Below are 69418 nucleotides of genomic sequence, written 5' to 3' on the forward strand. Positions count from 1 at the left end.
TGATTGCGAGCAGTTGCGGCCTTCAGGCCTCCTTAAAGCAAAGCAGGACAGAACCTGAGTAGGCTGAAACCCGCGGTTCTCCACTTTCTCCTGGAACTCGCGCCTCTTCCTGAGTCTCCGCCCACCCGATTGACCAGTCCCTCTTCTCCATCGCCGAGGGAAGCAACCTGATTGGCTTGGTCATAGTGTGGGGTGGGATGGGGGGCGGTGCTTTATAACAGCCATGGCGCCAAGGCCCTGGGACCCATCAGCCTGTGAAGGGGCGGCCCGTGGATCAGGTGTTCACCTCTGTCCAATCAGCGGCCTAGAGGCTATTTCCCAGGCCGGGACTACTGCGGAATTTGCAGAGAGCAGGGGAGTGGGCGTGGCCAGCACCATAACTGACAGGTCCATACTGAGAGCCAAGCTCACCTGCTCCTCCCCGCCAGCCTGACCTCCAGCACTTCCAGTACTTGGGAGGTGTTCTCACACCTACCTCACCCCTCTTTACTCAGTCCATTATTTACTGATCTGCTCCTCCGTCAAACTTCTTCCACTCTTCTCATCGCCATGGTGACCTTCCTGTCTGAACACTGGGCAGCAACCTCGACTGCCACCTCACCACCGGAGTGGTCTTTTTAAAGAACACACTGGGACGGTCACTCGCTCTTCAGTGGGTTCCACACACTGACTGAACCAAACCCCTACGCAGGCCTCAAGACCCTGTGCCGTGCAACTCGAGTACCCTCCACATTCTCTCCTGTGTCCGCCACTCTCAAGCTCTTCCCCAGACAGGACGGCGTTTTAGTTCCTCTCCAGAATGCTCACCAGCCCACCTTCTTGCCAGCGAACCCCTGCTCATCCTAGACAGCTCAGGTTAAGGGTCATCTGCTCAGAGGGGCCCAGGTCTAAACCGCATCTTCTGACACTCTCTCAGCACTTCACACAGTTGAGATTTTTGCTTGCATGTTGGTTTAACGTCCATCTCCCCTGCTGGAAGACCACCTCTGCAAGGGCAGGGGTGTCTACCTGGTTCAGTGTTGAACTCCTAGGGCCCAGCACAGTGTCTGGCACTTTACAGGGTCTGAATAAATCCTGTGGCAGCTGAGGGCCACTAACTTTAAAAACAGCGCCCTGCAAACATGTGTACGTAAGTGCATGGGAATGGTCTGGAAGGAATGAGGCCAAGCTAATCTTGGCTGCCTGTGGTGGCTGGGGAAGGGACCAGGAAAGGGAGTGGCGATGGGGTGTGCGTGCATGCACACATGTAAAGGTGAGGGGCACTGGCTTCATCTGTAATGACTTTACTTTTTACTAAACATTAATGAACAAATAAAGCATGTTCCAGGTCAGGGGAGACAGAGCGGATGGGCAAATGCCAAGCCACACTCACCAAGAACCAAAAAAACACCGTGACACTCTGCAATCCACTGGTGGGTTTGGAGTCTTCACTTTATTACTATGTCACCAGAAGTCACCACCTTCACTTGGTTCACCACAAATGGACAGATGTCATAGAGGAGGGTGCCATGGGGCCACACTGGATTCACTCTTGAGAGACTTAACCAGGTGGTGGGGGAGTCCGGAGTGGGGGCCCAGGATGGGGACTGCCATTCACTGCACACACACACGCACAGAGATATATTTGTGGAGCCTTATATTATACATCTTATATATAGAAAATATATATATTTATACTATACACAGGCAGTAACGCTGCGGGAAGGGCCAGGGCACCCAGACAAGGGCTGTGGGCACCAGGGGATGGCGAGCGTCACATCAAGGGGCAGCGCTGGGAGACGGATGGACAAGTCCATCCTCCCACAAACTCTTGGGAGGGGTGCTCCCCCTTTCTGCTCCTTAGAGAATCAAAGGGGTCTTGGGCCAAGGTTGGGGGCTCCCGAGGGGTAACGTCGGGGGAAGCCTGGGACCCCCAACAGTCTTCGAAGATCAAGAACCACCAGGGAAGGGTGGAGTGGGGAGCAAATACCAGCACCCTGGGAGTTAGTCCCTCAATTGTTACATACCCAGCTGGACCAGATGCCTGTGATGGAGCAGGATGAGTGTCAACTCGGAGACAGGAGACCCGGATCCCGAACCTCTGGCTCTGTGCTTGACTTTGGACAAGTCACTGTCTTCCTGGCCCAGACTCTACCACCCCTAAGTGTCCGTGCAGCTCTAAACTTGTGTGGAACCCAGTTTTCCTTGGCCCTCTCTTGCGCTTGACGGGAGGAGGGAGCCCAAACTCAGCAAGGTCAGACTGCAGGGGTGCCCTTCTCCAAGGAAGGGCTTGGAAGCAAGGGGGAGGCAGACGGGGGAAGCAGGGAGGGAAAAGGGGATACCGCTGGCCTGTGAGCACAGGCTCTAAGCTTGGGGCTCCCAGGGGGCTGTCCTCAGCCAACAGAAGGAGCAGGGCTTCCCCACCAACCACTCAGCAGGGGAGTCAGGAGCCCTGGGTCTCAATCAGTTCCCACCCTGCAAATCTCTGCTCCTGTTTCTCACCCCCACCGCAGCACAGCCTGACCACGGGACCCTGTCTGGGCAGCACCCCAGGACTAGTGGGGAATGCTGAGAGATGATTCAGCAACCCCCAATCCTGGCAGGGCCTTGTAAATTTTCCCATTCTGGGGTGGCAGGTAGAGTCTGTAATAAACACCCAGCGACCGGGTTAAGTTTAAATGGTACCCTGCCCTCTAGCCCAGCATCACCAGCAGCTGGTCGGTGCCCAGGGGAAGAGATGGGCAGCACCCTGGGGTCTCCTGGTGCCCATCAACAAGGGATGTTTTTGGTGGGGAGTGGGTGAGGGAGAGGACTTCTCATAGAATGCTATGTGGACACAGAGCTTCTCTCTGCCAGAAACACACCCACTCCCACCCTTACCTTTTTCGCAAACCGCTGCTCTGGTACCGGTTCCACTGCTCAACCTGGCAGATACCAGAGCCCCATCCTGTCCCCACTTGGGCCACCCAGAGGGAGAGAACCATAGATAGAGCCCCTTCCCCAGATGTGGAAAACTGAAGTCAGCAACAAGCAGCTGTCACTTGGCTGCCTGGGGTCCTCTCCCGTCATCGCTGCCCCTTGGGAGGACTTGACCAGACGTGATCCATGCTCCACTGCTAATTCACGTGCTGAGCCTCAGTTTCCCCTTAAGTGGGGACAACGATGCTACTTCTCTGCCTAGGAAATTTCCTCTCCTTCCCTCATTGCCAAGCTAACTGCTGCCCATCCTCAGGGCCCCTCCTTGGGGAGCCGCAGCCCGTCATGCACTCGCATAGCGCCTCACCACTGTAACGGACACTGGATACAGCTGTCGGTTTAATGCTCACCTCTGACAACTGTCAGCTCCTTGAGGGCAGGGACCCCACCCTCTATATTCCCAGCACAGATGCCCCATAACTGCTGAATCAACAGGCAAGTGAACAAATATTACCTGCCCCTTAGGGTTCTCCTGGGGGCTGGTGGTGGGAACACCCAGCACCGTGCTGACCTGCAATCCCAGTGCCCTGCTTCCCGAGGCACTGGCTGGTGGACGCTGGGCCCCAGGTCTCCCCACACCTCTCCCTTCTTCAAGGCCTCCCCAACCCTTAAGGCTCAGTGGAGAGCCCACGTTGTGTAAGAGTCCCTCCCTGTCCCCCACAACCCTCCCTGTGCCTTTGAGGACACCTGCCACCCTCTCCCCTATAGCCTGTGGCCTCCCCGAGCCTTCCACGCCCCAGGGGCTCTCACCATTCATCTTGCTGGGTCTAGAGCCCCTGTCTTCCCATAGGGAGACCGGCCGTTGGCAGGCCTTCTGGAAGGCTTTGGCTTGGCTGTCCCAGCCCCTGGGACCCTGGCTGACCCCAAATGAGGGAAGATGACACAGTGTCCCAGATCAGTTCTGTTTCCTGGGAGGTCACAAGGGCAGGGAATGGGGCACCTGCTAGGTAGCTGGGACCAAGGAGACCAGGTAGCAAGCCCAGCCCTGCCACTCACTCACTGTAACCTTGGGCGACGTGCTCCCCATCCAGGCCTCCTTGTCCACTCAGCCCCGGGCAGGGACATAGCGAGCCCCTCCGAGAGGCAGGGACAGTGGTCAGTCGCCAGGAGGCCACAAAGGCGTGCTGGAGCTCCTGGCGGGATACACGCAGCACGGAGCAGCACACGGGAGCCAGGCCCGCCCTCTTGGCTCTCCTGCCCTGGGAGGCGGCCAGGGGAGGGGCTGGCGGGATGTGGGGAGAGGGGCCTGGAGGCAGGGCTGTCCCACTTGAGGGAACAGTCGGGGAAGAGCAGGCCCCTGGCTTGCAGCAGAATCAGGGTGTCTCATGGGCTGAGGTCCCCAAGCCCTCCCAGAGTGACGGTAGCACTGAGCGGTGGAGCCCCCAGCTCGGGGAGGGGGGATGGTGGGAAGGCCAGGGGACAGCAGGTGCTCTGCAGTCAGGGGGCCTGGGCTCGGCCCCATCTCTATCACTGGCTACCTGAGTGACCCTGGGCGAGTGACCTTGACCTCTCCAGGCCTCAGTTTCCTCAGCCATAAAATGGAGACAGGCCAACACTCCTAGCAGGGCGGTTGTATCACTCCTAGCAGGTGACAGCCCCCAGTGTCCTGTGGGTGCTCACACCCTGCAGCCAAACCTTCCCAGCATCCTCCCGGTCTAGTTTTCTCTCCATTCCTACTTCTGGTACCAGTAGGGCCTCCTCCACATCTCCTCTTCCCCATTTCCAGGGACCATTTGTCTTTCAGCACTCATGCCAAGCACAGGCCTGATATACAGTAGGTGCTCAACGAACGCTCGAAGACACAAGGAATGAATGCAAACACCCCAGGGCCCTGCTGGATACACCTGCACACACATGTGGATACCCCCCCAACACCTCACTGCCCCATCCGACCCGAGCTGCCCTGGACCTCAGTGGAACCACCTGGAGGGACCGGGTAGGGCAGCCTGGGAGGGAGAAGGGGGCCGGGTGTGAAGGGGAGCAGGGGGCAGCTGGGGCAGGTCACAGGCAGGCGGGGGGCAGGCGGTCACTGTGGCTCAGTAGGCCTGTGACTGGTAGCCCTGGGGCTCGGGCTCAAAGGCGCTGGCCGGCTGCTGGTAGGTGCCACCCATGCCGGCGGGGTCTGGCCCGGTGCTGGGCTCCACGTAGGGGGCGTAAGGCATGCTGGAGTCCTGGCTGGGGTCCATGTAGTCCTGGGAGAAGAGGGCCGAGTCTGCGCCAATCTGGTACCTCTGGAAGGCCAGCACAGCCTGGCCCGCCTGGGGACGGGGGTCGGTGGGGACAAGGACAGGCGGGAGGGGATGGTTAGGGGAGAGACAGACAAGAGCACTGGGTTAGTAGAGGTTAGTCCACAGGACACGGGCAATAGAGGGTTAAATATTCTCAAAACACAGAAGATGAAACCAAGCTTGACTGGGGAGGAAAGAAGGCTGTCCTCGAAGCCAGCCCAGAACCACACTCTCTAGCCACAAAGAACTTCAGAAATCACCTGCCCTGTAGCCCCTAATCCCAGAGGTCACTCTGGGTCAACAAAAATTCTCGAGTCTTCATTTTGGAGTGTTAAAATGCCCCCAAGGCCCACAGCATCCTTCTCAAGATGTGTTCTTAGGGAGTTAGATGGAATGGAGAAAAAAGTTTTTGGTGGGACAGAGAAATGTCGGCATCTCCTAAAAGCTATTCTGTCTCTCTTGCAGTTAGGCATAGCCATATGACTAAGTTCTAGCCAATGGGTCACCCCCAAGTTCTCTGTCCCACCCTTTGACCTGATGCCTGGAATGCAGGTGTGATAGCGGGCGCTCTAGTTGTCATAATGGACCATGAGGTCCATGAGCCAAATTGTAGGGAAGGACGAAGCCTGGGTCACTAAAGACTTCTGGAGCCACTATGCCAGCCCTAGACTGTCTTCCCAGACTTAGACTTTGTTTAAACCACTGTCATTTGTGATTTCTGTCATTTGTCGCTGAACCTAATTCTAACTGAAATGCTTCACCAAACAAGTTTGGGAAACTGAGTTAAATAGAAGACTATAGGACTTGTCAGAGCTTTGACTAATGACTGATATATGCTGGGATCCCCAAGGGGAAAACTATGGCAAGCAACATTTGCCAACCTTATCCAACCACTGAAGCCCTTTTTTCATAGGACCCAGTTGGGAAAGACTTGTCTACCGCATAAATGCATAGGCGGGAAGTTCTTTTCCGGTAAAAGCAGTTACATTGTTATGAAGGACAATGACACTGATCACACCAAGCTAGGGAATAAATTAAATCTGTCATTAAACGACAATGTTTATAGGTTTGCACTGAAAGTCTTCTCCAGAGACCTTCCCAATCCAGGTAATCTGCCTGTGATGGGAAAATGCTAATGTTCTACATACCCTTGTTTGGGGTCTGGGAAGGCTGAGGCCTAGAAAAGGGTGGCCTCATGGCAGTCAGTGCCAGAACCCAGACCTGAACACAGGGGTCCTGCCCCTTCCCAGGCCACGGCCCTCCCCACCTCCTTCCTTTTGATCAGCCTGCTGACAAGGCACTAAGTCAACCAGGAACCCAAAAGGGTCAATGCGTGAGAGACAGGGGGGCAAAGGGCCAGGGGCCTGGGAAAGGCAGACCAGGCCTCAAGGAGGTGGGCTGAGGAAGTTAGGAGTGGCCCTCCTGTATTTTCCACTATGTTGGTAAGAGGTCCTGGCTGTGGGGGCACTCGGATTCAGGAGCCTGGAGAAGCAGGGAGGTGGAAAGTCCCCCCTGGGGTACCAGCAACGTTGTCAGCACCCTTGAGCCATCAGTGAGCCCACAAGAGCACAAGGGGAATGAATGAATGAGTCCCTGAGAGGAACTTCTGCAGACCTGGTCCTCCCACAGCTCCCTGGCTCCACTGGTGTCTGCACGGAGGCAGAGGGCTGGAGCAGATGACCTCTGCAGACCCTTCCAGGAAGGGGCCTCTAGCTACAGGCACCTAGTGCTATATCTGTGGTCACTCCTCCATCCCCACTGAGTCAAGGCCTCCCTTAGCCAGCCAGTTCAAAGAGCCACAGACAGGAGCCATGGAGGGGTGTGGGCCCCTGCTGGACTGAGGTGCAGAGGTGAGGCTGGGCGTTCTGTTCAGAGCCCAGGGACCTGGTGGTCCACCTGGCCCTGCTTCTTCAGAGCAGGTGCACTCTCTGTGGCATTTCCACCGTGCAGTGCTTTGCCCTGGGGGCCAGTTTGTACTCCAGGGCAGCAGAGGGAACCTGTGTAGAAATGGGGGCCAAGGTCCTTTGGAAGAACAGGGACTCACCACACGGGAATCACTCCCAAAGTAGAGATTATGAAGGTGTCCTTGACTCCTTGGAGAGAATGAATGAATGAATGAATGAATGAACAGAAGAACCTACATTTATTGAGCATCTCTGTGCCAAGCCCTGTGCCAAGCTTTGCTTCATCTGTGCAACAGCCCTGAGAGGCTGGTCCATTATCACTCCTCAGTCCAGGGAAGTAGACTGAGGCTCAGAGAGGTGCACAGGTCTGCCCAGGGTCACAAAGCACACGAGAGCAGAGCCAGACCATGAGTCTTCTGATGTCCTGGGCCAGACACCCCTTGGCAGCCAGCCTCCATGGGGACTGGAAAATCGGCCTTCATGTTGCAGCCATGGGACGGGCTCTCAGCCCACAGCTCGGCACCCTGACAGCCCATGTGTGGAGCCACCTCCAGCCCTTCTACAACCTGTGCAGTACATTTGGGGGAGGTTTCGGTTTGTCTGTCTTCCCCTCCCCAGGATGTGGGCTCCTGGGGCCAGGGACCACATCTGATTCATCACTAGGCACAGAACAGTTGCTCAATAAATGTTTACTGAATGAATGGACACATGAAGAATAAACAAAGGAGGCAATGAGCGAATGGTGAGTCTTAACTGGCCCCTCTAGCCAGCTTTCCACCGCTCTGCACGCCCTGGCATCTTGGCCGGTCCAGGAAGTGGGCTGCCCCCCAACCTTGCCACTGGGCATAATTAGGGCTCCCTGCCTCTGGAAGCCGGGCGGGCCTACGGCTGTGCTGAGGTGGGAAACAGTGTGCTGTATTCCTCCTGGAAGGTAAGGTCCTTGAATCTCCGCACGGCCAAGGCAGCGGTCAGGCTCTGCCAGGAGAGAGCAGGGGTGAGGCCAGCGGGGAAGAACAGGGAGAGCCAGAGGTGCCAGCAGGGAGGCTGACTGCAGTGGGCTGGTGGGCACCTGTCAGTCAGGCTTTCAGACCCACCCCTGGAAGTCGTGGTGTCCAATCACCCACTCCTCCTCTTCAAGCCCCGCCCCCAAGAGAAAAGGGATAGCCAGGAGCCCCAAAAAAGGAAGAAGTCTAGGACAGGCCCAGGAGGGCAGGGGGGACAGGGAAGGCTGGCTGCAGCAAGGCTTCACAGGAGGGGTCAGGACAGCTGGAAGGTCTGGAGGGAAGGGGGCACTGTCAGAGGGGAGGTGAGAACCCTTGGGATGTGGGAACGGAGCCTATATAACCCCAGATATCTGCAGGAGGGAGACGAGAGAAGAAAAAATAAATCAAGAGGACCTGGAACCAGTGGGAAAGAAGGACCAGCCTTGCTGTCACGCTGATGGGTGCTCAACACCACTCGGTCTAGAGCCTGCAAAGGGGTGATCTCTGGCCAGTGGGGCCCAGAGACATGCTTTTTTGGACCCACACGATATATTTTTTTAAACTTGAACAAATTGCGAACACATAAAGAGCAGATTTCTCATAGAAATTCAGACTTCTGGGCTCCCTGGGAAAACAGGAAGACCTGGCCTCTGTGGGTCCCCATTACTGCTCAGAACAGGGGCCGGGCAGAGGGTACCCTTTTAGGACGGTGTGCACATGCCACCCGGTCCACTCACGCCTTCTCACACCCTGCCTGCCCCGTGGCCATCTGCGTTTGTGACACACCCCACAGCAAATCCAATCTCCCCACTTTACAGATGGGAAGACAGAGGCCCAGAAAATTAGAGGCAGCCCCACAATTTGACCCAGGTCTCCTGACTCTCAGCTTGGGCTCCTTCCCTGCTTTGAACCTCAAGGCCTTAACTTCCCATCTAGGCCTCAGCTTTGTCATCTGTAAAAGGGGACAGTAAATACCTACCATCCAACTATTGGAGTGGTTGGGAGGGGAGTCCATTACCACAGGAATGGTGCTCTGCACCAAAGCCAGGGTCTGCCACCACCACCTGACTGTCTTTGCTGGACAGTCTCCTTCCTCAGGGAGCAGCCCCGCCATGAGCATTGAGGAGGGAAGCAGAACAGAGTCCGTGGCTATGCTCAAAGGCCACCAGCCCGGGAGCCTGGCTGGGGCCGGCGAGTGTGGGCTGGGTGGGCGGTGTACTCACCCACGTGAAGATGGAGAAGAAGGAGAAGGCGATGGCAGCCCGGGCCGCGTCTGTCCCTTCGTTCAGCGGGTTGTCCTTGGAGACCTGCCACTGGTTGGCCAGGTAGCAGAAGCCCACGAACCACAGGAAGGCCCAGAAGGCTGGGGTATGCGCGGGGCCAGGCGGACGCCCGCGTGGGGAGAGAGGGCGAAGAGGGAGGCGATTGGAAACCGAGGAATGGGGGACGTTCAAGAGCACGTCTCCCACGCTCCCCCACCCCCAAAGGGAGAGGAGGTGGGGGTCAGAGTGGGGAGAGCACAGGCAAGGTGCAGGCGGAAACAGAGAGGCCGGTCAGATGCAGAGCGGGAGAGAGACCACAGAAAGAACCAGCCAGGCCGGGAACAGATCCAGGGAGGGCCGGGCAGTGAGAGGGAGGGAGACACAGAGGGGAGGAGAGACAGAGAAAAGTCAGTCAGCCTCCGCCGGCGTGTCTCTAACCTCAGCCAACACACGTTTCCTGGCTGAATCCCTGACTGACCCATGGTCCACCCTGAGACCTGCAGCTCTCTGGGAGGAGCGTCCACCCAAGCCCGCAGCCTCCCAGAGAACTGGGCAGGGGAGGATGAGGGGACGCCGGACCCAGCAGGTCTGAGTCTCAACCACTAGTGTGACTGCAGCCTCACAAGGCCCCGAGGTTAGTGAGGGGCCCTTGGAGAGCCCAGGTCTGGGGAGTTTAGTGGTGCGAGCCCTGTGACAACAAGATCTCTAGATGCCCACAGTCTATCCATAGAAGTCCAGAGCTGCTCAGGATAAAAAGCGTGTGTGCCGGGGGTGGTGCCTAGAGCCCAGCCCCTCCCAGGGACACTGCTGGGGAACCCAGGGGCTCCATGGAACAAAGTTTGAGAACCACTCATGTCATTCTAGTTCCTTCAAGTCTAAGGGACCCTGGGCCTCACTGCCTGCAAGCCAGGCACATCCTGACAGTCCTGGGGCCAGGAAGTGGGGGGAGGTCCCAGCCAGACACCTGAGACCACAACCCCAGGCCAGTGACACCAAATCCAAGCACCCTCCAATCAGCCTCTCGGAACTCACGGGGACAGAGACCAGGGTACTTCTGCCAAAGGCCATTTCTGAAGGGCAGGGGTGGCAGGTCACGGTGGCTCCCCAGCTCCAGGTCCTGACCCTCCCGGGGTACCTACTGTGTGCTAGGGCCTTCAGCCATCGCCTTGCTTACTTCTCACGGGGCTCCACCAGGGAAGGGGCCAGAGGAGGCCACTGAAAGAAGGGGTAAATCCACTGGTCATTGTGCTCCCCTCCCCGCATGAGCTATGGGCTGTTCTGGGGTCTCAGGCCCAGCCCTGGTCCCACCCTTCCCTGCTGCCAGCCCTGTGACCCCAAGTCTGTCTCTTCACCTGCCTGTACCTCAGTTTCCCCATCTGGAAAATAGGGAGAAGGGTGGCAGCCGCCTCCCAGGTGTGCGTGAGGCTGAGGAGGACCACGGCCAGGACAGCCCCCTGCGGACTCTGTTGCGCTGGGGTTGGGGGGTGCCCACTGGGATGGGGGCTCACCCGAGACGCCGATGTCGGACAGGACGGCCTTCTTACGGTCCTTGACACTGCTGATCTGCGGGAAGTACACGTCCAGGGCCAGGTAGAGCAGGCAGGTGAGGAAGGCAAGCACGCCCACGGTCACGCCGTAGCCGCAGGCATTGGGGTTGTGGTTGTAGATGCAAAACTCCTTGCTGTCTGAGGGGCTGTTGAGGTAGCCCTCATTCACGATGGAGCCGAACACCACGATGGAGAACACCTGCGGTGGCGGGGGAGGGGCAGGGGCAGGCGTGAGACCCCTCCCAGTACCAGCCCCAGGGGAGGGGAGGGCTGCCAACCCCCTCGGCCTGCTGCCTGCCTCTCTGTGAGCCCTCTTCACCCCAAACAGCCACAGGGCCTGTGTTAAGCATGCATTTCAGAGGGCAGGCCCAGAGAGGGAGGGGAACTTGCTTGGGGTCACACAGCACAGGCGGGGGTCAATCGCCTTCTTCTTCAGCTGCAGGCACTGAGGACCCTCTGACCACAGATGTGGCCCCACTCCCCTTCCAGCCAGGTGCTGAGAGGTCTTCCTGGGCCCTGATACCACAGTTCCTCTAGGACTGGACCTGGCCTCCCAGGAGAAGAGGTCTCAGCCCTCTGGGTGGTAAACTGCCAAGCCAGCAAGCCCCCAGCTGATTCCTCCGGATGTGGGCACGTGCCCAGCCCCATTCTGTGCTCCCCTCTGCTCTGCAGAGCCACGGGCTGTTCTGGGGTCTCAGGCCCTGTCCTTGGTCCCACCCTTCCCTGTTGCCCAGGCCGTGACAAGTGGAAAGAATGATAAATGAAAAAAATACAACAGTCACAATCCTGTCAATTACAGAGCAACAGGTCAATTACTTGCAGGACCCCAAGTGTAACATGTGTTACCTCCTTAAGTGCCCCCAACAACTTCCAAGACAGGTCTATTTCAGCTGGGCTGGCAGCCAGCAGAGATAGTCCCCTAAGACCCCACCTCCTGGTATTCCGCGTTTGTGCAATCTCCTTCCCCTAGACTGTGGGCTGAGCCTAGCGATTTGCTTCTAAACAAACGGAATATGTCAAAAAGTGACGGGATGTCACTTGTGCGAGGAGGTTACAAAGACCTGGCCTCCATCGTGCTCACCCCCTCCTGACTCCTCTCACTTGCTTGCTCTGATTGAAGCAGCTGCCAGGTTTTGAGCTGCCTTATGGAGAAACACGCGCAGCATGGAACTGAGAGGCCTCCAGTCAACAGCCAGCAGGGAACCGAGCCCCGCGGCCCACAAGGAACGAGTCCGGCCAGCACCATGTAAGTGAGCCTGACAGTGGATCCTCCCTCAGCCTTCAGATGAGACCGAAGCCCTGGCTGACACCATGATGTGAGAGGCAGTGGCACCTCGCTAAGCAGATTCCTGGCCACAGAAACTGTGAGATAACAACTGTTTGTTGTTTTAAGCCACTACATTTTGGGGTGTCTTGTTACACAGCAGCAGCTAACGAAGACAATCAGCATCACCGGCATTTTGCAGATGAAGCAGGGAAGGTATAGGTATTGGTTAATGTGCCCAGAGTCACACAGCTGGTACGTGGCAGAGCTGGCTTCAAACCCAGGGACCTGACTCTGAAGTTCATGCTTTTTCCTCCTACCTCTCGCCTCCCCAGAAACTATGATTATGAGGAGGCCCAGACCCAACTGACAAACACACAAACAGGAAAACAGAACCTCAGATGTGGCCTACAGTGAACTTGAGGTGCAGGCTGCAGAGGGTTTATTGTCCATTTTCCACTTCACTTTGCTTTCCAACTTTTCTATAATAAGGAACTAGAATTTCAATATGACCCAGACACATTTTCGTCCTTAGCTAACACCTATGATGGGAAGTGACTCCAGCGCAGGTGTGAGAAAAAATATAAGAAGCATCATTTTTTAAATTGTATCTTTTTAAGATGTCTACACTTTACATGGGTTTTAAAATGTACTGGACATATTAGTGTAGCAGTAATATATAAAAAACAAATCCACATTTTTAAATGAAGTATAGTTGATGTACAATATTATATAAGTTACAAGTATACAATATAGTGATTTACAATTTTTAAAGGTTATATTCCATTTATAGTTATTATAAAATATTGGCTATAGTCCCTTGTTGTACAATAAATCCTTGTAGCTTATTTTATACGTAATAGTTTGTACCTCTTAATCCCCTACCGCTATATTGCCCCTCCCCACTAGTAACCACTAGCTTGTTCTCTATATCTGTGAGTCTGCTTCTTTTTTGTTATATTCACTAGTTTGTTGTGTTTTTTAGATTCCACATATAAGTGATACACAGTCCTTGTCTCTCTCTGTCTGACTTATTTCACTTAGCATAATACCCTCCAAGTCCACCCATGTTGCTGCAATGGCAAAATTTCATTCTTTTTTATGGCTGAGTAGTATTCCATTGTATATATATACAATATTTACCACATCTTCTTTATCCATTCATCTGTTGATGGACACTTAGGTTGCTTCCATTTCTTGGCAACTGTAAATAATGCATGAACATTGGGGTGCATGTATCTTTTCAAGTCGGTGTTTTTGTTTTTTTCAGATATATGTCCAGGAGTGGAATTGCTGGGTCATATGGTAGTTCTATGTTTAGTTTTTTGAGAAACGTCCATACTGTTCTCCACAGTGGCTGCACGAATTTACATTCCCACCAACAGTGTACGAGGGTTCCCTTTCCTCCACATCCTCGTCAACATTTGTTATTTGTGTTCTTTTTAAAAAAATATTTATTTATTTATTTATTATTTATTTTGGCTGCACCGGGTCTTCATTGCAGCATGTGGGATCTTTAGTTGCAGCATTTGGACTCTTAGTTGCAGCATGCATGCAGGATCTAGTTCCCCGACCAGGGATAAAACCTGGGCCCCCAACATTGGAAGTGCGAAGTCTTTTTTTTTTTTTTTTTTTTTTTTTGCGGTACACGGGCCTCTCACTGCTGTGGCGTCTCCCGTCACTGAGCACAGGCTCTGGACGCGCAGGCCCAGCGGCCGTGGCTCACGGGCCCAGCCGCTCCGCGGCATGTGGGATCCTCCCGGACCGGGACACGAACCCGTGTCCCCTGCATCAGCAGGCGGACTCTCAACCACTGTGCCACCAGGGAAGCCCCAAGAAGTGCGAAGTCTTACCCACTGGACCACCAGGGAAGTCCCTATGTTCTTTTTGATGATAACCATTCTGACAGGTGTGATATGATATCTCATTTTTGTTTTGATTTGCATTTCCCTGACGATTAGCGATGGTGAGCATTTTTTATGTGCCTACTGGCCATCTGCATTTCCTCTCTGGAAAAATGTCTATTCAGGTCTCCTGTCCATTTTTTAATCAGGTTGTTTTTTTTTTTTTTAATCAGGTTGTTTTTTTGATGTTGAGTTGTATGAGCTGTTTATATATGTTGGATATTAACCTCTTATCAGTCATATCATTTCTCCCATTCATTTCTCCCATTCAGTAGGGTTGTGTTTTTGTTTTGTTCATGTTTCCTTTGCTGTGCAAAAGGTTTTAAGTTTAATTAGGTCTCATTTGTTTATTTTTGCCTTTATTTCCTTTGCTTTAGGAGATAATTCCAAAAAAATACTGCTATGATTTATGTCAAAGAGTATTCTGCCTATGTTTCCCTCTAGGAGTTTTATGGTTTCCAGTCTTACATTTAGGTCTTTAATCCATTTTGAAGTTTATTTTTGTATATGGTGTTAGAGAACACTCTGATTTTATTCTTTTACATGTAGCTCTCCAGTTTTTCCAGCACTACTTATTGAAGAGACTGTCTTTTCTCCACTGTATATTCTTGCCTCCTGTGTCATAGATTAACTGACCATAGGTGCATGGGTTTCAAATTTATGTTTAATGGGAGGACTGATTCAAAAATTATTCCTGAAGGACGGCATGAACTAAGGTTTGGAGACCACTGGTTCATGACACTTGTGTTAACAAGGATTCTGACCCAAATGTCCATGAATGGATGAATGGAGAAGTAAGCTATGGCACATCCATACAATGGAATATTATTCAGCCATAAAAAGGGACAGAGTTCTGATATATGCTGCAACTGGATGAACCTTAAAACAGGTGAAGAAAGAAGTGAAAGAAGCCCAGACACGAAAGGTCAGTATTATGATTTCTTTTATGTATCATACCCAGAATAGGCAAAACAGAGACAAAAAGCAGACTAGAGGTTACCAGGGGCTGCAGGAGGGAAGAATGAGGAGTGATCACTTGATGGGTATGGCGGGTATTTGTGGGGTGATGGAAAAGTCTCGAAACTAGACAGGTGGTAGTTGCACAACACTGGGAATCCACTAAATGCTACTGAACTGATGCTTTAAAATGGTGTATTGTGGGTAATACGAATTTTTCTGCAATTCAAAAAAAAAAAAGAAAGGATGCGGGGGGGTGCTGTGTCCTGGTTCAGCCACGGGCACTGAAATGGGCAGTGGTGGCCTGTGAGCCACACATTTGCCAGTCCTGATTCGGGAATGTACATGTCACCTCAACCTGCAGACCAGTGCAGGCCTCCTGGCACACGGCTCTGCCCGGTCACAGGCTCTGCATCCTCACATCCTCCGCATGGAGCAGCAAGGGCGATTCGTACTGCCCCCAACTGACAGAGAAGGAAAACTGAGGCTCAGAAAGAGAAGGTGACACTGTTGTCAGGGTACAGGCTGAACTTGAACCCAGGTCTCTTGAATCTCAGCCCTACGCTCTCTTCCACCTGACCAAGCTGACCCTCAGCCTCAGGAGGTGGGCCCTGAAGCAGGCGTGACCCTTTATTTCCAGAGACCCAGGGGATCAGTAGGAAAGCATCGGTGTCATGGGAACAGGCCGTGGGACTGGAATGGCAAGTCTGGCGTTCAGGGGCACAGGAGGGGAGAGGCACGAAGTCCAGACTTCAGAGCAACTGTCAGAGGGACCCCTGGGCTACTGACAGCCCAGACAAGCAATGCAGACGCCACTGGGAGACAAAGGCGGGCTCTGACAGCCAGCTGCCTGGGCCGTGCACTGCACAACTCCAGGGACCACCACTCACACAGCCCCTTGGGCCTGTGCACCAAGACAAGTCCAAGGCTCCTACCAGAAAACTGCCAGGTTGGGAATCTGAGGCCCAGTCCCAACGTCATCAGACGTCACCAATCCAGCAAAATGGAAAAGCCTCTTGATTAGACAGAGACTTCAGACACTGAGGAGTCACACAGACCTGCTGGATTCAAATCCCAGGCCTGCTGCTCATGCTGTGTGGCCTCAGGCAAACGACTTAACCTCTCTGAGCCTCAGATTGGTCCTCTGTAAAAATTAACCTTCCCTCCAGGGCTGACGGGAGCATTATACACAAGTACACAGAGCACAGCAGTCAGGACTTCGTTAAGGGTTAACTCCCTTCTCCAGAGGCCCTGGGAGAGAAGACGCTCTCCCTGGGGGCTGGAACAAGGGTGGACCCCTTCCCTAAAACAGGCTGAGTGGAGGGGTGGGGGCAGCAGGTGGGTGGAAGTCCGGGCTTTGGGGACAGCAGAGGAGGAAGCATTAAAACGGGCCCTCTTGGGGGAGAGGAGCAGGGAGTCCTCAGAGAGGCCAAGAGGAAAGTGCTGGTGAGGGCGTGTCCCCAAGAGGGGAAGGAGCAAGATTAAACAGCCTCCCGGACCTGACCGGGCGGGGCCACGGAACTGGCAGAGCTGGCATGCCAGCTCCCTGCAGCTGGTCCTTCAGCCCCTGGGCTCCCCGCCCTCCTCTCCGCCCACGGCTCCCTCCTGCAGACTTGGGCCTCCGTCAGGCATTCATCACAGGTCACAGGCTTCTCAGTGCCTTGCACTGTGCTGGGAGGGGGCGTCAAGGGGGACCGCGTCCGTGGAGCCCCTGCTGTCGGGGAGCTGACCATCTGGAGCTACAGGAGTGAGGGGGCGAGAGCCTGGCCCCTTGTCTAGCGGGGTGACCTTGGGCTTAACCTCTCTGAGTCTCAGTTCCCAACAACAATAGCACCTAAACCACTGACATTTTGTGAGGAATAAATGAGGTCCTACGTGTAAGGAAGAGCATGTGATGCAGAGTAAACAACCAAAAACTGCCAGACTGACACTAAAGAAGTGGAAAAGATAATTGAGGCAATGACCCACGGTGGCAAGTGCTGGGAAGAGGTGGCAGTGGTCAGGGGAGGGAGCCCTGAGCAGTGATCTCTGAGCTGGGTCAAGAAGGAGCCAGCTCTGCACAGATCAGGGGAAGCGTGTTTCAGGCACAGGAACAGAAGGGGCAAAGGCTGAAGGTGAGGGAAGGAGCACGCTGGAGCAGGGACCAGGGAGCTGGGGCTGGAGGAGGCAACGGGACAGGAAGCGGCAGGGAGAGCAGGGCCTGGTGGGATTAAATGGACTAATCATTGGATTAAATGCAGCCAGAAGCCACAGGAGCAACGAGATCTGGGTCTATGGATCATGCTCCCCACCCTGCAGAACGAAGGTCACCTAAGTGCCCCCGCCCCCAATCCCCGGCCCTGGGCCTTCTGGACACAATCCAAGCTTCTAGGGCTGGTGGTCAAGGTCCTCTAAGTACCCGCTCTGCCCACCTCTCCCGGTGCCTCCCTTCCCTCCACTTCCCACCAGCCACCTACTTGCCCACCTCACAACCCCCGGCCCTTTCCACTGTTTTCTTTCCGTAATATTCTTTCTACCACGCGGTAGGTGCTGGGCTATAACTAACTTTTCTGATTATGTTGGGTGGCGGTGGGGTGAGCTACCCCTCTGCTGGGCATGCACTACCCAGGGAGATGACCGCTCTGCAGCCACAGGGCCCCCTGCCTCCGGGGCCTGGGAGGCCGCATCTCGGAGGCCAGAGAACTGGGGCTTGCTATCGGTTGTTCATTCATTTTAAAGTATTTCTAAGCACCTAGTATGTGCCAGGCCCTGTGCGAGAGGCTGAGGGGGCAAGGTCCCTGTTCTCATCAGGGAGACAAACAGCTGAGAAACATGTACAAAAGTCCAGACAAGTGTCCCGAAGAAGCATCAAGCAGGGCAGGAGGAGACAGACTGGGCGAATGGGGGTCACTGATGTAGTGACCTTTGAGCGGACGCCCATATGCAGAAAGGCAGAGCCATGCAGATATTGGGGAGAGACGTTCCAGGGAGAAGTAACCACAAGTGCAAAGGCACCTGGGGCGCGAATAAGCTTGGTGCCTCGCGAGGTGCACAGGGTGTGGCTGGAGCACAGTGAGCAAGGGGAGGTCCCCGAGGTAGGCAGGGGCCGGCCCCCAGGGCCTGCAGGGGAAGGCTGAGTGCAAGAGTCACTTCGGGGTTAAGAGCAGGTGAGTGATTGATCTGACTTAGGTTTAAGAAGACTCACCCTGGGCTTCCCTGGTGGCGCAGTGGTTAAGAATCCACCTGCCGGGGCTTCCCTGGTGGCACAGTGGTTGAGAGTCCGCCTGCCGATGCAGGGGACACGGGTTCGTGCCCCGGTCCGGGAGGATCCCACATGCCGCGGAGCGGCTGGGCCCGTGGGCCACGGTCGCTGAGCCTGCGCGTCCGGAGCCTGTGCTCCGCAACGGGAGAGGCCGCAACAGTGAGAGGCCCGCGTACCGCAAAAAAAAAAGAAGACTCACCCTGGTCATGATGGAGAAAAGACTGTGGGGCGAGGGTGTAAGCAGGGAGACCAGAGGGGCTAATCAGTGCCCAGGTAAGGGACAAGCGGGTGGGGCTGGCATGGGCAGCGGGATGGGGTGAAGTAGTGGGGGCTGAATGTCCTTTGGAGGTAAAGCCACCAGAATCTGCAGACACTGGCCTGCTGCGGGGAGCAGGGCAGTCGGGGAGGGGCTGGGCTGGATGAGAATTGGGAACAGAGGTGTCGTGCCAGGTCCCCCGCAGGCTGCAGGGCTGGGCAAGGGCAGGGAGCCACCCCTGGACCAGGCTGAGAGTCTACAGATGGAGAAACTGAGCCTAGGGGAGGGGAAGCAGCATTGCCAAGGACACACGACAAGGCCCTTGCTGTCTCACCACACCCCCTGCAGGACCCTCTGGGCCCCAGGTTAACTCCTTCATTTAGCTGCAGTCTCCCCACCCCGAGTGGGAGGGAGCCTCCCAAAAGCAGGTCCAGGCCCCAGGTTTCTGCTCCACAGTCCAAGGCAGGAGGAACGGGGACTCCCTCAAGACCCACGATGTGACTGAAACACATGCTCTTCACTCCACAAGGTCCATGGCCTTATTCTCATTTTACCCACGTCCAGGGAACTGCCCAGGTCCCACGGCTGTTTAAGGGTGGATGGAGTATTGACAAAAATCCAAGGCCGGTGCCCTGTGTCGGGCGGCCTCTGGGGTGACTTGCTAAGGCCGGATGGCAAGGAGCACGCAGAGCAGCCACCAGAGAACCGGAAATTAAACCACAATGAAATTCTACACTGGCCGCAGTGGCAGAGGCATGGGAGGGAGAAGCTCACCCCAACAAGCAGATCTGCTGCAGGGGCCGGGACAGGTCTGCGGAGGCAGAACCAGCAGCCGGGAAACAGGAGAGGATGGAGGGTGAGGGCCCCGGGAGGTACTCAGGGGGCCACTGGGCACAGGCAGGCACAGGAAAAACCACCTCCCTCCCTTGCGCTAGAGAAAAATGTTTAAAAAAAAAAAAAAGCACCAAGGTAAACTGGGGCAAGACTCTGTTTTTTTCACCATCTTTATAATCCAATCCTGAGTCTTAAAAAAATGGATTCCAGATGGCACTTAGAGCAGAGCTATCTCCAACTCAGAAAAGCAAATTGAAGGAATCTCAGCATCTCGGGCTCCTGGACTCAGAGACACACAGAAACAGAGACCCCAGAACTGCCAGACCCTGCCCTGGCCTCACATCGCTCTCTCTCCCACCCCATGACTCAACCATCCTAGAGGGCCAGCACTAGCAAAGCCACAGGCTGTTTGATAATTTCGCCCTGGCTGTTCCCACCTCCCAGAACACCCTTCCCCACCTTCTTCATCTTTCAAATAGGAACGAACTCCTTCCCACCCTTCAAAACCCTGTTGGGAGGTGGTGACTTGCAGCTGCCTCCTGGGACACCCTCCTTCCCAGTCACTCTCGCCCACCCTAACCCTGCACATACTCCTGCTTGGGATTCATCTACTGGTCTGTCTCCCCCGGCCCACCCTCACCCCCGACCCTGAGCCAGCCCACAGCCTCTGCAGGGGCCCTGCATCCACTGGGAGGGCTTGACAAAAATCATCTCATTTAATCCTCATCAAAACCTCTAAGGAAAAAAATAAACCTAAAAACACCCCACAGATTAGGAGATACACATTACTATGTACAAAACAGATAAACAAGGTCCTACTGTAGAGCACAGGGAACCATATTCAGTATCTGGTAATAACCTAATGGAAAAGAATCTGAAAAAAAAAAAAATATATATATATATACATACCTATATGTATAACTGAATCACTTTGCTGTACACCAGAAACTAACATTGTAAAAATCAACTACACTTCAACAGACAAACAAAAACAACAACAAAACACCCACCCCAACAAAGCAGGCTTACTTAGCGCACTCCAGCAGAGGGCAGCTGAGGCTTCATGAGGCCTGGACTCTGGCCAGCCCACGGCCGGATGACCCGGAGCAGGTAAGCATGGTGCCGGGCCTCCTGCCCAGGCCTGCCCCAGGTCCAGCCCCATTCCAGAATGTGTGCCAAACCTCGACCTTCAGCTGCCTCCCCATGAAGAAATGACTTCCAGATCCCAGACTCTAGGACAAGCACGAGACCCAGGAGAGACAGCTGCTGTGCCGAGCCTGTCACCTCCCCACAGTGCAGGAGGGGCCCGGCCCACTTTTCTCCACATCCGCCCAGAGAGCTGGCAGGCTGTGCCTGGGCCAGTGCCGGGCATCAGGCTGACTCGGGCTCCAGGGACAGCTGGGCCCAGCCAGCGTCAGGGGCAGGTGGGGACAGAGGTCCCTGCTGTTCTCAGGGAACTTCCCAGAGGCCTGGCTTTAAACATCCTTAGGCACCTGCTGGGTCTTCCTCCAGACAAGCTGTCAAGAGATGAGGTCAGGAGTCCACGACTCTCCGGTCCTGCCAGCTCCGGATGGTACCTTCTATCTACCTCACCCTGTACAGAGACATCTGTTCCCCAGACCGGTGGCTGGGAGGAGTCCCTGGTCCCTGCCTCACGCTGCAGGCAGCCAGCGGATCCGCTCGCCGGCTCTCCAGTTCGCGGCATCGCCTACTGTCCACTTCCAGGCCACAGTGTTGCTTGCCTGACTCAGGACAGCCTCCTCTCCCGCCTCCTCCGACCCATCTCCAGACGGGCGCCAGGGGGCGCTCACCACTCCCCCGACTCTCACCAGTCCCTCCCGGGGCTGAGGATAAAGTCCAGCCCCGAAGAAGACGACACCGACGGGCTGCTGGTCTCACCTCTGGTCTCTCCCCGCCCCCTCATCCATCTGCACACTGGCTCCCACTCAGCTGCTCAGACCCCAGAGTGGGCGCATCCTTGAACCCCACCCAACCTGGCACTTGGGTCTATTTCTTCATCCTTCCCCAAACAACTCTCAATTTCCTCCATGCAGCCTCCCGCCCCCGCCCCTGTGCCGGTCCAGGCCACCATCACCTCTTGCTAAGCGATGACGGCAGCTTCCCAGCCTCTGTGCGCCACTCCTGCGCCCCTGCACCATCCACTTCACTGGGGCTGAAAAGATCTCTCTAAACCTAAGTCAGATGCTGTCACCCCCTGCTGCATCTCACTCACCAACACCCGCACGGTGAAATCCTCCTCCCCACCCCAAACCCCAGGGTTCCAGCTTCCTCTCAGCCTCCTCTCCTGCCACTCGCCTCTGCTCCCTCCTAAGCTCATTCCTGCCTCAGGGCCTTGGCACTGGCTGTTCCCTCTACCTGGGATGCCTAGAGTTCCCCAGATCTTCCAGGCTGGCTCCTGCTGGTTCCTTCTCAACATCCAAATCTCAATGCAAGCCACCTCCTCAGAGAAGCTCTCCAGACCTGACTCCCAATATTCTCCAATACCCCCATTTATTTTCTCGATAACCTCATTATGTATTTTTTTCTTATTTTTTGGTTCAGTTGTTGGGTGTATGTCTCCAGTCCAGACCCAGAGGGAGGGTCAGGAAAGGCTTCAAGGTGAGTGAACAGCAAGCCTGATAGATGGGCAGAGGCACAGGCAGCACGAGTGTTGGGAGAAAGACTATTCTCTCCTCAGCATCCTTGGCTTGCACACCTCTGACCACAGGGAGCTCACTCCGTAACAAAGGGCTGCCACGTCCTCTCCCTCAGCACGAGCTGAGCCCGCCTTCCTGCCCGCATCCCCATGAAGTCCTCAACCTGCCTCCTGGGCCTCACGGGAAGAGCGGACAAAGAAACGGACAGCTGAGCATTTGAGGGATGAGTCAGGCTGCAAGGGCCCCCCTTCACGGGAACAGGCCCTGCCTCCCCCGGGTCACGTGAGGGAAAGGGCCGAAGCCAACGCAGGGGCGCGTGATGGGCACTGGGTGGGGGGGCACTCGGCTTCCTCAAGAGCCTCGTGCAGAGCCGCAGGGCGGGGACAGGGCAGGCGGGCTCCCTTCTCTCCTCCCAGGCCCGGCCCGGCCACCACCTCTGCAGCCTTGGAAGCAGAGACCTGCTGCGGATTAGGCAGTAATCTTCCCGCAAGCTGTCTCCGTGTGCTCTCCGCAGTGGGGGTGGGGAGTGGGCTTGCTGGGCAGGGGCCCTATCCCTGCGGCACTGAGACTCGCTGGACCTGGTGATCTGAAGGCTCCCCTGTCTTCTCCCTCCTGTGGCTGCACAAACACCAGGAGAGCAGGGAGCCTTCTTAGAAACGGGGAAACTGAGACCCAGCCCTGAAGACTGCAGACTTGAATGGGGACGGTGGGTGGATGGAGGAGGACAGAGCACTGCAATTCCCAGCCTCATTCACCCACGTGTGAGCCATGACAAGATGCCAGGTGCCGTCTCGCACTGGGGATACGACAGTGACCTGACAGACACGGTCCCTGCCCCCGAGCTTACAGCCCATGGGGCGCGGGGGCAGCAGCCTCTCATCACCCGTGCTGCTCCTTCTGCTTGGAATGTGCCCCCTCTCCGCCTGGCTGGCCCCATCCCTCCCACCTGTCCCGAGCCCGAGTGAGCCTGAGTGAGCGTTCCCTCACTCTAGGGCTTATGCTCACCTCCATACTTTAAGTGGTTTCTCCGCCACATTTCCCACCACTAGACTGTGAGTCTCGCAAAGACCAGGCACATTAAAGAGAAGGCGGCAGTCCCACGGCTGTCGGAACCAACGGAACCAACGGGGAGGACGTACGAACCCCTCACTGCACCAGATGCGGCCGTGAGAGCCATTAATAACAATTGGCCACAGGATTTGGCAACGTGAAGGTCACGGATGATCTTGGCGAGATGGAGAGGTGAGGGCGAGAGCCTGAGCAGGGCGCAAGTGAGAGAAAACCGGGGGAGAAACACCAGAGACGGTGACCATAGACAAATCTTCTGCAGGACCAGAGGCATGGGCAAGGGGGTGGGAAGAACTCCCATTTGTAAGCCGATGGGAAAGAGCCAGAGTGGAGGATGGAGGCAAGGGCGGAGGGAGGGAGGGAAGGAGGGAATCTGAGTCCTCCAGCAGGTGAGAGGGTACACCTGGTGGACCCTGCGAGGCTGGCCTGGCCACCAGAACAGGAGAGAGCCTGGGGGAGGGGCAGGTGCGAGGAGGCAAAGGGTGGATGCAAGCAGGGCTTTGCCAGGTGAGCGCAGCGATGCAGGGGGGCCAGAGCCGGGAGCAGGTGGGTGAGACCACCAGGGAGCCCAAGCTGGCGAGGGGGGCGGGGAGGATGGGGTGAGGGCCGGTGCACAGAGGGAGTCCCAGGCCAAGGACCGCGCGCGAGGCAGAGCGCTGGAACGACAGGAGGGGTGGGGAGAGGCAGACACCTGAGTTCTCGCCAGGAACAAGGGCCAGGCCCAGGGTACACCCAGTGAGAGTGGCTGAGGCAGGGAGGACAAGACTGTGGGAGGCTGGAGGCCAAGGAAGTGAGAGGCCAGGCTGTGAGAAGGATCACGGAAGCGGGAGCTACAGTCAGCAGGATGGAAGGTGGGGCGGTGCTGAGGGACAGGGCAAGTGACCTGGGGCTGGCTTGCAATGAGGGGAGTGGCTGGCCCAGTGCTGCGATGAGATTCAAAGCTGGGGGAGAATGGTCTGGAAGCAGCCTCAGGAGCCGGGATGACTGTGTCCCATCTCCAGGCCCGGCAGAGGGAGGGCATGAGGCAAAGAACAGCCCCCACTGAGAAGGCTGCTGGGGAAGCCGGGTCTGGGTGGTGGGGGAGGCCAGGCTACAATGCAACTTAAAAAAGGTGTCAGGGATGCTCAGAGGGGGGCCCAATATTGGGGGAAGACCATGTCCTCTCGACCCCTGGACCCTGAGTCATTTGAGGAGCCGGGATGGTTGGGGTTCCCAGGTGATGGCTTTCTGAACAGTCTGGGCCTGACAGCCTGGGACTCTCCCAGCCACCCCTTCCCCGCGGTCCCCCTCCCCCCACACCATCTTCCCAGGCAGAGGTGGGGTGAGCACCTCTCCCTCCGGGAAGGGAGGGCTTCCCCAGAAACACAGGGGCACGGGCCACCCTGCCGGCTCCAGCTGACACTGTTCTGCTCCTGCAGTATGGATCTGGGGCCCAGGCTCCCCCTGCAGGCCCCCACAAAGCATCAGGGGTGCGGAAGGCGGGTCCCTGACATCACTTCTTTAAATACTGACCAGTCCCCAAGTTCCCAACCTACAACCCACTAGGAGCAGGAGTAGCATTTGCTGAGGGTAGAAAGGCCGGGAATCACCAGCCCAGCCTGGCTGTCCTCCCCGCATCTGATAGATGGGGAAACGGGCCCAGAGAGCACTGGCAGACGCTCACGTCACACCACCTGTCAGGGGTGGAGTGGGCGCAGAACACGGACTCAGGCCTCGGGCCCCAGGCACTTCCTGACGCTCTGCCCTGCCTCTCCTCCCACCGGACAGCTGGTTCTTCCGGTGTAGGTGCCAACTGTGGCTCCGTGCCAGCTCTGCCATCTGCCCTCTCCCTTTCCTCCCTCCTCCCCCTGGTTCTTCCTCCTCTCCGCCCTCCCTCCCCCAGCCTTTGTTCTTTCTCCCCAGGCTCAAGCCTGCCTAACAGCTCTGCACAAGTGGCCGTGTGGGACTCCCCATGTGGCTGGGGACTCCCCAAAGCAGGAAGAAAGGGCCACGTCCTGGAAGTCGGGCATGGGCTGCAATCCCAGTAGCTCCAGTTAACCTCTCTGGGCCTCAGCATCTCAGCTAAAGTGGGGGTAATGAAACCCATTGGACAGGGATGTCACGTGCGTAGAGGAATGAACTGGATGGCAGGCCCTTTATACATCCATGTTCACAAACCGAGTCCGCCCTGAACCCAGGCGCTCCAATCCCACGTTACAGGTGAGGATTTTCCAAGGTCCCTCTCTGGCGGCCCTGGTCTCGATGCCAAACCCAAGACTCCTCAAGCTCCCACACTGCCCCAGGACACGAAGAAATGCCCAAGATGCATGCAGAAACCTATCATCCACGTCTCCTGATGACCTCCGTGTCCTGACTCTCTCCCAGGCCTGAGAGAGATGGACCAGACAAAGGTCGGTCACAGGCAGGCGAAGAGGACAAGAAGATTCTGAGACTGTCAGCGATACATACCAAAGGAGCACAGGACATGCCTGCGTGGACCCAGCCCCCCGAGTAAGTGGCAGGGCCTTGCCTGGTGCTGGCAGAGGACAGGCTAGACTACACCACACATTTCCTGCTGGGCCTCCTGTCCCCAGAGCCCTCCCCAAGCCATACCTCCACATGGCTCCGCGGGGAACTTCCGAAAACACACCTTTTCTCTGCTTAAAACCCCTCTCTGAGGCTGTCCATGGCCCTCCCATGCAGCCCAGCTTGTGAAACTGGCATCCAAGGCCGACCCTGGGTTGCCCACCCTGCCTGCCCCCCACACCTCTTTGACTTGCTCTCACTCACACACCCGGGGTCCCCAGGAGCTCAGCAACGTTTCTAAAACCCACTCAGACCTTGTGCCCCCAAGTATTTATTTATACATGTTGTTCCTCCCACCTGGAATGCACCTCCACCCCCACCTTCTTTATTAGGACCAACACAGGGGTCACCTCCCCCTGGAAGCCCTCCACGCCCCCTGGCAGAGGTACCTACTCCCCACTGGATTTCCTTCTTATTGCATCCCAAGCCTTCTGGATGGTGCCTGTCGACTCAATTCTGTTCTCACTGACCTAGAGCATCTCCAGTGGGACACACAGGCTGGCACCGAGCAGGGACTTGGTATTTGTGGAATGAATGAATGAATGCCAGAGCTGGCCAGAGGCTCTGTCTCCACCCTGGACCCATTTCACCCCAGCCCCTGCAGGCTCTAGAATTTCTATGTGGTACAGCTAGAGTGTGGCAATCTGGCTGGGAACGGAGACAAGGGGTCTCATTTTGAAGCTGCTGCGTTTGCAAAGCAAACTCAGCTTTTTTATTTTTATTTTTTGGCTGAGCCTCACAGCGTCGGGAATTCCCCGACCAGGGATTGAATCCGCGCTCCCTGCAGTGGAAGCGCGGACTCTTAACCATTGGACCGCCGGGGAAGTCCCGCAAGCTCAGCTCTTATACTCAGTGTTTGCTTGGAGTGATTGAGGGGGTCTGATAAAAATGAGGGTGTAAAACTGCTCCCTCAAGCCACTCCTTGGTGCCACTGCGACTCAGACAGGGAAGCCACGGGGAGTACACTGAATGTGGACCCAGTGGACTGGATTGAAACTGCGGCTCTGACAGTCCCGGGCCCAGGAGCTCTGTCTCTAGTCAGTAGAGAAGTCACCTCCAGCCTGCCCCTTACTTCTGTCATGCGAGGGATGACACCCACCCTCCTTACAACATCCTGAGTGTTACAGCCAAAGCCCTTAAGAGATCAACCCTGAAAATGGCAAAATTTCCAACATTTTATTGTTTTATTTTTGCCAAAACAGAGCATTAATTTAAAAAAAAAAAAGAAAGAAAAAGAAAACCTCTCATCTACCAGCGCCAATATTCTTTTCCCATAGGTCATTTCAAAGCTCTAAAAGGATGTAAATTCCAAATAGAAGGTAGTCCTTTATATGAAATCAGCTAGCTCCCTGCTGAAACTCCACTTCCCCCCACCTGGCTCCAGGTAAAGAAAGGGGTCACTGACAGGCTGCAGGATCGGGGCAGGATTGGGCACCTCTGACCCAGCCCAGCCTCTGCTTTCCGATGGGGAGACAGAGGCAGAGGGGGTGGCCACAGCTGGTGCCAGATCTCCTGGCCCCCCGCCAGCACAGCCCACCTCCCCGCCAACCCAGGTCAGAGGAGGCAGCTCTGAGCTCACCCTGGACACTGTCCCAGCTTAGCCATCACCTCCTCGCCCAGGGCAGGAAGGGTCCAAGCTGGGATCTGCCAGAGGGCTCACCAGCTCCCTCCCCACCTTAACCCTCAGGGTCCATTCCTCAATTCCCAAAGTGAGTAATCACCACCCACCAGGTGTGTGTGTGGGGTGGGGGGAGGTGGTGTAGGGCACACAGAGGCACAGAGGAGTTGAGAAAGCCTCAGTGAAGAGACAAGGGGTTCTGCAGGCCTGGGGGCTCAGGTTCCAGGGTAGGTCCACGTTTGGTGACTCCCTCAAGCTTACATGTTTGGGGACCCACTTTCAAATAAACAAATAACAGAAAAAAGATCTTTCTCTTACAAGTTTTACAAAATCGCAAGCCCAAGTGCTCACGTGGTTAGGGCCCTATAGGGCGGCAGAAGGGGTCTGGGGAGCACAGGAGTCCTGGATAGAGTGACCAACTGTCTTGTCTGTCTGGAACAGGGGGGCTCCCAGGTCATGGGACTATCAGTGCTGAAGCCAGGAAAGTTCTGGCAAACCAGGGCAAGCTGGTGCTGAATGCTCAGTCTCCACTAGCTGCAAGGTGAAGCTTAACGCCAGCCAGACCCTGCCTGCCAGACCCTGTGGTGAGCAAGCAGAGGGAGCTCGAGGGAGGAGGGCAGGTGGCCACGTGCATCCACTACGTGCCCCCACGTGTTAAAATATCTCAGCGCATCACGTGTTTTTGAAAAAGACTGGTAGGAGATAGCAGCCCTCCCTAAGTGGTGGGATCACACGTGCTTCTTTTTCCCATTTTTTTTTTTTTTTTGGTGAAATACACACAACATAAAATTTACCATCTTAACCACCTTTAAGTGTACAGTTCAGTGGTATTCAGCACATATATATTGTTGTGCAACCATTACAAGTGATTTATGTTTTCCAACAATCGGCAGGTATTACTTCTACGATCAGAAAAAAACCTATATATTTTTTTAAAGTTCATCAGCCTGTATCAGATACCTCTGCTCACACAAAGGTAGTGAGCAGGGCTGGGAGACTGTTGGGGGCCTCTGGGGGGATGTGGACATTGGATGGAGGTTGACCCAGATGACCCTTATCCTTTCCAAACCTGAAATCCCAGGACTTCAAACTCTTCCTGATCCAGGGGAAGCACTGTGCTTTGGAGACAGGAAGATCTGGGTTCAAATCCTCCATCTGCTACTTACATGCTCAGTAACCTTGGGCCTCTCTGAGCCTCAGCTCCCTCAAGTGTGATACAGACTGTGGGGGGAACTAGCCAGGTAACCGTGAGAACAGCCCTGCATAGTGGGTGCTCAGTGACTTTTTCTCCCTTCTGCTTGGAATGTCCTCCCGGCACCTTGATGTGCACACATGTAAACCCTCCTCATCCTTCCAGGCCCAATTTGACATCGCCTCCTCCAGGAAGCTTCTCTGATTGCTCTCCTGGTTTTGCTGGCCTCTGCCTGAGGGTGCCTGGCTCACTCCCCAGCGGGACTGTAGGCTCCCTGAGCACTAAGGGCTGCGTCTGAGTCACGCCGCCTTCCCTCGGAGCCTAGCCAACTCAATAAAGCTTTGCTAAATGAAGCCTTCACCAGCAGAAGTGACCCAAGCAGACAAAACGCCCACACCCCGTCACAAAGCCAGTGACTTCACGCTTCGGGCCGGCGGAGGGGAGCAGTGCACAGAGCCGCCCCACCTCATCAGGCAGGTGTCCCCCAGAGCTCTACCTTTGCCAAGGACCTGCCAGGGTCTCTGGGGAGCTGGAGACAACACATGGATGAATGAACTCAGCACCACAAACCCTCCGGATGTACCCAGGGTGCCAGGCCATGTGCCAGCACCAGAGACCCAAAGACTAAAGAACAGGGCTTCCCTGCCCTCAAAGAGCTCCCCATCTGGTGGGCACTTGAGAAGAAGGCGTTTAAATGTGGCCACCCTTCCTGTGGCACCAGAGGGAGGTTTTAATGTTTTTTAGACAAAGGAAGGGTAGATCCCTTTCCCTCTGGGAGGCCAGATATATAAACACCCCAGCTGTCCCACCCATCACACCCTTATATGGCCCTGAAAATCCAGGAAGTGAGGGAGTTTGAGCACCCCACAGCTGGCTTTAGGCTTAGCCCCGTGGGGTGGCTGACAGGGGCCCTGCCCAGTGTCCCCAATCCAGGCCTTTCTGATCTAGGCCCACAGGAAGGGGCCCCAGGCCTGCAGAGGCAAGACCCTCTAGTGAGGGGGTCTGGGCAATGGCCGGCAAACCTAGGGAGCCCCAGACACCCCTCCCCAGACAGCAGCAGGCCTCCTTTCCCTGGGGTGCTGCCCAGGTCATGTGAAACCCTCCCTGTGTGCTGACTCTGTCCCATCCTCCTCTCCCCGACCCCAGGTTTGAACAGGGACCCCCACTCAGCTCTCTGCACTGAGGGATTCTGCCCTCGTCAGGCTGGAGGTGCAGAACGGGCTTCTCTGCTCTTCCCTGTGGGCAGGGGACCTCTCTCCCGCCCTCCCGGCCCACGGCCCTCCTCAGGCATCCAGGTGTCTGCACGAATTCAGGAAATATCCGAGCCCAAGGAGGTCTCAAGGAGGCTCCTCCCACCTCGCTACAAATCGGGAAACTGAGGCAAGCTAGAGGAGGTGACGCTGCCCACCTCGGAATTTAACTCCTCAATTTCCGTGAACATTTCTAGGGTGGCTTCCAGCCCAAGGTCACGCTGCAGAAAGACGGTTCCCGGGGAGAGAGCCCAGGTATCCGGCTCCCGGCGCGTCGCTCCACACGAGCCCAGCTAAGCCACAAAAACCCGGCTTCCTGCCCTCTCCTCCTGAGCGCGTGCACCCCGCGAAACGATCCACGCCCCGATCCACCCCCGAATAAAGGCCACCTGAAACCAGGGCTCCGTCCCCACCGTCGCCGGTCCGCCCAGGCGGCCGCGCGCAACCCGACCCGCGAGGCGCCAGGTCGCGGCCTGGAGGTCACCGCGACGGGGGGCGGGGGGGAGAGTAAGAAGTGGGGACACCGGGAAGCCAGGGGTCGAGGAGCAGGCGCCCCCGCGAGGGCCAGGACCCCCGCCCGGAGCCCGAGAAAGAGGGAGGGGCGGGCGCCAGGACGCCGGCCGGCCGGCTCCCCACCCGCGGCCGCACCCGGGCAGCAGGCCTGGTGGGTTGGGGTCCGTCCGGGCGCGCCGCCCTCGCCCGCGCCCCCACCCCGCCCCACCCCCTGCTTGGCCGGGCCACCCAGATGTCCTTACCCAGGACACGACGCGCAGGATGGTGTGCGGCTGCCGGACCAGGGTGTAGGGGTCGAAGGCGCCCCCGGCTTTGCCCGCTCCGTACGCACCCCCTTCCATCGTGGCTGCACCCGCGCGGTGCACCCCACTCGGCGCGCTCCGCCAGCCCGTGCGCGTGCGTGATGCCCCCGCCCCCTCCCCTGCTCGCGCGACCGGCGAGGCCGAGGGCTCCCGAGAGGGGGCGCCGTAAGCCGAGGGCGCCGGGCGGGCGGGCGCGGCGGCAGCGGGCGGGCCGCGCGCGCCCTCGATCGCGGGGACGCGGGTGCTGCGGAGCCGGCGGAGGGCGCGCTCGTCGCTGGCTTGGTGACCTCTTTGCTGAGTAGTGGGGACGAGGAGTGGGGGGGCGCAGTAAACGCAGGACTTGTCGCCGCCCCCGGGTGGCGGGTCTGTCGGACCTCCCTACCTGCTCCGAGCCTACGGCCCTGGATGAAACCACCTTCGTGACTTTTTTGCTGGTTTCCTGTCGCTCTGTCTGCCCCCAATATAGTGAGCGGACAGGGGCCGCGTTTGTATTCCTCATGGGGTGCTTGGGACACAGTAGGTGCCGCAGGACTTCTCGAATGAATGAACCACGAATGAATTCGATTCACGAATGAATTACCCTTCTCTCAGAGCCTTCTAAAGCACAGCCCCACCTCCCCGGAGGACCTTTCCACCCTGTTTTTACGCTGACGTCACGTGAGTCCCCGAGTCTGCGCACCCCCCACCCCCAGCCTGGAGGGGTCCTAGGTACCTGGCTCAGAGGCAGAGACCGAGGAAGGGCAATCAATTCTTTATGAGACATCCTCACCCCCACCCCACCAGCACGCTACCCTTTTCCTTAGTCCACTAATTAGTTATGTAGTTATTTGTTCATTGTCCTCCTCTGCTAGTCTGCGAATTTTGTCTGACTTGTTCACTGCTGTAGCCAAGGGCCTGGCACACAGTAGGTGCTCAGTAAACAGACCCTAATCCTCATCACTCCATCACTGCTTGGCCTAGAGCTCCAGCTTTCATGGAAACCGAGGCTGGATGGAGGAGTGCTCGCTGCAGTGAGAATGACTGCCTTCCAGGTCTGGCTCTTGGCATGACCTGTAGTCCCCAGGGCCTCATGTCTCCACTGGTTCCAGGAGGCTGTTGGATAAGGATGTCTATCTGCTGGGGCCTTTGCTGTCCTGGTAATGACAGAACATGCTGCATCCTGTGATGACAGGACACCAGATCCGTGCAGAGGAAATGTGGTGGGTGTGAGGCCACCCCTTATAAACATTCCATAGACAAATGTCCATCTTAGGCTCTGTTTAGTGACTGTTAACTCAACACCAGGCCCTGAGCTAAGGGCTTTACATACGTTATCCCATTTAATACAGCAATCATATTCTATGATTATATGAAACTTCTAGAAGCAAACACAAATTTTTTGTGACTTTGGGTTAGGCAAAGAGTTCTTAGATACGATACCAAGACCATGATCCATAAAAGAAAATCGATAAATTGGACTTCGTCAAAATTAGGAACACTCATCCGGGGACTTCCCTGGTGGTCCAGTGGTTAAGGCTCCACGCTCCCAATGCAGGGGGCTGGGGTTCGATCCCTGGTCAGGGAACTAGATCCCACATGCTGCAACTAAAAGATCCCGCATGCTGCAACTAAAAGATCCCACACGCCACAACAAAGATCCAGCACATGGCAACAAACATCCCGTGTGCCACAGCTAAGACCTGGCACAGCCAAATAAATAAATATTTTTTAAAAAAACACTCATCCAAAGACCTTGTTAAAAGACTGAATGAAAAGGCAAACCACAGTCTGGGAGAAAATATTTGCGAAGCACATTTCAGACAACGGATTTGCGTCCCAAATATATATAAAGGACTCTAAAAAGTCAATGATAAGATAAACAAGCCATTTTTTAAAAAATGGGCAAAAGATTGGAGCAGACACACTTCACCAGAGAAGATATACAGATGGCAACTAAGCACATGAAAAGATGCTCAACATCATTAGTAATTAGGGAAATGCAAATTAAAATCAATGAGATACTTCCACACACCTATTAAAATGGTTAATGTTTTAAAAATTTGACAATTTAGGGCTCCCCTGGTGGCGCAGTGGTTAAGAATCCGCCTGCCAATGCAGGGGACACGGGTTCGAGCCCTGGTCTGGAAAGATCCCACATGCTGCAGAGCAACTAGGCTCGTGAGCCACAACTACTGAGCCCACGTGCCACAACCACTGAAGCCCACGCGCATAGAGCCCGTGCTCCGCAACAAGAGAAGCCACCAGAATGAGAAGCCCGCGCACCGCAACGAAGAGTAGCCCCCGCTCGCCGCAACTAGAGAAAAGCTCTCGCGCAGCAACGAAGACTCAACGCAGCCAAAAATAATAAGTAACTTAATTAATTAAATTGAATAAAAATTTGACAGTTTTGAGTGTTAATGAGTATTTAGAACAACTAGAACTCTTGTACATTGCTGATGAAAATACAAAATAGTACAGCCATTTAGGAAAACAATCTAGCAGCTTCTTATGGCGGCAACTATACATTTGCCATATGACCTTGCAACTCCTCTCCTAGGTATTGATGCTAGAGAAACGAGAAGTTACATTCACACAAAACCCTGTACGGGAATTTTTATGGCAGTTTCATTGGGAATAGCTGAAATCTGGAAACCACCCAAATGTCCCTCAGCTGTAGATTGTATAAAAAAATTGTGGAACATTCATACAATGGAATACTACTCAGGAATCAAAAGGAATGAACAACTGATACACTCAACCACAAGAGACTACAGACTGCACGACTTTCTTTACGTGACATTCTTACAAAAGCAAAACTATAGGAACAAAAAACAGACCAGTTGTTGCCAGGGGCTAGGAGTGAGGTTGGGGTGTGTGTGTGTGTGTGTGTGTGTGTGTGTGTGTGTAGGATTTACTACTAAGAAGCACAGGGAAATTTGGGGGGATGATGGAATCATTCTATATCTTGTTTGTGGTGATAGTTATACAATTGACTATATATGTTTGTCAAAACTTGCAAAAATGTCCATAAAAGGGTGACTTTCACTGTATTGAAGTTATACCTAATTTTTTTTTTTTTTTTTTTTTTTGCAGTACGTGGGCCTCTCACCACTGCGGCCTCTCCCGTTGCGGAGCACAGGCTCCGGACGCGCAGGCTCAGCGGCCATGGCTCACGGGCCCAGCCGCTCTGCGGCATGTGGGATCTTCCCAGACTGGGGCACGAACCCGTGTCCCCTGCATCGGCAGGCGGACTCTCAACCACTGCGCCACCAGGGAAGCCCCCCTAATTTTTTTTTAATGGAGAAAAAAGTGTGCAAGGCTGATGGGCTGAATCAGTGAGTGATATTCAGATCAGTGAGTCATGTTCATTCATTTATTCATCCAATAAGTATTTATTTGAAGCCCACCATGCGTAAGGCTTTGTGCTAGGCATAGGGCTATAAGATTGAAGAATTTAGAGACTGTCCCTAGACCTTCCAGGACTAAGGTTTGATCACACTAATGTATTAAATCTCAGAAAGGGTAGTGTTCAGAAACCTGAGCTTCAGACTGAGATATTCTTGGGTGGTCCTGGCTCCTGCCACCTTTCACTCACTGTGTGACCTTGGGCAAATGGCTTCACCTCTCTGTGCCTGTTTCCTCATCTGAAAAATGGAAATAAGCATAGTACCTGCCTCTGAGGATTATTGACAGGATTAAAGGCGAGAACTCACAAAATGTGCCTAGAATAGCGCTTGGTACAAAGAAATGAGCTCAGTAAACGTTAGTGAGCTACCCATCCCCGTTGGTCTTCAGGGTAGCTGTGTACAACAGGGTATACAGGCACTTTCTTAGAAACACAAAGCTATAAATGGTGGGTAGCTTCCCGACTCACCCAGGAACCTCTACTTTTTAACTATCATTGCAGGTCATAGAAACATCCTCTTCTTCTACTGTCTGTATTTATGTGTTCTGCATTAGCGGCAAGGCCAGGCTGTCCTTCGTAGGTCAAGCTTTTGCATACCCAGAGCTGCCTGGATCATGCCTTGTACTGCCTGGTCGTTCAAGTTCCCAGCCCAGGCTGAGCTGTAACTCGCCTTTGTTCCTTCTCTCCTGCCCCCTGGAGGCCGCTTTGGTATGGAAGGTGTTTGGTCTGTTTTGTGCGAGTGTGGAGTTACCTGGGCAAACGGGCAACGCATTCATTGTATTTGAGTGCATGAGCCCCAGCATAATGGTAACGTTAAAAATTTGCCAAAGGTACGTTTCTGGAGAGCTGTTTGGCAGTGTGTTTCAATTGAATAAAGAATGTGCCATTTGATACAGAAATCCCATTCTTTTCCCAAGGAAGGGATGTAGGAAGTACACACAGATCTAGTTAGCTCTAAGACTGGGTTGCACATTCACCTAGTCATTTGTTCAATATATCTTTAACACCACTGTGCGCCAGGTCATTGAAGACCCTCCAACAGTGACATAGTACATGGTCTCTCTGATGCTCCTCCCACAGAGAGGTGGAGTCCGTGTCTCCTCCCCTTGAATATGGGCAGGCTTGAGATTCGTTGATCAATAGGATGGCATTGTGCCCTTTTCCTGGCCCAGGCCTTAAGAAAATATCAGCTTTCACATTCCACCTGTTGAAACACTCAGCCCTGAGCTGTCATGTAAGAAGTCTGACTATGTTGACACCACTGAGACATCATGTCCATACTCAGGTCAAGAATCCCAGCTGAGGGAATTCCCTGGCAGTCCAGTGGTTACGACTCAGCACTTTCCCTGCTGAGTCCATCCTTCCAGCCATCACCACCACTGTTCTGAACCCTCCAGACTGATCATGTACCAGCTGAATACCACAGAGCAGAAATACGAGCTGGGGAGAGGGCGGAAGTCATGGATACTTGAGCTCTGGATCCAAGCAGCCACCGAAGCTTTGGCTTTTGTAGGATAACAGAGATTAAAACTTTCCAAAAGAGGCAGAACCTGAGCCAGGCTCTTGCCTGAAGGCAGCAACAGGGGTGGCACTCCATCACCGGGAAAGGAAGCAAAGAATAGAACTGCAGGGGATCCTTGCCTGGGACTCTGACTTAAGCAAGTGATGGGTCCGGGAAGGGAGGACAAAGATTTAGCTTGCCACCAAATGCTGAAGCAAGCCTCCCACTGCATCCCCAAACAAGGCATCCCCGATATGTCCATAGGAAAGAGCCCTAACACATCATTGTGAGAGCTGCAGAGACTTAAAATAATAATACCAATATAGCAAGAGAATATTGTGAACTTTATGCCATTAAAATTTGAAAATAAAGAAAAATGGACAATTGCCTATGTATTTATAGAAAAATATAGCTTACCAAAACTGATGCAACAAGACGTAGAAAAATCTATGTAGTCCTATAACCATTAAAGAAGCTGAAACAGTGGCTAAAAAATCTAGTTACAAGTAAAATACAAGGCCCAGATAATTTTATGAGTGCATTTTAACAATCACCCAAAAAAGATGATTTCATTTTCACACAAATTCTTTTAGAGTGAAAAAGTGGATATACTTGGGCTTCCCTGGTGGCGCAATGGTTGCGAGTCTGCCTGCCGATGCAGGGGACACGGGCTCGTGCCCCAGTCTGGGAAGATCCCACATGCCGCAGAGCCGGCTGGGCCCGTGAGCCATGGCCGCTGAGCCTGCGCGTCCGGAGCCTGTGCTCCTCAACGAGAGAGGCCGCAGTGGTGAGAGGCCCGCGTACCGCAAAAAAAAAAAAGTGGGTATACTTATTTCATTCTATGAAGTTAGAATACTTTGACATCAAAATCAGAGAAAGATAGTACTAGAAAGGAAAAGCTCAGGGCAATGTCATTCATGAATATCATTGCAAAGAGTGCTGAGAAAATATTAGCAAACCTAATCCTGCAATGCATAAAATGATAATACATCATGATCAACTTGGTTTTATCCTAGGAATGCAAACTTGGTTCATTTTTAGGGAATCAGTAAATGTCTTAACTTAAGATTATCTACAAAAGTCCTATAGGATGAGTATACTTTTTTTTTTTTTTTTTTTGCGGTATGCGGGCCTCTCACTGTTGTGGCCTCTCCCGTTGCGGAGCACAGGCTCCGGACGCGCAGGCTCAGCGGCCATGGCTCACGGGCCCAGCCGCTCCACGGCATGTGGGATCTTCCTGGACCGGGGCACGAACCCACGTCCCCTGCATCGGCAGGCGGACTCTCAACCACTGCGCCACCAGGGAAGCCCTACTTTTTTTTTTTTTTTTTAATTAATTAATTTTTTTTTGGCTGCGTTGGGTCTTCATTGCTGCACGCAGGCTTTCTCTAGTTGCAGCGAGTGGGGGCTACTTTTCGTTGTGGTGCGCGGGCTTCTCATTGTTGTGGCTTCTCTTGTTGCAGAGCATGGGCTCTAGGCACGTGGGCTTCATTAGTTGTGGCGCTCGGGCTCCGTAGTTGTGGCTTGCAGGCTCTAGAGCACAGGCTCAGCAGCTGTGGTACACGGGCTTAGTTGCTCCGTGGCATGTGGGATATTCCCGGACCAGGGATCGACGCCGTGTCCCCTGCATTGGCAGGTGGATTCTTAACCACTGAGCCACCAGGGAAGCCCCAGGATGAGTATACTTAACAGATGAAGCATTAAAAGCATTCCTTTTAAAAATTAGAGAAAAAACAAGAATGCCAGCCATCACTATATTCAACATTGCTCTGGAGATCATAGCCAGCACAGTAAGACAAGGAAAAATGATATGTAAGGTACAAAGATTGGAAAGAAATATTCATTAGTTCTAGGTGATATCACTGTTGTACATAGAAAACTCTAAAGAATGTACAGTCAAATTATTAGAATTGATTAGAGTTTAGTAAGTATGCTGACTAGAAAATCAAAATACCAAAAGCAATCGTATTTTTATATTCCCACAGCCAATAGTTAGAAAATGTAAAATTTTAAAGGGAGTCATTTATAATACATTTTTTAAAAATCTAGGGGTAACTTTAAAAGGGGGGGGTGTGGGGACTTCCCTGGTGTTCCAGTGGGTAGGACTCCGTGCTCCCAATGCAGGGGGCTCAGGCTCGATCCCTGGTTGGGGAACTAGATCGTGTATGCATGCTGCAGCTAAGAAGCCCACGTGCCAAATCTAAAAGATCCCGCGTGCTACAACGAAGATCCCATGTGCCACAACTAAGACCCAGCAAGCCAAAATAAGTAAATAAATAAATAAATATTTTTAAAATAAAAATAAAACCTAAGCCCTAACACAGTAACCCCTACATACAAACCTTCAAGTTGTGAACTTTCAAAGATGCGAACGTGCCCCTGTGTGCCAGTTGTTGTACGGTACCACTGTACTTTTCAAGGTACTGTACTGTCAGATTAAAATTGTTTTCTTTATGTTTTGTGTTTGTTTTTTATGTATTATTTGTGTGAAAAGTATTATAAACCTATTATAGTGCAATACTATATAGCCAATTGTGTTAGTTGGGTGCCTAGGCTAGCTTTGTTGGACTTACGAACAAATTGGACTTACAAACACGCTCTCGGATCAGACCGCATTCGTATGTAGGGGACTTACTGTAAAGAAGACCTAAGAAGATGGAGATGAATTCCAAGATAATCAGGTATGAATACTCAATATTATAAAGATCTCAATTCTTCCCAAATTGATCTACAGAGTCAGTGTAATTCCAATTCAAATATCAATAAGCTTTTTAGTGGAACTTGATACGCTGATTCTAAAATTTTTATGGAAAAACAAAGGGCCAAGAATTGGGAAAACAGTCTGAGGAAGAAGGGCAAGCCCTATTGGACAGGTAGGGCAGCTGTAAACGTTTATTATAAAGCTAAAGTAAGGTGGTAGACAGAAAGAACAATGGAACAGAATACAGAGCCCAGAAATAGAACAGTGAACATATGGAAGTGTGTTATACAGCAGAAGTGACACTGCAAACAGAAGGATGGGCCATTCAGTAAGTAAGTAGTAGCTGGGAAGAATGGCTATCCATATGGGGGGAAAAATGAGGTTGGGTTCCTACCTCACATCATTCACACAAGTTAATTCCATATGCTGGTTGCAAGTACCATCAGTGCAAATCAAAAGCCCCAGCGGGTGTGGCAGTTGTGAAAACAGGTGTGGACTGGCCGCAGGAGTCACTTACCCACCCCTCCCCTCCAAATCAGCAGCTCAGGGATGACAGCTGGGAGACGGCCTCCTCCCAAAGCCCCTTCACCCTAAGCGCTTTCAGGTAAAACCATGGTAAAGTGAGAGGTAGTGTCAGCAAGAGGGGATGCTTGGCTGTCTTGTGGAGCCTGGAGCTCTACTGCCCCAGGGCTCACCCTCCCCTCTACTTCAATTTCCTGGGACAAACACACACTAGAAACTGCCCTCTTTCTTTCTTTTTTTTTTTTTTTAATTTTATTTATTTATTTTTGGCTGTGTTGGGTCTTCATTGCTGCACGCGGGCTTTCTCTAGTTGCGGCGAGCGGGGGGGGGCTACTCTTTGTTGTGGTGCGCAGGCTTCTCATTGCAGTGTCTTCTCTCATTGTGGAACACGGGCTCTAGGCGCGCGGGCTTCAGTAGTTGCAGCACGCGGGCTCAGTAGTTGTGGCTCGCGGGCTTAGTTACTCCGCGGCATGTGGGATCTTCCCCGGCCAGGGATCGAACCCATGTCCCCTGCATTGGCAGGCAGATTCTCAACCACTGCGACACCGGGGAAGCCTGAAACTGCCCTTTTTCTTTTCCCAATACACATCACCAGATTGAATAGTTGAAATCCTTGTGGGGGAGGGTGGGGCTCAGAGGCTAAAATAACTAAATGTCTGAGTAGGACAAGTCCCTGAAAATAAACACAGTAAACTGCAGGACATATACCATTTGAAGCCCGGCTACTGGAAAACACAAACCAAGAATATAAAATAGACCTGACAGAGCTAAGGGATGATATTAATGATATAAATGAGGAACAAGAAATAATCAAAGTGAATCCAGCAGAAGTATTTCATTTTATTCTATTTTTTGGCCGCACTGCATGGCTTGTGGGATCTCAGTTCCCTGACCAAGATTGAACCTGGGCTATGGCAGTGAAAGCGCAGAATCCTAACCACTAAGTCACCAGGGAAGTCCCTTGAAGTATTGAATGAAAAATATAAACGTTGAAATAAAGGACACAGCATGGCTACAGCTGAAGAATGAATTAGTGAGATGGGTGACCAGAGTGATTAAATGCCTTGGTATAGTTTACTGATGGCTAGAGCGCCCTGCTGTTTGGTCAAACACTAGTCTACTTGTTGCTGTGCAAGTATTTTGTAGATGTAATTAACATATAATCATTGGACTAAGTAAAGGAGATTATCCTCAATAATATGGGTGGGCTTCATCTCATCAGGTAAAGGCCTGAAGGCTTCCCAGAGGGGAAGGAATTCAGACTCCAGATTACAACATCCACCCCTTTCTGAGTTTCCAGGCTGCTGGCCAGCTCCACAAATTTCAGACTTGCCAGCTCCCGTGATCACATGAACTAATTCCTTAAAATAAATCATACATATATTTTTATTGTTTCTGTTGGTTCTGTTTCTCTGGAGAACTTCAACTGATACAAGTAGGTTGTAAAAATCTCGCCATCATAGAAGTCCCTTTACCCTCCCTGCTCTATGTTGTACTTGTCATGTATGTCACCTCTACGTACACTGCAAATCCCATCTGTGGGAGTTGCAATAAATCTAGAGGAGCTGAAGGGGAGCTTGAGAACCGGGGGAAAGTGGAGGCCGGAGCGGCACGATTTGTATGTTTCCTCAAGATAACACGTATGTGAAACATTTGGACGTTAGTAGTTCACATATGATGTCATGCACTTCACCGTGCACCCCACTGGGAGGGACATTATGTCAGGTTGTCCTACTATGTGCTGCTGGCTTAAAGTGTGACCATCAGCCTCCCGGATGTTGAAGTGCACTTTTCCTTGGTTATTAATAAGTAATCTGTAGCTGATACTTCGCATGACTAGCCCGTTTCCCAGCTGTGTTTCACCCAATGGTTTTAACGTCTCTTGACGATCCTTGCTTGATTCAATTAGGGATTACAAAGGGGTGATTTTTCTATTATTATTCTGTATTTATTAACACAGCTGCTATCTGGTGTTTTGTTTTTTAACAACATAGTAGTAGATTTTGGTTGGTTGGATTAGAAACACAGCTCATCTAGAATCCTAAAGGTAAGTGGAAGGGGCCTGGGACCATCCATTAAAGAGATTCTGGTCCAACCCCCTCATTTTCCAGAGACGGGCAGGGATTTGCTCAAAGGCTCCCAACAAGAGCTTTGTAATGTCCTACAGGAGCTTTCTGGTGCACAGCAAAGACATATACAATTACTCGGATTTTAAGCTCAAATGATTTGCCCAAACTTTCCCTAGCTGAGTGGACTGTGTCACCAGGGAAGTCCCTAATTTTTAAATAAATAGGATTATAGCATTTGGGCTATTCCATGAATTGCTTTTTTTCTTTAATTTGATGTGTTTCAAAAGTCTTCTCACGTCACTATATGTAGATCTACCTAATTCTGTTTAACAGGCTGTAAACTATTTCATTGTACAGAAATATCATTGAAGGAAACCAGAATGTGTCACCCCCAAATATGCCTCTTTGACATAAGAATTCTTTTGAGCTGAAGGCAATTAAGAAGTAGCAAATACAGGGGCTTCCCTGGTGGCGCAGTGGTTGAGAATCCTCCTGCCAATGCAGGGGACACGGGCTCGAGCCCTGGTCCGGGAAGATCCCACATGCTGCGGAGCAACAAAGCCCGTGCGCCACAACTACTGAGCCTGCGCTCTAGAGCCCATGAGCCACAGCTACTGAGCCCGTGAGCCACACCTACTGAGCCCGCGTGTCACAATTACTGAGGCCCACGTGCCACAACTACTGAAGCCCGCGCGCCTAGAGCCTGTACTCGGCAACAAGAGAAGTCACCGCAATGAGAAGCCCTCGCACCGCAACGAAGAGTAGCCCCCACCCGCGGCAACTAGAGAAAGCCCGCGCACAGCAACGGAAGACTCAACGCAGCCAAAAATAAATAAATAAATAAAATAAATCTATTAAAAAATTTTTTAATAAATAGCAAATACAGGAAAAACTCTCTTTCCCCTCCCCTTTTCTAGGGTATAAATTTTCCTTTCCTGGAGACAACTCTAGACTCTTATTAGCCCAGAGACAGCACCAGAGGAATCTGAAAACAAACTGTATACCATTCGTTTCCCCCCCATGTATTTACTTCCCCACAGTCTGCCACCCTTGGAAGCTTAAACCCATTTCCTTTGTCCCGTCATTCTTCTACAATCGTGTGGTTCTTTATTGAAGCTGCAAGATAAGCCCAAGGTTTAGCCACTGCTTTGAGTTACTCACGGGTTTCTCCCATGTGTATATACTATATAAATGTTAATAAACTTCTGTTTGTTTTTCTCTTGTTAATCAGTCATATGTTATAGAGCCCCAGCCAAGAACCTAGAAGCGTAGAAGGAAAAATAATTTTTTCCTCCCCTACAATCATCATGGTAATAATAATAATTATTGTTCTTTGTTCACCTCAAGTGCAAACTGCCGGGTTCATTGTTCTCCTCAGCTCACAACACATTTCGGTCTCCAGACTGGGTCAAAAGCCCTCTCCTGTCTCCTCTAATTTCTTTCCTTTTCTGCTCCCAGGCCCTTCCTCACAACGGTTTCTAAAGAGAGGTTCTCAAACGCTGGAGTGCATCAGCCTCCCCGGGAGAGCTAAGAAAGAACACGGAGCCCGAGCTTTGCTGACAGGTATGGCCTGGGCTTTTGTGTTTCTACCTTGTTCCCCCTTGTAAATTAAGTATGGATGCATTTGTGTTTGTGTTTTTAAATAGTATTAATGGCATTGGACTATACATCTTACTGTTTCTTCCCTTTTTCAACTCCACATTATGTTTTAAGACTTCTCCACGTTATAGTAGGAGCATCGAACTTGGCAATTCCAAGTGTGGTCCAGCATCCCATTGTGTACATCCCCACATCTTATTCATCCATCCCCCCAGTGGTGGCCACTGGGGCTGCAGCCACCTCCTGCTTCAATTCCACTGTTCTCATTTGCTTCAAGAACTACTGAATTAAAGTAAAGGGAAGACGTACTGTCTAGCACAGGGAACTCTCTTCAATATCTGTAATAACCTATAATGGAAAGGAATCTGAAAAAGAATATATATGTATAGTTGACTCGCTTTGCTGTACTACCTGAAACTAACACAACATTGTAAATCAACTATACTTCAAAAAAAAAAGAAAGAAAAAGAAAGGAAGATAAGGGTTTATATATCCACTTAGGGACTTCCCTGGTGGCACAGTGGTTAAGAATCCACCTGCCAGTGCAGGGGAGAAGGGTTCGAGCCCTGGTCTGGGAAGATCCCACATGCCACAGAGCAAATAAGCCCGTGCACCACAGCTACTGAGCCTGCGCTCTAGAGCCCGTGAGCCACAACTACTGAGCCCGTGTGCCACAACTATTGAGCCTGTGCTCTAGAGCCCAAGGGCCACAACTACTGAGCCCGCGAGCCTACAGCCCATGCTCTGCAACAAGAGAAGCCACCGCAATGAGAAGCCCCCCCACCGCAACGAAGAGTAGCCCCCGCTCGTCACAACTAGAGAAAACCCGCGCGCAGCAACGAAGACCCAACACAGCCAAAAATAAATTTATATACCCCCTTAATAAGGGGATAGGGAGTGGGTAGAAAGGGCCTCTGTGGATGAACAAATGGAAGGTGTGACAGTTTCAGATAAAATTGGTTTAAGCAATATTCAGGTTATGATGCTTACTCTCCTTTCTGACCGTGAACCTCCCAGACCGGGGATTTATGGTGGCTGCATCTTTCAGGAGGTCCTGCTTAAGGCAGCAAAGACATTTAGGTAACTTTTGTTTCTGTGGCTGCGGTTCGTTCAGACATTTTCAGCTTAAAATAATCTTAATGCCACTGGAGTGCATTTTGAATCCCCACAACTGTATGGTCCACAAAACCCCAAATATTTCCTCTCTGGCCCTTTACAGAAAGCTCTTGTGGATCCCTGGCTAATGACCCCAGGCCTTGGACCCAGACTACTTGAGCTTGAATCTGCTCTCATCACTTTCAAGTGTACCTTTCCATGGCTCTGTTTTCCTATGTATGAGATGAGGATATGAATGGAACAGAGCTCATAGAGCTGGGAGATGAAATGGGTTAACATTTGTGAACACATAGAACAGTGCCAGGCACCTAGGAAATACTCTGCAAGTGCTAAGTATAAGCTCCTTCAATGGAAAGCAATCCTTAATTTTGACATAGATGAATACAATCACCCCCTTATAATGTGTGTTTCTGGGGCCTTTATTTTTTTAATTTTGTTTTTAATTTTTTTATTGAAGTAAGTTGATTTACAATGGTGTCAATCTTTTTTTTTTTTGGCTGCATTGGGTCTTCATTGCTGTGTGCGGGCTTTCTCTAGTTGCGGTGAGCAGAGGCTAATCTTTGTTGTGGCGCGTGGGCTTCGCATCGCCGTGGCTTCTCTTGTTGTGGAGCATGGGCTCTAGGCGCGCGGGCTTCAGTAGTTGTGGCGCTCACGCTCAGTAGTTGTGACTCGCGGGCTCTAGAGTGCAGGTCCAGTAGTTTTGGTGCAGGGGCTTAGTTGCCCCGCGGCAGGTGACATCTTCGCAGACCAGGGCTCAAACCCGTGTCCCCTGCGTTGGCAGGTGGATTCTTTTTTCTTTTTCTTTTTTTAAATTTAGTTATTTTATTTATCTTCGGCTTTGTTGGGTCTTCGTTGCTGCGCGCGGGCTTTCTCTAGTTGCAGCCAACCTGGGCTACTCTTCATTGCAGTGCGCAGGCTTCTCATTGTGGTGGCTTCTCATTGCGGAGCACGGGCTCTAGGCGCACGGGCTTCAGTAGGTGTGCCATGCAGCCTCAGTAGTTGTGGTGCCCAGGCTTAGTTGCTCCGCGGCATGTGGGATCTTCCTGGACCAGGGCTCAAATCCGTGTCCCCTGCTTTGGCAGGCGGGTTCTTAACCACTGTGCCACCAGGGAAGCCCTTTGGGGCCTTATATAAGAAGTCCTTCAGCATCTGTAAGTCACAAAGATTTTTCTCCCATTTTAAAAAAAGCTATCTTTATAGTCGTACATTTCTTTAATCTAACTAAAATTTGCCTTCATATACGGCATATGTAGAAGATGCCATAGTTTTTCTCCCCCCAGTGAATCAGTTCTCCCCACACCATACATATGACTTGTCAGTCCATCTGTGCCCCATGGCCTGTGGCTCATCAATCATGGATCCCGTCCCAATGTGCATGGAGATCTGCTTCCATGCTCTGTCTTTACTCCTTTGTCTGTACCTGTCCTGGTTCCATGCTTTTTATCATTAAGGCTGGAATGTGAGCACCCAGAGGGCAGGAAGCGTTGTTTTAATCACTGATTTTTCCCAAATGCCTAAATCAGTGCCTGGCACACAACAGGTGCACAAAAAATATGTGCTGGGGCTTCCTGGTGGCGCAGTGGTTGAGAGTCTGCCTGCCGATGCAGGGGACGCGGGTTCGTGCCCCGGTCCGGGAAGATCCCACATGCAGAGGAGCGGCTGCGCCCGTGAGCCATGGCCGCTGAGCCTGCGCGTCCGGAGCCTGTGCTCCGCAACGGGAGAGGCCACAACAGTGAGAGGCCCGCGTACCACAAAAAAAAAAATGTGCTGAATGAGTGACTTTGTGAAATGTCCTAATGTCGGGTAAGGTGAGCTGTGATTTATTTCACCACCCCCGACTGATATGTATTTTTTATTTTTCAGGGGATTCTGTGCCCAAGAACCACACCAGGTCCACCTCAGGTCCCTGGGAGACTTACCCCAGCACTTGGAGAGACTTACCTCAGCCCAGGAGCCTGTAGGGCAGGACACAGAAACGCTCTCGCCTCAGGGGAGATCTGCCTCCTTCTGAAAGGCGGCCCCCCTCTCCCCCTCCCCTTCCCCCCTCCTCCCCCTCTATCCTTCCCCTCCTACAGCCCTTCCCCACCACTCTCCAGGTAAATTGAATGAACACCAAAGGGATTTATCTCCAAATCCCCAACCCCCCAGGGCAGAACATAGCACACATTCAGAAAATAGAAAAGATTGGTTGAATGGATAACGTTGAAACCTACAACTTCATCCTCGTCCTGAATTCTCTAGCCCAGTAGCTCTCAGTTTTGTCTATACTTGGAATCACCTGGAGAGCTTTTCAAAATGTCTAATGCCTGAGTCTCACCCTCAGAAACTACAATTTGTTGTGCTGAGATTCAGCCTGGGACTCAGAATTTCTAAAACCTCCCTGGGTGATTCTAATGTTCAGCCAATGCTGAAGAATCTCTGCTTTACTCTGCCCCTGAAACCCCTCTCCACCTTTGCCAGCTGTGGGACCCTCAACCACTCTGAGCCTCAGGAATGGGCTGTAAAATGGGTATAATTAATAAGATGTACTTAGGGCCTTGCTATTTAAAGTGTGTTCCATGGACCAGCAGCCTCGGAACCCCAATCCTCCTGAATCGGAATGCACATTCTAACAAGCTGCCTGATTTGTTTGCATATTAAAGTTTGAAAAACACTGTTTCAGGAGATTTTGAAGAATCACTGAGATAGTGAATATTATAATTATATAATGAATTATATGTAATGATTATAACGGAATCTGGTAACAGGCATTCCTTATGTGTTCACTGAATGAATAAATGACCCCTTGATTTAGATGTGATTGTTCTCATTTTACAGCTGAGGAAACAATGGTTTAGTTGGCTATTAAGTTAGCTGGTCGAATTAGTAAAATGCTGGGGGCGATGGGCATCGTGTTTGGGGGATGGCAAAAAGGGAAGTTTCCAGAGACTTGAAGGCCAGGACACACAACTACACTTTTTGTTAGAGAGACCCAGGATGTCCAAGCTTGAGGCTCCACTGACAATACTTACATATCCCCAAAACAAACAGGCTCACCATTGCATTTACCCACAAATATTTATGCAGCCCTGCTCTGTGCCTACTGCTGGACAAAACAGAAAATAGCCCCATCTCTGAAGAAGCTGATAAGTTAGAATCCACAATGCAGGATAAGATCTGAGAAGGGGGAACTTCCCTGGTGGCGCACTGGTTAAGAATCCGCCTGCCAATGCAGGGGACACGGGTTTGAGCCCTGGTCAGGGAAGACCCACATGCCCGGAGCAACTAAGCCCGTGCGCCACAACCACTGAGCCTGCACTCTAGAGCCCGTGAGCCACAACTACTGAACCTGCGTGCCTAGAACCTGTGCTCCGAAACAAGAGAAGACACCGCGATGAGAAGCCTGCGCACCGCAAAGAAGAGTAGCCCCCGCTCGCCGCAACTAGAGAAAGCCCCCCCCCGCCGCGTGCAGCGACGAAGACCTAATGCAGTCAAAAATAAAAATAAAATTAAAAAAAAAAGATCTGAGGAAGGGAGAGAGGCCAGTTTATAACATCAGGTGACTGAGGAAGGCTCCCGAAGAGATAACATACAAGATAAGATGTGAAGAGTATAGGAATATTTAAAGATTTTTGGAATAAACAAAAGAGATCACTGGCTATCCTTTTAACGACAAGCTGGAGCCTCAGAGATTATCTAGTTCTTTGTAGTTTAAAGGTTCTTCTTTGCCCTTAAACTATTTTGCATCTCTGTACACTGTAGACAAAGGATAGCAATGCACATAATCCTTATCTGTACACATGCAAATAAATCCTGTCCAGTGGAAGGACACTCCCACCCCACCAGTGGAAAAAGCCAGTTTTATGTCTATTTGTAAATTCATTTCAACATTTCTTTGCTCCATATAACTACGTGGTTCTGTGTTCTCCTTTGAACCATTTGCAGCATCTGCCTGGTTTCCTCGTTAATTAATGAGCTAAATAAAAATCTTTCACATATGTTCATTTTATATCTGTACAAGTGTCGTGATTTTATCATCTTTTACAATTTATGCTTTAACAAGAATAGAAGTCAGCCCATGTTCCGGGCAGGAAGAGAAGCAGGTCCAAAGACTCTGCTGCGGGGAGGGCTGCATGTGGAAGGGGGGAGGTCAGCTTGAGGGGAAACCCTGGGACCAAGGGATGTGCTGGGACCCAGCTGGCAGTCCCCAGAGGCCTCATATGGAAAGCCGCTGGAGGTCTTAATCAGTGGAATAATGGTCTGATTCTCAGTATAATACCTACCTAGCTACTGAGTGGAGAACGGCTTGAAGGGGCAGGAGGGGGACCAAGAGGATGCACCTGTAGATTGGTTCAGCAATCCAGGTGGGAGGTGACCGTGACCTGGACTTGGTGAGTTGAGGGTTGAGTATCTGCTGAACCACAAACAAATGGGGACGGCACAGGCCAAAGTCTACAAGGGGACACTGCATCTGATTTCTTTTCTTTCTTTTTTTAATATTTATTTATTTTTATTTTTGGCTGTGTGGACTCTCTAGTTGTGGCACATGGCTTAGCTGCCCTGAGGGATGTGGGATCTTAGTTCCCCAACCAGGGATTGAACCCGCGTCCTCTGCGTTGGAAGGTGGATTCTTAACCACTGGACCACCAGGGAAGTCCTGCATCTGATTTCATTCATAAGATAAATGCTCTAGGCCTTTAGCAGGGAACTCAGCAGAGCCCATCTACATGACACCTGAGCAGGAGGTGAAGGCTTGTGGTTGAAGGTGTGAACTCTGCTGTACGATGTCAGGAAGTTACTTAATTCTTTTGAGACAATTTCCTTAACTATAAAATGGAGACATAAAAGAGTGCTTTCCTCAAAGGGTTGATTGGATGATCCGATGAAATAAAAGACTGTTCTGCCCTCAGTAAATGGCAGCTAGTATCATTTCCCCAAGAATAATAAATGCCTCAAGAACATTAAAATAACCTCTGAGTCGGTATATCGCCGCAAATATTTTTGGACCTTAGGTATAGAGTTGAGATACAAGGTAAGGATCTGTATTAGTTTCCTATGGCTGCGGTAAGAAATCACCAAAAACTTGGTGACTTAAAACAACAGAAACTCACTCTGCCACAGTTCTGGAAACAGGAAGTCTGAAATCAGGTGTCGGCAGGGTTCGTTCCTCCTGGAGGGGCTGAGGGTAAAACTGTTTCATGCCTCTCTCCTAGCTTCCAGCGGCTATTGGCAACCCTTGGCATTCCTTGGCTAATCTGCTTCCCGCTTCACATGGCCTTCTCTTCTGTGTTTCTCCTCCCTTTAGCTTCTCTTATAAACACACGTGTCATTGGGTCCCCCATCCTAATCCAGGATGATCTAATCTCAAGATCCTTAGTTCAAAGTGTCCTTTGCAAAGATCCTTTTCCCAAATAAGGCCACATTCACAGGTTCTAGATAGACATATCTTTGGGGGACCACCATTCAACCAACTAGAAGATGCATATTTATTTATTTTTTCATATAGTGAACCAATTTCTCCAACTCTATCTTCTAACTAGTTCCTGCTCTCCCCACTGGTTTGTGATGTCACCTTTTCCATGTACCAAGTTCCCATTTGTAGCCACAGCTTATGTCTGGGCTCTGCATTCTGCTCCACTCATCTGCCTGTTTTTTTCTGCCACATTGTTTTTACTACTGTGATTTCATACTATGTCTTAATATTTGGTAGAGTAAGTCTCCTACCTTGGCTCCATTTTTTTTTAAATGCTTTAAAATTTTAAGGACCTTGATTTTCCATATACATCTTAGAATCACTTTATGAGTCCTCTCTTGTTCTTAAATCCCTTGAGATTTTTTTTTTTTTTTTTTTTTTTTTTTTGCGGTACGCGGGCCTCTCCCTGTTGTGGCCTCTCCCGTTGCGGAGCACAGGCTCCAGACGTGCAGGCTCAGCGGCCATGGCTCACGGGCTCAGCCACTCTGCAGCATGTGGGATTTTCCCGGACCGGGGCACGAACCCGTGTCCCCTGCATCAGCAGGCAGACTCTCAACCAATGTGCCACCAGGGAAGCCTCCCTTGAGATTTTGGTTGGAATCCTAATGACTTTATAGATTAATTTGGAGACAGTTGACTTTTTTAAGACATTAGGCCAGTTCACCCGTAAATTGATTATGTCCCTCTTTATTCGGGTCTTCTTTTTCTGTCCTTTAATAGAATCTATCTTTATTCGGGTCTTCTTTTTCTGTCCTTTAATAGAATCTAAGTGTTCTCCAAGGAAGCCTTGTCCGCTCTGTTAGGATACCTGAGGGGGAAGAGCACTTTATAACTTACAAATGGCTCCGTTTTATATACCTCTTCTCCCTGGAGGCTTATTATCCACATTTTACAGAAAAGGAAACTGAAGCCCAGGAAATTCCCCAGGGACACATAGAAGTGACAGAGCTGAGACCAGGTCCCCTAGCCCAGGCCCTGCTATGCAATGTGGCTTGCATACTGGTTACCACCCACCCTTGCCCCCAGCCCAGCAAAGGCTTGGTAGACAGATCTGATGCCATTCAATCTCTTCTTGACAAAGCAAGTCATGGACATACCAGAGGCTGGCTCACGCTTGGTCATTTATTTTAAGATCTGCACGAAGAGGCACATGGCGTAGATATACAGAAGAACGATGAGAATACAGGTCGCCTTGACTTGTCGTGCGAGGGCCTGCTTGGATGAAGACCTGAAGGCTATCTTGCTTGTGCTATTACTCTGGAACCTGGTGCTAATGGGCACCTTACTGGCCCCCAGTCTGCAGCCTCCCTCTCCCTCACTGGCATCCTTGTCCCCAGCCACTAGGCACAGGCTGATGGAGGCTGGCGTGAATCCACCTCAGGGTGGCCAGGTCAGGTCCAGGGAAGTGCTCGCTAAAAGGGATGGTGGTCGCTGGAAGGATGGTGGTGACCGCATCCAGGTCTTTGGAGGGTGCCCTGCACAGCCCGGCCACTGCCCTGCAGGGCCTAAGCCACCTGTCCCACGATCACCCACAGCCTGTCCTGGCAGTGGAGCAGCAGGGACACTGCCACCTGCTACAACACAGCCCACAGCAGCAACTCCAAGGCCTTGCAGTTCTCGTGGTGGAAGCTGACCAGGCTATAGTAGGCCTACTGGGCCACAGAGAGCAGGGCTGGGGGGGCCTCCCACCGCAAGTACCACTGGCGCCACAGGATGCAGTGGCAAGCTCCGTGCGTCAGTGTGGCGAGCAGCTGAAGGTCCTAGCCTTGCACGACAGTCAGCAGCTGCCACAGGCCTGCTGGATGGGCAGCAGTACATCCACGCACAGCTTCCAGGCCAGGATAAGCCCCCCAGTCACCTGCAGACTCCTGCCACACAGGATGCAGAGGCCCAGAATGGAAACAGAAAGGCAGTGAGAAGCCATGTTTGCCATGGTTGCCTGCAGCCCCAGCAGGGCTGCATAGAATTTCACCAGGCCCGGCCCGCACAGGAGCAGAAGCTGCCAGGCGCCTCTGGCCAGCCGACTCCCTTTCTGAGGGGCATCCCCTTGGCAGCTGGCGGTGGAGGAGCAGGGAGGGGGGCCTTCGTGACCCAGAGGCTCTGTGCCCAGCCTCCTGCTCCAGGGGCAAGGGGCTGCACTCATGCCACAAGCTCATATTAACTGAGCCTCTGGCCCAAATGCCCTGTCATCTGAGCCAGGTTGCTTTGCAACAATCAATGACAGCACAAAAGATCAGGATGTGAGCTCTTGTCAAAGAGGGAGCTGGGCTTCCCTGGTGGTGCAGTGGTTAAGAACCGGCCTGCCAATGCAGGGGACACAGGTTCCAGCCCTGGTCCAGGAAGATCCCACATGCCGCGGAGCAACTAAGCCCTTGCGCCACAACTATTGAAGCCTGCGCACCTAGAGCCCGTGCTCCGCAGCAAGAGAAGCCACCGCAATGCAAAGCCCACACACCACGAGGAAGAGTAGCCCCCGCTCACCACAACTAGAGAAAGCCCGCGCGCAGCAACGAAGACCCAACGCAGCCAAAAATAAAATAAATTAAAAAAAAAAAAGAGAGAGAGAGCGTTATTGCTTCAATGGGCAAGTGAGGCAGCCTTGGAAACTGTGATGTTCTAGTTCATGGGCACATCGCGAAAAGTGAGCCAGAGCCTTCTCTGGGCTAGGACCTGCAATCTCTGTCACCGCAAAGCTTCCCGTCCAGCAAGAGGGATGGACATTGAAACGCCCTCGTGACGAAACTGCATCACTCGTGCTTCCCCATTCTTTTGTTTTCGGTCACACCATGTGGCTTGCAAGATCCTAGTTCCTGACAAGGGATTGAACCTGGGATGAACCTGGTGCTTTCATATGCCACGGCAGTGAAAGCGCCAACTCCTAACCGCTGGACCACCGGGGAATTCCCCCATGCTTCCCCATTCTGCTCCTCAAGCCCCCCTAACTTCTGCCGAGTTTAGTCCATGTCTCTGGTTTTCCCTGGCAGCAGAGAACATCTGCCCTTCAGGGATGTGAGCAAAACCTTGGACCCTTTTCCATTCCTTACTAGAAGTTCCATTTTGAAAAACAGTATCGATGGGGGACCATTTGTAAACAAAGTTAATCCATTTCTTTCCAGACTCTGGATTTTACCTTTGGATTAAACCAGCAATCCGGGATCGGGTAACCCAACCCCCTTGTTTTGGCCTTTTGTAAAGAGCTCGCACACATGGGCTTGGTGAGTCACCTTGATTTCACTGGTCCGCATCAAGTATGCTCAACCATTGTGTGTTCGCTGTGGGGTGATAGTTCAGGGTGTCATTAGCTGCATCCCGCTTTGGCTCCTTTAGGAGAACCCCACCTCCCCAGAGAAATTTCTTTCAAGCCTTATTTTAGGCACAGTGGATTCCTTTGGCCACTGGTTTGTTTTTATCATGTGGATGTTGTGAATCATGTTACTAATCATATTTACCTTTCTTATTTAGCTGGACAGAGGCTTGAAACCTAGTGGGAGAACTACTCTAGTGCAAACAAGAGCTCTATAATGTTTGTTTTGGGTGTGATCGTGAAACCGGGGCCCTGTGGAGCTCCCGGGCACGGAGGCCTTTTTGTCCCCCCATTTCTTGTCGGCAAGACTGCAGCCTTCCTGACCTTCCCTGAGTTCCAAAGGGCAGATTCGAACAGTTGCTAATCAAGGGAGGAGCACCCGAGAAACCACCTGAGGCAAGATTAAAGGGACCAGGGACTTCCTGGTGGTCCAGCGGTTAAGACTCCGCCCTCCCAATGCAGGGGGCCCGGCACTGATCCCTGGTCAGGGAACTAGATCCCACACGCCAGCCGCGACGAAGACCCCACGTGCAGCAACTAAGAACACCACCCTGGGTTGGGACACATAGTTTTCGAGGGCAGGAGCCCTCTGTGTCCCCCTTTGCCTGGCAAAGCAATAAAGCTATTCTTTTCTGCTTCACCCAAAACTGTCTCCAAGATTCGACTCGGCACGGGTGTACAGAGAGGCTGAGCTTTCGGCATCAATCCCTCTCTGGCTTCATCTTATTTCCCTTCACTCACGTCCTTACTTTTTTTTTTTTCTTTTAAATAGACTTTTCTTTTTTTTTTTTTTTTGCGGTACGCGGGCTTCTCGCTGCTGTGGCCTCTCCCGTTGCGGAGCGCAGGCTCCGGACGCGCAGGCCCAGCGGCCATGGCTCACGGGCCCAGCCGATCCGCGGCATGTGGGATCTTCCCGGACCGGGGCACGAACCCGCGTCCCCTGCATTGGCAGGAGGACTCTCAACCACTGCGCCACCAGGGAAGCCCGAGAGAATGTTTTTTAACAATGGTGTGAGCAATGGTCAGTCCCAGAATCCAAGAACAGGACGGGGTAGGATGGATGTGGAAGGTGGTAATCTATGAAAAAGTGTGTGTATTCGCCTGCAGCGAAGAGGCTGGAGTAGCTAGTTAGGGCAGCTTCTTGGCTGGCAGGCTCAGAAGTTAAGGCTTAATCCACGGGAAACAAGGGTTGGGGGTGGGCGTGGGGAGGGTCATGGGAAGTAACAAAAAGGGATTTGATTCTTATAAAGATTTGGAGGGGCAAGCCTGGCGGCAGGTAGAGCCGCTAGGAGCCGCCTAGGACCTAGGTGACCCCGAGCCCAAGCAGACATCAGCAAGGGCGATTCATACAGAGTCTGGGAAGCAGGGAGGGCCAGGGTCCGTGAGGCCGGGCATTTGGACCCATGACCCTAGACGGTGAGGTGGTTCCGTCGCCTAAGACCTTCAGAACCAAGCACGGGCCCCCACAGCCAGATTCTCGGAGTAATAGCCGAGATGGGGCTTGAGGGAGGGGGCCCGAAATCAAGAAGCATTAAAGACAAGCTGGTACCGGGAAGCGGCTCTGGGTTGGGAGCCAGGAAACCAGGGTTCCTGTCTTTCCTCTCCAACTCCGAGCCGGCGGAAGCGGTGCGACTCTTCCCACTTCTATGTGCCTGCAAAATGGCAACAACGCTGTGTGGGACGGAAGCGGGATACCACGTGGGAAAGCGCCTTGGAACTGAAGCCCCAACAGGGTTACTCAATTCTAGAGGCTTCATATGAAACCTGCATTTCATATGAAAAGAACCGACGTAGCCATTTTCCTTCACCGTAACAGCCGTTTCATCAAATTTGGCTGCTGCCCGACGCCTCAGGACAACTCTCTGCCGGCGAGTCCGAGGCTTTTCACTAAGTTTGAACTCAGCCGCTCGCCGTAGAGCCTCTAAGTCCCGCCTACGAAACTGACGTCCCGGTCGGGACGTAAGCAAGGAGAGGACGAGCGTGCGTGGAAACGGCACCCAGTACCCGTCCCCCGACCCGACGTCTACCGCGGGCTCGCGCTCGCACGCCGGAAGGGGCGGAGCCAGACTGGAATTTATATATTGTGCGCCGAGAGTCGAACGATCTCTACCGGCAGCATCTGACGGCAGGATGGTAAGGGACATTATGGCGGACTTCTACTTGTCTGTCGCGGCGGCATGAGTCAATCCGCGGCACATCCCCGCCATCTCGCCTCACCCGGCGCCGGCGTTCTGCTCTAGGAGCATGGGGCGCTCAGCAGAATCCGCAGTCAGGTGTATTTTCTGAAAATGTCCGAGGCCTGAGGTTGGCTTTGGGCCTGCCGGTCGGCTGGCGAGAGGCCTTGTCACGGGAGCTGGGTTGGGGGGCCCAGGCCCGACAATCTTCAAGCCATGGATTATTCCTAGATCTCGGCCTCAGCATTCGAGATCCGAGTCATGAGCACTCTCGCCAGGAGGACCTCGGGTGGGAGCGTTTGGCACTGTTGTGAAAGTGGGAGGTGCAGAAATCCAGGCCGCAGGCGGCCGGGGAGGCTTTGTGTATGGGTTGTTGAATCCTCATTCTGAAACGTCCGGGACGGTTGGTACAACTCCTTGGGCCTCTAGAGTTATCAGAAACCAGAGATGATGAACTTATTGACGGGCGGACAGAGACTTGTGTGCTGATTGTCATGTTCTGATTTGGTTCTGTCGAGTTCTAGTGGCCTCCACTTGCCAGTTAGCTCCTATTGGGAGCATAAGGAACCTTTACTACCATTACCTGCCACCCAGCCGTTTGACCAGGAGTCCCTATTGTGGACAGAATGTTTATTGGAGTACAGTTGCTTTACAATGCTGTGTTTCTGCTGCGCGACACCGTGAATCAGCTATACGTATACATACATCCCCATATCCCCTCCCTCTTGCGCCTCCCTCCCGCCCTCCCTATCCCATCCTAGGTGGTCACAAAGCACCGAGCTAATCTCCCTGTGCTATGCGGCAGCTTCCCACCAGCCATCCATTTTACATTTGGTAGTGTGTATATGTCCATGCTACTCTCACTTCGTCCCAGCTTCTCCCCACCCCCCGTGTCGTCAAGTCCGTTCTCTACGTCTGCGTTGTTATTCCTGCCCTGCCACTAGGTTCATCAGTACCGTCTTTTCAGATTCCGTATACGTGCGTTGGCATACGGTATTTTTCTTTTTCTGACTTCATTCTGTATGACACACTCTAGGTCCATCCACCTCATTACAAATAACTCAGTTTCGTTCTTTATGGCTGAGTAACGTTCCATTGTATATACACGCGTGGTCAGAATCTTAACTGACTCACACATAAGGCTGCTTGTTAAGCGATTTTTAATGCCATCACCTGGTGTGCCTTTGTCCTCTTTAGAGGAAAAGGTGGGTGGTTCATGTTCTTTAAATTATAGGGTGAGGGTTTGAGATACGTGTTTAACTCATTTGGCTGAATAATGCCTTTTAGATGTGTGATCCCGAAAAAAGTAAATCCAGCACATAAGCCTGTTACCTGGGTTCCTGGTGTGGATCCAGCATTGGGAATCTTAGAACCTAGGCCTCTGGGGATGAAGAGGCGTGAGCTACTTAGAAGGTGCTAACGTTGATCGATCATTTTCTCCTAGTCTCACAGGAAGTTCTCCGCTCCCAGGCATGGGTCCCTGGGCTTTCTGCCTCGGAAGCGCAGCAGCCGGCACCGCGGGAAGGTGAAGAGCTTCCCCAAGGATGACTCTTGCAAGCCCGTGCACCTCACAGCCTTCCTTGGCTACAAGGCTGGCATGACCCACATTGTGAGGGAGGTCGATAGGCCAGGGTCCAGTAAGTACATGCTGCATCTTCCCAGCTGATTGGAGGGTAGGAGTTGGTGGGAACTGACTAGATGGGGCCAAGCTCTCAGAGGAGAGCAGGCTTTGGAGAGATCAACAGAACCTCTAGATATCACAGTGGAAATATATTTTAGGATCGATAAATGCTTCCAGGGTTCAGGTGGCTGGCACTGCTTGATTTAGGCAGAGGGAGGTAATGGTGTAGGGGAGCGTGATGAGGAAGTTTGTCAAGAGCTGCAGCACAGAGAAGTATGCTAACATGGGAGGTGGCAACCATTGAGGGTTAAATAGAGAGACTCCACTCACATTTTAGTGGCAGCCCTGAACTGTGAGCCTCACCTGAATGCCTGAATACTACCCGTGTTCCTGGGTTGTGAAGTTCGAAGTAGAAAAGGCGTTAAGTAGAACACGGTGCTGGTGATTGAAACACAGTAAATAGACGGTTAAAATGGTCTATGCTGAGGAATTACTACCTCACTATACTTAGTAGTCTTGTATTTTCTAGGTACTAAGGAGTTTGTCTCTGGAGATGGTTATGATAAACCAGCACCGAAACCAGGCTGTTACTTGGCTGCATAGGGTCCAGATAGTTTTGTGCTGAAAAGGTCAATGCACACAGACTGAGCATTCAGCAGTGAGGGAGTGTGGGCTGCGGTGCAGACTTCCCCACAAACCTTCCTGTCATCTGAAGCAACTTGCTTTGCTGGCCTGGAAGGGTACGCGACATTTTTCCAAAAGACAGCCCTCCTGCCGGGTACTTGAGGCAGCCCGCTCAGGTCTAACTGCCTGCTTCATCTGCAGAGGTGAACAAGAAGGAAGTTGTGGAGGCTGTGACCATCGTGGAGACGCCGCCCATGGTCATTGTGGGCATTGTGGGCTACGTGGAAACACCTCGAGGCCTCCGGACCTTTAAGACCATCTTTGCTGAGCATATCAGTGATGAATGCAAAAGGCGCTTCTATAAGAACTGGTAAGGGAGCTGATGCCGCCCTCGCCCTGGGTGAGGCTGGCTAGGAGGGCCAGGGCCTCAGCTCCATAGCCGGGGTGGGAGGAGCTGCTCTGGTGTCAGGTTTAGTTGCAGAACAGAACAGAACAATTCTTTGCTGAGCTGGAAGCAGCATCTTGAGGCATTTCCTTCAGTGTTACCTTGAGTCAGTTCAGTATTTCCTGAGTTGCTGGCAAGTGTTGAGTCTACTTAGAAGCTGAGGGATAGCAGTAATGCCCCCAGACCTTACCACCCCCGGTGTGTGGTCTGGTTAATGGATAACCTGGAGCAAGAACTTGTGTGTCTGAATGTATGTGACTTGCATCATTAATCTTGTGGACCTCTGCTCAGCTCCGCTCGGCTCTGCCCGATGAGCTCCATCCAGGCTCCGCTTGCCGGTGAAAAAGGCTCCTTAGAAGCCGGCAATGAGCCCCGTCCCCACACGGTGCCCGTGTCTTCCGCTCACCCCTTGGAGGGTGATGAAGGCTGGCACCTGGCCCCCTCCCCAACTCTGCTCTGCTCCTGAAGGCATAAATCTAAGAAGAAGGCCTTCACCAAATACTGCAAGAAGTGGCAGGATGTAGACGGCAAGAAGCAGCTGGAGAGGGACTTCAGCAGCATGAAGAAGTACTGCCAGGTCATCCGTGTCATTGCCCACACCCAGGTGAGCGCCCACTGCTTATTGTCAATGGAGGTGATGACCTACATGACCACCCATGGCCTTTGTGGGGCTCAGTTACCTTCTGAGTTGATCCTCAGCTCACACTGGTTTTGTGTCAAGCCTTAGGATTTTAGGGATGGTAAGACTTCGAGGTTCTTATACTTATTTCCTGGAGGAGGAAGGCGTTGTTAAAAGCAACACAGTCCAGCCAGTGCCCTGCCTTGAGGCCTGGGTTCCTGGGGCCATATTAAGGACAGTTGTCTGCTTGAGAAGGCGTCCAGGTCTCCTCACATAGGGTTGTTTTTTTTGTTGCCAGCAGAGGGCACTGTGTCCCCGATGGTTCTTAATTAGGGAAAACCATATCCCATCTTAGGAGAACTGGTTGAAGGAACCGGTGAGTCATAACTAACGTTGTCTAGCCCCTAACTGAAAATAGTGTTGAGATGCTGGCTGTTTGCACTTCAAACCTGACCCGTAAGCTGAACTAGCTCTTGGTTGTCTGGGTAGGAATGGGTGCCGCCTTTGCTGTCAGTCTGGGTGATTATCCTGGGTGTATACCCATGATTCTAAGTGATCAGTAATCCTGTGTGGTTAGTGGCGACCAGATCACCATAGATTTGTGGTGTGTGTCCATTACTGGAGACGGGTCAGTAGGATAACACTGGACAGCTCTAAAATCTGTTTAGATTCATTCCCTAATCACAGCTTGTACACTCACAGTGTTATAAGTGGCTTACTGATAGTTAACAGAGCAAGGTAGATGGCCAGGGTAAACCAGGGCAGGTACCCCAAGGGAAGTGGCCAAAAGGACATTGGGCAGGTTGGTCCCAGGATCTGGTTAAATCAGCCTGTCTTAAGGTGGGCCTGGTGTGTCTGTCAAGGATCAGCTTATTCTGACCTGATTTAGGCACCAGAATTGAAAGGGGAATGGTGCCCAGTGGGGAGTCGTAACACTGGAAAGCAAAACTGTTGCCTGTCGTGCCCAGCCTGAGTTCCTCTCACCTTGAAGCATCTGTTCCTTTTAGATGCGCCTGCTTCCTCTACGCCAGAAGAAGGCCCACCTCATGGAGATCCAGGTGAACGGAGGCACTGTGGCCGAAAAACTGGACTGGGCCCGAGAGAGGCTAGAGCAGCAGGTCCCTGTGAACCAAGTGTTCGGGCAGGATGAGATGATTGATGTCATTGGGGTGACCAAGGGCAAAGGCTACAAAGGTGAGCTTCGCAGTGGCCCACATTGCTGTGGCTAACTTGGGAGAGGGGTGTCAGGCCCAGCTGTTCTGTGATGAGGCCCTGGAATGAGCACTGGCACAGCGCCCGAGTCAGACTGCGGAAGTATTCCTTGCTGCCTTCCTTCTGAGGACAGTGCTGTGGTCAGGTGGCTGGGGTAGCATGTGGGACCCGGCATGACATACATGCGCTTTGAGCACACTGCAAAACGCGCTGGGAGGCTTCCTGAATGCTCTCAAATGGCATGATCACGTGCTAGTAGGGCTGATTTTCCAAGGCCTGTTCTTTGCTGATTATAACTCAAGGGTTGTGTCTCAGCTGGTATTCAAGCTTGCATGGAGATAGAAGAAGGGAGAGGACACGGCAATCATGTTGCATTGCATGTTCTGTGGACAGAGTACCACAAACTCAAGTTGGGCATTCATAGCAAGAAAGGGCCGATGGCATGGGTGCCAGGCACCTCAGTAATAGCATGTGTCTATTCCAGGGGTCACCAGCCGTTGGCACACCAAGAAGCTGCCCCGTAAGACCCACCGAGGGCTGCGAAAGGTTGCCTGTATTGGGGCGTGGCATCCCGCACGGGTGGCCTTCTCTGTGGCTCGGGCTGGGCAGAAAGGCTACCATCACCGCACCGAGATCAACAAGAAGGTGAGGTGCCCAAGGGGGTCCTGTGGAGACTTTAACCCTACGAGGGGCAGGGTGGTCCCAATATTGGGAATTGGGGTTTCCAGTCCCCGTCACCATCGGTCCGTTTGTGGCGGAGCACCCCGTGGACTTAGTTGCTCGTGTCTGGTGGCACAGTTCTGACTCTCGGGTGTCATGATAGTAAAGTGCCGTCCTTGAGTGTGGTTCTGGTGCAGCTGACCCTTGGCGGGGCTGAGGATGTGAGCTTTGTCTACCCTCTCCTGTTCCACGGTGTTTGGAGAAGCCTCATCCATTGTCTCACTGGACGGCGTTTTCAGTTCAGGCCCAGCCACCTTTTCTTTGCTCAAAGCCTGGGACGCCCCCTCACTAGGGCCGAGGTCATAGCTGCTTTCCCAGAGCCCTTTGTAGGCGGCTAGCCCACCCCCAAGATGGATCATTTGTCCCTAATGGCTGTCCTTGCGTCCAGCCAGCTCCAGAGGCCTCTGAGCTGTCTCTCCGACCAGGTTTCTTGTTCTCAAGTATTTATGCTCATTTCCTCCTTCAGATCTACAAGATTGGCCAGGGCTACCTCATCAAGGATGGCAAACTGATCAAGAACAATGCCTCTACTGATTACGATCTGTCTGACAAGAGCATCAACCCTCTGGTGAGTAATGGGAGCCATCCACGCAAAGCCTCAGATATGTGGTCTGGGGGGTAGTTCCGATTCCAGGCCTCCCCTATGGGGCTGGGGCCACTTCTACAGCCAGTTAACTGGACGTCTGTACAGCATCCAGCTGTCTGTCCAACCTTTGTCATTGGTGGGGGGGGAGACTGGCTCGTGAGGAGCGGGGTGGCAGGCCCAGCTGTTCAGTGATGATGCCCTGGAATGAGCGCTGGGTGCGGCGCCCGAGTCAGACTGCGGAAGTATTCCTCGCTGCCTTCCTTCTGAGAACAGCTCTGGTCAGGCGGTGGGACCACCAGGACCTGCGGGGGCGGGGGGTGTCGTGTGCGCGGTCAGACCTGTCTCCAGCCCCATACTTGATCTGTGCTGACCTTTGATGGCCTTGCTCCGTCCCAGGGTGGCTTTGTCCACTACGGTGAAGTCACCAATGACTTTGTCATGCTCAAAGGCTGTGTGGTGGGAACCAAGAAGCGAGTGCTCACCCTTCGCAAGGTGAGGCTGGAGGGGGGGGGGTGTTGAGCTCTGTTTGGGGGTTGGGAGGGAAGCTACTCCTGACTGGAAGGCCCAGGAGGAGGGAGTCCGTGTCTGGCCCGGCCCGGCTCTTTGCTTCTGTTCTTAAGTGTACTCTCATCCGCCTGGTGGCAGGAGGAAGCCCCTTGGTAGTGGCTGGTTGGTGGTGTTTGGGGTGGGTGGGTGTCCTGATTCCAGGACTGATTTAGATGGAGTTGACCTCTGCCCTCTTAAGATGAGGGACCTGTGAACAAAGATGGTACAGAGAAAGGCGTGGCTCTGTACCCTTGCTCTCTTGGTCCACAGTCCTTGCTGGTACAGACCAAACGGCGGGCCCTGGAGAAGATTGACCTCAAGTTTATTGACACCACCTCCAAATTTGGCCATGGCCGCTTCCAGACTGTGGAGGAGAAGAAAGCATTCATGGTGAGCACCTACCTCTCTGCCCTTAGGCTGGGGTGGGGGTGGCTTTCAGGTGCTGTCACCTGTCAGCCTGCCCATCTGGCGCTGATGCAGAGGGGGCCACCTTGTGCCTCGGGCTGTGGAGACCAGCCCGGAATCTTATGGCACTGCAGTTGGCGGTTATTCTTTTTTTTTTTTTTTTTTTTTGGCGGTTATTCTTAACTGCCTTCTATCTCTAACCTTGTCTGCTGCATTTCTCTCTACAGGGACCACTTAAGAAGGACCGAATTGCAAAGGAAGAAGGGGCCTAATGTCAGAACAGATTATACGACTGGTAGAATCTCAATAAAGTTATTTTCCAGTGACATCCATCTGCCTGTACTTCACCTTCCCGGTCCTGGCTGCCTCCCTCGGCCCTCATGCTCCCAGGGGTGTGCTGTCCCCCCAACCTCTTTGGTTGCCTCTTTCCCCTGCCACTTGCTGGGCCCCATGCTTGGAGCAGACTAGGTGAAGTGGGAGGCGAGAGCCAGCCAGCCTGGTCTGCCCTGCACTGTACGGCCAGCCTGGGGAGTGAGCTCTGTGAAATGTTTGTCACAGGGCGAGGAAGCTGGGTCTCTGCTGTAGAAGTTGTGTCTGCAGCTTGGAAGGAGGCAGTGAGGAAGGATCTGGTGTTGCTGTTGCCCATGGGCATGGCAGGGCAGGGCAGAACCTGGCTCTCTGCTGAGTGTAATTTAGTCGCTAATTTAGTCACTAATCCATGCAGGAGGGGTTCCAGTTAGGGCTTGTGGAGGTTCTTCTGTAGCCAGCGGCAGAGTTCTGGCCATGGGAGAGGGTGTCATGTAGAAGCCCTGAATGGCACCTGGGACTCGGGGGGGAAAACGCTGGAATGTTTGCTTTGAGGAAAGCCCTGGTGATTAACCAGGACCTCATTAAAACAGGTGAGAGTGTGGACCGGCAGAGGTCGAGTGCCTTGACCAGACTCACCTGGCTGGGTGAGGTCATTGAACCCCAATTCCCATTCTGGCCTAGGTCTGCTTCGGTAACTTGGCTCAGCCCCCGGTCCCGTGCCGTGTTGTGTACCTGCATCATGTAGGCTGGTGAGAGCTTGGCTGCTAGAGCCCAGAGTCCAGTCCTGTGATGTCTGGCCCACCCTTCGGTGGGGTGACTGAACCCCAGTCCAGTCCCTGGCATTCCAGGTGTACAAGATGCCCCCGCTTATCCCCCTTCCGGCCGCAGCTGCTCCCCACGCCACATCTGCCCGTGTGGTGTGTTTGCCTTAGCCCCACCTAAGCGGAGGGCAGAGAGCACAGCTGCAGCAGCGCCAGTGGCCCTGCCCAGTCTTCTGGCAGACGGCTGGTTGCCCACCAATCAATCACTTGGGTTCTGGCATCTTCTGAGCCTTAGTTTCCTCTTTGGAAGGGGTAGTGATAGCTGGGGAGGGATGGAGGTCCCGTACTTACGGTGCCGTCTCAAGATAACTGGAGGTGGCCGAGTTGAACCTCTGGTTCCCTATGAGCATGGTATCCTCATGACTCGCGTGAGGCCCTAAGATGGCCAGTCAAGGCACAGAGGAGGTTGCAGGAATTACATGTGGGCCTTGAGGCAGAGGCTGGCTGAGGTCTGGAGGGGCTGAGCAAGAGCCCTTGGCGTGGGACCCTTCCCCAACGTCTGTCTGCCCACTTCTTTGGAGTCCCTTCTGACCTCTGTGGGGCAGTGGGCCTCAGCCAACTTCTGGGCCAATCTGCCACCCGGTGCAGGATCCAGGCCTAGACTGGCCAGAGCTGCACTTCAGGCTGGAGCCACCAGGGGGCGAGAGTGGGCAGCACCCAGTTGGGGCAGCCCTGCAGGAGGACCTCTGGGCTTTGCGGGGGGCGCAGAATCCCTTCCCCAACCGGGGTCTCTTCAGATGCCCCATAATCCTGGGAGTCGAGCCCACAGCCAGAGGGAGTCAGGACCTGCCCCAAGGCCACCAGGCACCTGTGGCAGAGCTAGGCGTGGGAGCTGGGCTCCTGGTCTTTGGGTTCTTTTCACTGTGGGAACTTCTGTCCAGTCATATCCTGGGGAGGGTGCTGAGCTGGGCAGTGGCCCCACTGCATCCCCTCACTCAAACTGGTTGCCCTTGGCCTCTTAGCCTGTGGGCCTCCCCAGACCCTTAGGCCAACCCTGGAGCCCAGCTGCCCACCCAGCCCAGGTACGAAAGGCTTTGCTGGTTTGAGCCGTCCTGGCTGGGCCTCACTCCCTTTCAGGACTCTGCCCAGTTGTAGGTATGGCCAGGATGACTCTGGATGTGGGTCCAGAGAACAGGCTGAGGGTGTGCACATGTGCCTCCAACAGCACAGGTAGCACACGCTCATGTCCGCACTCATGTGACATGTACACAAAGAGCCTTTTCAGGGGCAGGCTTGCTTGACAAGGGCTGAGCCCTTATCTGTTGACCATCCCCACGTCCCCATCCTCGTTTCCGCCCTGCCCCTGGCGAGTGCTTTGAGGCCTACCCAAGGTCACGGATCTGAGCCTCAGCCTCATCTGGGTGGTGACTGGCTACCTCAGAGGTGGTGGTTATGGGACCCAGTGTGGAAGACAGCCCCAGCGCGTGCACAGAACGCCTGGAACTGGTCAGGACGAGTAATTAGGCTTCCAGGGGCAGTGGAAAGCTCAGCCACATGTGTGGGATCAGCTTCATTCTCAAGAAACCTGAGCGCCCGCGGTGGACAGAGCACTCCTCCAGGTGCTGGGGAAGCAGTGCTGAACTCGAAGGTCTATCTCTCAAGGAGCTTTTATTCTAGTTGGGGAGGGCAGACAGGAGACACAGGCAAACAAGACAGTTTCAGAAGTGATGAGGGGGTTAAGACTGCTCTTCACTGCAGGGGGTGTGGGTTCGATCCCTGAAGATCCCACATGCCCTGTGGCCTAAAGTAAGAAAGAAAGCATTGGTCTGCTAAGATAATATTTGGGTAATACAAATGATAACGCTTTCGCCCTGAATCAAGGCCAGCAGTTTGCTGAAGCTTTTGGTTTTAAGCAGGAGTGTAAAGTTCCTGTGGTCTGTTGGCCATTTCAGAACTTTATGCATGAAATGGTTAATTCATTAGAAAGAAACGTCTGAGTCATTGGTGGTAGATGTGGGTCAGAATTTAGAGATCCCTGATTTAACTTTCTTCATTAGAATTATATTACTGTTAAGTCTAGTTACTACAAAAGTGGCTGTGGATCCAAAAACAGGTTGATTCTGAACTGAGCTTTCTTTGAATATTATCCTTTTGTAGGGTCAGGGCCCTGATTTGTATATTTTAGACTTCATTCACATTGGAAGCTTAGTGAATATAAGTTTGGGCTGTAAAACTTTTTGAGTCGTATATTGGATTGTGAAAGTGCATCTGTATTATGGACATTGAGAAAGTTACTTTCATAGTAAATGCACTTTATTTTTTACTTAACAAAAAAGATTTTTTTTTGCCTACGCTGCGTGGCTTGCGAGATATTGGTTCCCTGACCAGGGATTGAACCCGGGTCCACGGCGGTGAAAACACGGAGTCCTAACCACTGGACCGCCAGGGAATTCTCCTAAATGCTCTTAGAAAAAAAGTGATGAATGCTGTGAAGAAATAAGACAGGACATTGGGATGCCGAGTGATGGTGCAGAGGGGTCCTTTCTGAGACCTGAGGGTGTAAAAGGATGCAGCCTGGTGGAGCTCTAAGGGGAGAACACCCCACGTAGAGGGAACAGTAGGCACAAAGGCCCTGAGGTGGGAATGAGGCTTTGGGGCTCAGATCTGAACTCCTGAGGGAGGCAGCTGAGTGAGTTCCACGAAGGTGGGACCGGCTCCGCCCCCAGCCCCGCCTCCATAGCCAGGACCTGGCTTATAGTAGGTGCTCAGTAAATGTTGTTCCCAGGGTCTCTGGGAGTCGCCCGTTCTTGTGTACGTCTGGGTGTCCCATGAGGGGGTCCCCAGGCATTTCCGTGGGCCTGTGGTGGGCTGGGCAGCGGTCTGGGCCTCCTGTGGACCTTGTTTGTGTGTGTCACAGAGAGTGCATCTCCAAGTGCCTGGCGGTGTGTGCTTCCTGTCACCAGAATCCCCAGACAGACCTCTCTGGGATCCTGTGGTGACAGAACAAGGAGCCTCATTACATTCCTCCTGGAAAAAAAAAACAAACCTGCTGGGAATTTCTGAGCACGTGGGAACAGGGAGGTGCCAGGAGCCACCATTGCCGTAAAAGGCAGAGCCAGTGACTTCGAGGAGCTTACCTGGGATGGCCTTGGGGGATGGAGGGGTGGACAGCCTGCTGCCACCTCGAGGGCTCACCCCAAAGTGCTCTCCCCCGATCCTCACTGACAGCCTTGCCAGTGGGGGCTGCGTGTTCGCCCCTCAGTCCTCGTCCCCCAAAGCCTCCAGCCCTGTCCCCCCACCCCGGCGGGGGGGCCCAGCCCTGGCTTCCGGCGGCCTCACCCTCCTCCCATCAGCTCTTGGCAGGAAGCTACTTGTCTGAAGCTTCTGTGGTGCCCCTGCCCTGCATGCGACGTTCTGGCACTCAGGCTGGCACTCGGGACCTGCCGCCCTCACAAGTATTGCGTGCCTCCCGGGGTCCGGACTCCTGGGCGGCTCCCAGGAGCCCAAATAGCTCTCCCTGTCCTTTCAGCAGAGGCTCTGAAGCCAGGTCTGGACCCCTGAGAGGAGAGGGGCCTGACCCGAACTCTTGGAGGCAAGAAAGCAACATCCATGAGCCCAGGAATGAGAGAGGTGGCATCCAGGAAACTTCCAGGGCCTATTAATACATCAGAACTATTAAATGTCTGAATGACCTGTGTCCTTGGCACCCATCGGCCCCCTGGACTCACAATGCTGCCCAGGGCCCAACTTCACCTGCCCCTGGCCCTTGATAACAAGCGCTCATGTTGACTTTGAATGCCTCTGGAGGGTGGTGCCCAGGCTGACAGGTAGTAGTAATTGTGAATACCTTATACCTATTGGGTACTGTCCTAAGTACTTTATATATATAAACTCAGTACTCAGGATCACCCCTTGAGGCAGCTTCTATTATTACCCCATTTTATAAAAAAGAAACTGAGGCTCAGAGAGAGTGAGCCACTTGCCCAAGGGCACACAGTGTGTAACTGGCAGGGCTGGGAGTTGAGCCCGGGCATTACTTCACCCTGAACCTATGGTACTAGGGGCCAGGAAAGTATATTTTGGCTCAAGGGAGAGAGTCGGGTGCTTATTTGGTTTTGGTTTCTTCGGCCGCGTGTGCAGCGTGCGCGATCTTAGCTCCCCGACCAGGGATTGAACCCATGCCCCCAGCAGTGCAAGTATGGAGTCTCAACCACAGGACTGCCAGGAAAGTCCCCAAGGGTGCTTATTTGTTGAGTACCTACTGTGTGCCAAGCATTGTGTTGGACCCTTTCAAAGCCATCTTATTTAATCCTTGCAATCACTATTCCCATTTCACAGATGGGGAAAATGGGGGCCCAGAGAGATTCAGAGAATCCTCCCAGGTCAGAGAGCTAGAATATACTCTGCCAGGCATCTTAGGTGCTGTGTCTCACTGAGTGATCATGACAGCCCCGTGAGTCGTGGATCCAGGATCCTGTTGACACTCCTGTTTGCACGATGAGGACACAGAGGCACGGAGAGACCAAGCAACGGCCTCTCACTCAGAAGTGCTGAAGCAGAGAGTCAAATCCAGGCACCAGCAGCTAAGCGCTAACCACTGCACCGCACTCCCCCCACCGAGTTGGGGCCTGGAGGCTCCCAGTGAGGGGCAGGAGGGACACCTCATCCCAGCAGCCACCGCGGCACTAATGTTCCTTCGCCCGCCACCTCTTGTAGGCGCACACCCTGGGCCCCTGCTTGCTTGAGAGATGGGGGCACCAGGGGATGCTACCCTAAGGGCTGCCAGCAGACAGGTCGGGGTGGGGGAGCCAGGTACCACAGCCGGCCCCACCTCCTCCCGTCCCAGCCCCGCAGCTGGCCTCTGGGCCACCGGGCCTCATGTGACTTTGGAGAAGTAGCCCCTCCCGGCTGCTGCCTGCGCCTGCCCCCGCCCCACGTCTCCAGGCAGAGGAAAAGGACCGTGAGGGAAGGAGCTAAAGATAGCCGACTCGCCGACTTCCCCATCCTCACTGGCCATCACCTCGTCCCCCGTGGGCTCCTCCAGTGGGTCCCCACCCCATGGCAGCCACTCCTCAGAGCCTGGTTGCCCAGCCTGGGGCAGCACCCAGGGACCCAGGCAATGGTCCTGAGGTGAAGATTACCCACCCTCTGGGCACCGGGCCGGGCAAGGATGTGCCTCGTCCACTCTCGAAGTACCCCCGACAGGAAAGGAGCATTATTGTCACCCCTGTTATTATTATTATTTTTAATAAATTTATTTATTTGTTTATTTTTATCACCCGTTATTTATTTATTTTTGGCTGCATTGGGTCTTCATTGCTGTGCGCGGATTTCTCTAGTTGCGGCGAGCGGGGGCTACTCTTCGTTGGGGTGCGCGGGCTTCTCATTGCGGTGGCTTCTCTTGTGGAGCACGAGCTCCGCGCACGGGCTTCAGTAGTTGTGGCTCGCGGGCTTAGTTGCTCCACGGCATGTGGGCTCTTCCCGGGCTTCTCATTGCGGTGGCTTCTCTTGTTGCGGAGCACGAGCTCTAGGCACGCGGGCTTCAGTAGTTGTGGCGCACGGGCTTAGCTACTCTGCGGCATGTGGGATCTGCCCGGACCAGGGCTCGAACCCGTGTCCCCTGCGTTGGCAGGCGGATTCTTAACCAGTGTGCCGCTAGGAAGTCCTCACCCCTGTTTTATAGGCAGGGAGCCCAAGCAGAAGGGGGCAGCAGCTCCCATTCACACACCAGTGCCCATGAACACACCTCCACACTGACCCAGCCACACCGTTTCCATCAGGCCAGGGCCTGTGAACTCCCCAGCACGGCTACGTGAAGGCCCATTGAGACACCATGCCCGCTTGCTACCTCAGGGCCAGCCACTAAGCTAAGCACTGCACAGATACATCCCATCAAAGTCAAGAGCTTCCCATGGCTCCCCACTGCACATCCATTCATTCATATAAGGAAACCATGTATTAAACACCTCCTACGCATCAGGCACCTTGGTGTGGCGTTCAAGACGCGTGGCAACTTAGCCCTAGTCTACCTACCAGCTCGTCACAAGCTGCTGTGCCTCGGTCACGTGGGACCACCAGAGTCATTCAGCCCAGGCCTCCTGGGTCTGCTGCGGTGCCCCGTGCGTTGAGTACGGCTGGATCCCGGCTCAGTCTCTTCCCAGCACCACGACAGCCCTCGGAGGCCGGAGGGAGGATTCGGTGGGGTCCTGCATGGGATGTGCCCCTGCCCTGTAGTCTTCACTCAATGTCCAGCACACAGTCTCCATCAGTAAATACTGAATGTGCGGACGGCCCCCTGAAGAGGCAGTATTTTACTTCCATTTCACAGATGGCAAAACCAGGGCTCAGAGAAGGCCGCTGCCTCGCCGAGGCTCACACAGCCAGTACATGGTGCTGACTGGTCTGGCGCCAATGTCCACAGAGCCCACAGAAGTGGCAGTTGGCAGCCCAAGGGCCAAATCAGCCCACAGATATGTTTAGTCTGGCCCTCAGGGTGAGCTTCATAGCTTTGCTTTTATCTTTAAAACCTGATCAATAGCACAAACCCGGAAGCAATGATCTGAGAGCTGCCAAGGGAGAGTGGTTCCCACAGCCTGGGGAGTGCGTCTCGGCAGGCGGACGAAGCAGCCCCAGCTGCACGGAAACCTCCCTGAGGGACCCTGCACGCCGCAGCGGCCTCCACAGTTCCTTTGGTATGTGTGAAATATTTTACATTTCATTTAAAAACAAATAAGTCTGATCTGTGCTGTTGGCCTGGCCCTCATCCCAGCTGCCCTGAGAACACAGTGTATGGGCCTCAGTTTCCTCATCTGAAGCATGGGGGCTCAGGGAGGTCTGGGTTGGACAATTTCTCAGGGCCCTTTCAGCTCCGAGGCTGGGACTGTGAAAGCCAAAGGCCAGTGCAGAGTGAGGGGAGAGAGAAAGGAAAGGAGGGAAAGAGAGAGAATTCCATGGGCAGCAGCAATCGGGGAAGCCTTCCTGAAAGAGGGAGGCTTGACCTGAACTGTGAAGGCTGAGCAACACCCAGCCCAGGGCTAACCTGAATAGGAGTGGATGGCTCTGGAAGGGTGGGAAAGCACAGTTCAAAGGAATGAGTTTGTAATAGAGGGATTTCAGGCACAGCAGGAAACAAATTGAGGAGAGATTTGGGGGTGGGTTGTGGGAGGTCTTCCCTGAGACCCTCCACCACACCTCATCACAGGGGACCCGCTTCTCCACACCGGGGTGGAGTGGGTGGGAGCGGGGCA

At 53.0% G+C, this 69418-nt stretch overlaps 2 protein-coding genes and 5 non-coding genes across 8 annotated transcripts; 6 read left to right on the plus strand and 1 right to left on the minus strand.

The window, feature by feature from the left end:
• Positions 1-4969: 4969 nt before the first annotated feature.
• Positions 4970-30560, minus strand: SYNGR1 (synaptogyrin 1). 2 transcript variants are annotated; one of them, XM_065886896.1, is made up of 4 exons: positions 30441-30553; positions 10841-11078; positions 9294-9433; positions 4970-5213 (listed from the first exon to the last, which is right to left on the minus strand). In XM_065886896.1, the coding sequence occupies exons 1-4, from the start codon at positions 30537-30539 to the stop codon at positions 4992-4994; spliced, it is 699 nt and encodes a 232-aa protein (XP_065742968.1). In that variant the 5' UTR covers positions 30540-30553; the 3' UTR covers positions 4970-4991. The 2 variants fall into 2 exon arrangements, with proteins under 2 accessions (XP_065742968.1, XP_065742969.1); XM_065886897.1 differs by lacking the exon at positions 4970-5213 and adding an exon at positions 7762-8062 and having other exon boundaries at positions 30441-30560.
• A 23695-nt stretch (positions 30561-54255) lies between these two features.
• RPL3 (ribosomal protein L3) lies at positions 54256-61427 on the plus strand. The gene is made up of 10 exons (XM_065887935.1): positions 54256-54282; positions 55768-55960; positions 56770-56938; positions 57482-57617; positions 58640-58826; positions 59329-59489; positions 60031-60132; positions 60547-60642; positions 60967-61086; positions 61329-61427. Exons 1-10 carry the CDS (start codon positions 54280-54282, stop codon positions 61371-61373), a joined length of 1212 nt encoding a protein of 403 aa, XP_065744007.1. The 5' UTR covers positions 54256-54279; the 3' UTR covers positions 61374-61427.
• LOC136131637 (small nucleolar RNA SNORD43) lies at positions 54766-54830 on the plus strand. The gene has a single exon (XR_010656372.1). It is a non-coding gene; the product is annotated as a small nucleolar RNA SNORD43 (small nucleolar RNA).
• LOC136131664 (small nucleolar RNA U82P) lies at positions 57427-57481 on the plus strand. The gene has a single exon (XR_010656394.1). It is a non-coding gene; the product is annotated as a small nucleolar RNA U82P (small nucleolar RNA).
• LOC136131657 (small nucleolar RNA U83B) lies at positions 58886-58978 on the plus strand. Its single transcript, XR_010656389.1, has one exon. It is a non-coding gene; the product is annotated as a small nucleolar RNA U83B (small nucleolar RNA).
• Positions 60331-60424, plus strand: LOC136131656 (small nucleolar RNA U83B). The gene has a single exon (XR_010656388.1). It is a non-coding gene; the product is annotated as a small nucleolar RNA U83B (small nucleolar RNA).
• A 2609-nt stretch (positions 61428-64036) lies between the features above and the next one.
• On the plus strand, positions 64037-64166 carry LOC136131646 (small nucleolar RNA SNORA2/SNORA34 family). Its single transcript, XR_010656380.1, has one exon. It is a non-coding gene; the product is annotated as a small nucleolar RNA SNORA2/SNORA34 family (small nucleolar RNA).
• Positions 64167-69418: the final 5252 nt, after the last annotated feature.

Source organism: Phocoena phocoena, chromosome 11 (assembly GCF_963924675.1).
Source record: "Phocoena phocoena chromosome 11, mPhoPho1.1, whole genome shotgun sequence".
Taxonomy (NCBI): Eukaryota; Metazoa; Chordata; class Mammalia; order Artiodactyla; family Phocoenidae; genus Phocoena; species Phocoena phocoena.

Excerpts from the sequence above, each read along its gene's own strand:
- RPL3 (XM_065887935.1), top strand. Across the intron at positions 60,133-60,546 it reads ACAAGAGCATCAACCCTCTG|GGTGGCTTTGTCCACTACGG; the intron begins GTGAGTAATGGG and ends GCTCCGTCCCAG. Across the intron at positions 60,643-60,966 it reads GAGTGCTCACCCTTCGCAAG|TCCTTGCTGGTACAGACCAA; the intron begins GTGAGGCTGGAG and ends CTTGGTCCACAG.
- SYNGR1 (XM_065886896.1), bottom strand. The coding sequence starts at position 30,539 with ATGGAAGGGGGTGCGTACGGAGCGGGCAAAGCCGGGGGCGCCTTCGAC. Across the intron at positions 11,079-30,440 it reads TCCTGCGCGTCGTGTCCTGG|GTGTTCTCCATCGTGGTGTT; the intron begins GTAAGGACATCT and ends CCGCCACCGCAG. Across the intron at positions 9,434-10,840 it reads GTCCGACATCGGCGTCTCGG|CCTTCTGGGCCTTCCTGTGG; the intron begins GTGAGCCCCCAT and ends CGCATACCCCAG.